This window comes from Ixodes scapularis, unplaced genomic scaffold, assembly GCF_016920785.2.
Source record: "Ixodes scapularis isolate PalLabHiFi unplaced genomic scaffold, ASM1692078v2 PGA_scaffold0__279_contigs__length_252992795, whole genome shotgun sequence".
In the NCBI taxonomy this organism is placed as follows: Eukaryota; Metazoa; Arthropoda; class Arachnida; order Ixodida; family Ixodidae; genus Ixodes; species Ixodes scapularis.
The window spans coordinates 29,688,515-29,760,603 of record NW_024609835.1 but is presented as its reverse complement, the minus strand read 5'-3'; the positions used below and the strand labels follow the sequence as shown (position 1 = coordinate 29,760,603).

Genomic DNA, 72,089 nt, shown 5'->3' with positions numbered 1-72,089 from the left:
ACATTATTGTTCTTTCTTTTAAGGCGCTATCGTCTGTTGCACAGCAAAGCATTTTGTCTCTAGCCTTTAGTTTTTAGTCTTTATTTATTTGGCTCTGGTTAGCCGGGGCACCGCGGAAAGGCAGCAGCAGCCCATGCCATGGAGGCCCGCGGTGCCGGGTCTATATATTCAACATGATAATGTGATGAGTATATACATGCATGATGACGAAGACATGAATTGTTCGTATTGAGGAGGATGACGGACCGATTCACAGAAGTCCCGATTTCGTAGAGGTGGGTTGGGCGAGTCAGCAGCGAGCCATGACGATCTGGCACGCCGTTCGATCGGTGCATGAAGAAGCCCCAGGGACATGATGGCGCTGTTGCTCACTGGGGTCCACTGGGGTCGAAGCATCAGGCTTCAGGGAGCTAGCCCAGTCAAAGTAGAAGCTGCCGCTTCCGAGGAACCAGGGCTCAGTTTGAGGCACCGCCGCCGCCCGGAGTGTCATCCTCTCAACATCGTCGTCGTTGTGATCTTTATTCATACGCGCATATATGTATAAATAAAATAATATTGATAGAAAGACACACAATCGAACGGCCAGTAGCGCGCCGCTCTAGTTATATATTTAGTTATTTATAGTTACTTCTAGTTAAACAAGCCTGAAAGAATTTTGTTCAGTTTGTGTCTGTAACCGAGCTAAAGGCGAATTCAAAGCAAAATATATACAATGCAGCGTGTTTCTTACCCTACATAACAATTGCTTATATTTGAAATCCAGGGCACAAATTTGGATTGTAAACATCTAATTATTAGACAGTCATACTATAACCGCCAGATTCTTAGTCAATATGCTGTCACAAACGGATCGTGCGAATCTCTTTTTCGATTAACCTATGTAAAGGTATCTTGGCCGCAAGCTTCTTGGTGGACGGCGGGGTGCTAACTTTACCAGGGCAAAATGCGTTTCGAATTTGAAAATCTCGAGAAATAAAAAGTATTAACTAAAATACCGAAATTTTAATTGCGGTGTGTGTTATGAGTCGGCAGCTATTATATTCCTCGGGAACTTTACGATTCTTCATTTCAATGAAAAGAAATCTAAAATTTTGTCAAAGTGGCCCATAAGACCCATTGCAACAATATTATATTGGGCCCAGGAATAAAAAGTTTACAATCCTGAGGTTCAAGTAGGTATAAATAAGAGTGTATTAGTCCTCTATAGATATCCCGGGGAACTTGAGGATTTCTGCTGTATTTTCACTGAAATTATCATTTTAGTGCGTTTTGCTGAGAATAGCCAAGAGAGGGCGCAAGAAGATCGTGTCTAGGAATGCTGGGGATGTTTTGCAACATGACGATGAGATCAAATTGTTTCGGCAGGTTTTATCCACAGTCCGTTGTAAATCAAAAAGATAGGGCAAGGGAAAGGAAGGCCGGGGAGGAGGAAGCAGACGGAACGCTGGAGAGAGAAGGAGGTTTCCCCCTTTCCTCCCCAGTGTTCCGTCTGCTTGTTCCTCCTAAGCCTTCCTTTCCCTCTCCCTACCTTCTTGAGTTATAACTTATTATTGCGATGACTGTCTACTGCTGATAAAGGATGCTAATTAAGTGCGTAATTCATGCTACCTCAATTTGTTAAAACTAAATCCTTATGAAACAGTTGTTTTGTCTTTCAAGAAAGTGCAAATTGAAAGTATTTTTTTACTGTCTTGACAATTCACCCCCGCTTAGTGTTTAGTGTATAGAAGGTATGATGATAATGCAATTATACATTGACCCAACCTTGCCCTTCAATTCACATGTTTCTTACATTATGAATGCTGGTTTTCGGATGTTAGGTGTCAATACCAGGATTGCCCGTGAACTCTCAAGGTCAGATTTTATATGCAGTTTATATTGTTCTTTGATGCGTACTAAGCTTGAGTTTTATTATGTCATTTGGAACTCTCTTGATTTCACAAAGCAAGCTAAAACCAAAAGTGCTGATACATTTTTTTTAATGTTTTGTAACCGCTACGTTGGCTGCACTGTTTATTTTGATTACGCACGAGTTTTACACCAATGCGGCTGTCCAACACTAAGCTCGAGAATACTTGAGCGTGATCTAATTTTTTTACGTAAGTGCTTGCATAGTTTAATAGATTGTCATACCTCATGTCGGCTCTACGTATTTATTTGCCGCAAGTAATATCGAGGGTGCCTCCCACCTTCTCAGTTCAAGAAAATAACATATATAACGAGTCCTATGAGCCGCATACATTATTTCTATAATACATGCAGCAGGACCACTGTGGGCATCTACTACTCAATTGTTTTGTCAATTGTATACACTGAACTTTTTAGGCTTTCTCTGGATAATATTTAACTATTTAGTTTGTATGTAAAAATATAATTGGTCTGCGTTCTGTGTTATTTATTTTTAATTTGAATTCGTTATTCGAGTTTTACTTTATGGCCACTTCAACTACGCCATCCTAAGTAGTTTTAATGACCCACATAGGTTACTGTATACCGACATTATTGAGCCGGCATCAACATCACAAATATGTATAATATTTTTTGTGCATCATAATCAAGGCAATTTCGCTGCTCATGAGCACAAAACAAACTGATTCTGCTGCTGCTGCTGCAGATGAGGATGATCATGATGCTGATGAATTGTCTACGCTATTCGTTTTACTGAGGGTGTAGCAAGTTTGAGGTTTCGGAGCAAATATTCGAGAGTACGTTTATTATCAGCTATAACAGAGGTTATGCAAGTCGTCCATGATAGGTAAAATGTAAACTGAACACCCAGATATTTATAAGATGAACAGGCTGTTATTAGAGGATGAGAAGGACAATACGAAAATGATGAGGCACGTGAAATTCGGCAAAAAAGTCATTATTGCTCCTTCATTACACTGCACTTCAACTGAAAAATCAAAAAGAGAGCCTGACGGTGCTTTTATATTATGTTATATGCAGATGCTTATCTCGCTCTACTTTTTGAAGATCTCCACAGACATCATAGTTTTATATAGTATCAGTATTATAAAAAAATCAAGATCAAAATCGTACCATTACGCAAACGATTGAAACTGTTGCAGGCGGCACACTTCAGTGATTCCGTGTGAGTTCATTGTGCGTTGGTCGTCTGCGTCAGGCATCTCGAGATGTCTCGAGCACCGCAAGTTGCCGTCGCAAATATTTCAGAAACCGCCGATTCTCGGTGTGAAATCTAAGCATCCTATATCTACTATTTCTAGATGTTTAAATTCCACGTCCACTTTCTGAACTATGGTTCTTTCTCATCGAAATGCTGCCCCATGTGTTCGTTCATAGCAACACACCTAGCAACGAATTGTACGAATCAGTGACGTCACACTTACGGGGTCAATCAGAACAGGGCACTCTGGAGTCCCAGCGCGCTCTCATATTTCCTCCTCTTCCATAGTTTCCCTCCGTACTAGTTGAACTGATTAAAGTAATGCCTTTGGTTTTCCGAGTGCATTGCGGTGCAGTAATGGGTCAGGGACTTATAATTATATAGCGTATTTAAATTAAATCTAGTATATATTACGGGACATAAAAAGAACATTTCGTGTCGAAAGGAGCTTAGCTGGCATATTTGTTTTTTCGTGGCTTTATGAACGTTTTTTTGCAGAAACTGGCCGAGGAGAATCTGGAGTCCCTGTTGGCTGAACCCCGGACTCCGGAACAGGCTGAAGTCACCAACTCGCTACAGGGGGCCGCCTACAACCAAACCGTCAAGGTTGCAATTGCTTTAGCCCTCCTTGTGACATTGGCCATCGTTATTGCAAGCCTACTCGTCAACAAGCAGACCAAAGCATCGAATCTCGCTTCGTGCACCTACAACTTCTGCCTTCCATACAAGGCCATGCTGGAACGACATGCAGAGGGAACAATCAATACTTGCAACAATATCTACCGCGTTGCCTGCGACAGCTGGGCAATAGCTGGAATCCACTCGATATACCGAACTGGCATGGATCGGTTCATTAGGAGAGCGACAACTCAACTGGCGTCGGCCAAGTTGCCATCCGCCGGTCCTTTCAGTAGCTCCCAACAGGCGACGAGATTCTTCCAGAGTTGCCAAGACTCCGTTCTCTCGGGCGTAAGCCAGTTGGACCGGCTGGTCGGTCATCTAAATAACGTCGGCGTAACCTGGCCCAAGATTCCGGAGCACCCGGATGTGTTGGCCACAATGGCAAGACTTCGGCTCACGTTCGATCTGGACACGTTACTCGCTATTGAGAGGAACGAAGGCCGCGGCACTCACCACGTGACTGTGGGTCCATGTAACTGGCTCGGAGGATACGACAAAACAATGCGCGACATGGTAGAAATTATAACGACAACGTATAAATCCCTAGCGTCAGGATTGCTCCCGCTGTCCTGTCCGAACGCATCATGCCGCCCCGTACCTTTAAAGGGCTTCCAGACGTTAGCGAAGACAGTCTACGGATTCGTTGGAAGAAAATACTTTCAGGTTGGCAGCTATCTGAGTGACGTAAAAACGCTTTCGAGGCTCACGACGGCGTTCGAAAAGCAGCGATGGGAACGAGTTTTCGGTGCCGTTCTCAATCTGTCAGACGATATGATAGTCACAGAAATGACAAGCTACGAGTACATGGATGCCTTCAACAGCCTTGTTAGGAAAGTCGGTGAGCAAAGAATTCACTACTTCGTTGGCTGGTTGGCCTTGCTGGAATTGACGCCTTTTGTAGACAGCCATATAGCTATCGCACATTATTCAGATAAACGTTACTTGTTGACAACTATCGCGCCGTTCGCTTGCCTCCAACGCACCGAACGTTTTTTCGGATTAGCAACCTACAGTGGGCTCATGAAACAAATTTCTCCCGCGACGCTACAACTGGCCAGAACCATTTCCAGCGACATTCACAAACAACTGCTACATAGGCTGAAACAGAGGCCCGAATGGGCCGGATCGGAAGGGCGGCTTGTAAACATCAGTGGCGATATGAACGATTTAAAACGAAGCGTGGCGCTTCTAGACGAACATTTCAAGAACACCCCTTCGATGGGTGACACGTTCATCGAAAACTGGGTCCTCCTCGTAAAAGCAGGTTTTTCGCAACATGAAATGCGAAGCTCTAGGTTCAGTGCCGACTTCACCTTCCAACGAGTTCATAATGGGCTCCAGCCATACGATATTAGTCAAGGGACATCGCCACTTCCGCCTTTTGCGCAGGAGCTCGGACTGCTCGAAGAGTTCAGTGAGCCCGCCGAAAATTATGGACGTTTCGGCGTTTACGCGGCCATGACGATACTCCTCAATTTTCTTAATAATGTTTCTAAAAACCTTGCTTGGAACGAGCTCTTCAGAAACGCAACGTCTTGTTTCAGAGCTCTTGGAGTCCGGCAGCAGGACGTGAAACAAATAACTATCCGAGCGCAGGCCCTGAAGATTGCCTTTGAGGCATTCGTAAACACCATGAGTTCGACTACATCCGTGTGGAGGGCCCGCCTGGGGAAGCAAATGTTTTTTCTGAGTTTTGCATCCCTGTGGTGCTCGCACTTTCACCCCAATCACTCGGAAACTGATGTCAACATTATGTGCCTTATGGCACCCGAGTTTCACTCGGTGTACGATTGTACGGAAGAAGCGCTGCAGCCTTGTTTCTTCTTGTGACTCACTAGACAGCTTTGACTTTACTGGCTTATACTAAAAAATATATATATTTATATATATATATATATATATAATAAAGAGAAACCGAACATTGTTTGCAGACCGCAGAGTTTCGTTGCGTCGATGCAAAAAAAAAAGTTTTTTTCAGATAAGAAACAATATGGGAATCGTTCTAATGAATGTCACGTAGCTTCCAAATGATTGCTGGAGTTTATAGTCTCTTTATGTGAGAAGTTCATGAGGGTTCCTCTCGAAATCATTGTTCTAACATTCAAGATGACACTGAAAAATCAATAGATCTCTTGCAAAATTAAATCGATGCAAGTGGCATAATGCCACGAAAAGCATTTTGAAACCCCGTTGACCGTTTATTTTGGTTTTCATTGGCCAATTTTACTTAACAACATCACGTCAAAACCAAGTAGAGAGTTCGCCTTTTCAAATGTGCGATTTTTATAAATTTTAATATGCAGGCGTTACCAACCGATACAGACGGAATTTCTGGACATTTTTAGTTCGGCCCCGACGTGCTGGTATTTATTGATAGCTAAACACAGGACGAAGATGGCACGTGGAAAAAGATTAAGTATACTCAACCGGTCACAATCTTCTTCCGGGTGCTCAATGGTCTAAGCTTTTTACATTATACAAAAGATGGGAGGGTGTTGCTCCACTCCGGAGGGGTAGCAAGGCCACCAGACAGGTACTCCCGCCGGCAATATGAAGGTGAACACCTTACTTGTTTCTTGCCTGTTTTACGGCCCCCTAAAGCTATAGCTCTCAACGTCTCAAATGATACGTGGCTTGGGGTCTAAACTTTACGTTCTAGCCCTCCTCTGGAACAGAGCTTGCTCCAAAACTTGCGGGAACGTTAAAAACAAGATGATGAATAAATCTTTATTTAGCGAGCATCAGGTGCAGATGTTACGGCACCCGCCCGGTGGAGGGCATCCTTAGTCCGGGATACCCTGGCTGCGGCTGGCTATCCGGGCCCTCGTCACCAGGTCTTGCTGGATCCCAGGGTCCGGGCTGGTCAGACAGGCCATTCACTGCTCGCAGGATGGGGCGGGTTTGGGAGTGAGGTCCGGGCCTCGTTGGAATTCTCATACCTGATGGAAAAGGCTGCAGGGAGAAGGACAAAAATTACAGGTGGCGGGGTATTACGCGGGACAGATGGCGTGAAGAAGGGTGCTGTGGGAATATGTGTTGGACTGCAGTCTTTGGAGGAGGGTGGCTTCATCTCTTCATGGTCTTGGGTGTGGTGCCGGTTATTTTCTTCGGTCATGGCGGTAGTGGGCTAGTATGTCGGCATAGTTGATGAGCAGGTCGGTCGTGGGGGCAACAAGTGAAGTTGTTCCCTCGTGGGTAATGGCCCGGTGTGTATGCGCGTGGGCACCGGCATGTGCCACCTCATTACCTTCGAGGTGTTCGTGTCAGGGTACCCAGACGAGGTGTACTTCGGGGAGCCGGGGGATGGTCTTGAGGATGCGAAGCGCTGTTTTTGAGATGCGTCCCCGTAGGTAATTGCGACAGGCTACCTGGGAGCCTGTGAGCACTGTGATTATATCGTCGCCTGTCGTTGCGGCTAGGGCAATGGCAATTTCCTCGGCGGCTTCTGTAGATGTTCTGTGAACTGTGAGGGCGGTCATTTCTTGCCCTGCTGCATTGGGTACACATACAGCATGTCCTAGACGTGTCGGTGTATCTTGTGTACTCGGACATCCACGCGCTCCGCGCGTGAGACTGACGAGCCGAGAAGCGCATGCCTTGCGCCGAGGCTCGTGACCAGACAGCTCGTGACCAGATTCTGACCGGCGTCGGCGGTCGAAAAGCGCCGTTCTTCAGAATAAAACCTTCGGGTTTCCACCTTCCTTGTGCTTTGCCTCAGTGGCGACGAGGATGGGCTTCTTCCGCGACGGAACATCACGCTAAGGTGAGAAGAAAGCAAGGATGGGGTCACGCCCGCCCGAGTTCGACGAAACGAAGAGCAGCTGGAGCACGTACCGAATTCGCCTGGAGGCCTACTTTGAAGGCCACGGTGTTACGGATGCGGCGAAGCGTCGAGCCCTTCTGGTATCGTCCCTCAGCGGCAACGTCGTCCGAATTCTGCAAGGGCGCTGTCAGACGACGTGCGTCAATAGCCTGACCTACGAGGGCGTCGTGAGCTACCTTGAAGAGCACTTCGATCCCCATGCGAACAAGATTGCTGCCAGCTACGCGTTCGTTTCACGCAAGCAAGAAGAACGAGAGAAGGTTCAAGACTTCGTAGCTCACCTGCGGCGTCTCGCCAAAAATTGCAATTTTGGCGGGAGCCTGGACCGTATGCTGCGGGACAGAATCGTTTGTGGCATGCGGGATGACGAGGCACGACGTTTCTTACTCACGCGTAAGAAATTGAACCTGGAAGAGGCGGAAGAATTTGCAATGCCATCGGAGACAGCCTCCGAGAACGCCCGGGCATTGCGGAAGACTGATTCCGGGGACGGAGCTGGCGGTGTGCATTTTGTTCGAAATCGACGGGGCAATCGGCGTCCTAGCGGACACGGCACCAGCGCCAGCACAGTCAGTCCACGCACGTTGTGTTGGAGATGCGACGCACATCATGCAGCGGACGAGTGCCGACACCACAGCTCTGTGTGTCACAAGTGTGGCAAGAAGGGGCACTTGGCGAGTGTATGTTCGTCGGGTCGCGCTACTCAGCAAGGAGCGTACGCGCTTAGAGATTCAGATAACGACGAAGACGGCGAGGAAGAGGTGCTCCACGCCTTGGTCGCTCACAGTTCGTCTAACCGAGACATCGTGAGACCAATCGAACAAAGCTTACTGTGGGAAGACCGGAAGCTGCGAATGCTTGTGGATACGGGGTTTCCAGTGAGCGTGATACCCAAGAGCCTTTTCAAGAGACATCGCAAGTGGTGGCCTGCGTTGGAAAAGACTCCCCTTCGCGTGTCGTGCTTTCTAGGGCCTCTGCCGGTGCTCGGTAGAATTTCCATGAGGGTCCAGCACGGGCAAACACTGGTGAGGAGCGTTCTGGTCGTTGTAGATTGCGAAGGACCCTTACTGTGTGGCCGAAACACGATTCAAGCGTTCGAAGACGTTGGTTCGTCACTGCTAAAAGTGGAAATGCCCTTTCACGTGAACGTACTGCGCGGAGACGCCCCGGTGCAAAGAATGCTGGAGGAATTTGCTGACGTCTTCGAAAAGAAGTTGGGCTGCTATGAAGGCCCACCCGTGAGCCTACATAAGAAGGAAGGTGCTCTCCCCCGCTTCTGCAAGGCGCGTCCGGTGCCATACGCACTTCGTGAAAAAGTGACGGCAGAAATCAACCATCTAGTGGCAGATGGGGTACTCTCCCCAATCCGTATTTCAGAGTGGGCTACACCAGTTGTGCCGGTGGCGAAGAAGAACGGTGATATAAGGCTGTGCGGCGATTTCAAGCTAACGTTCAACCCTGCTACGCACCTGGAGCAGTATCCACTGCCGAAAATTGACGACATTTTTGCATCACTGTACGGTGGAGAGGTATTCAGCACGCTCGATTTACGCAATGCGTACAATCAGCTTCCCCTCGACGAGGAGGCTCGTAAGATGGCTGTGCTAAACACGCACCAAGGCTTGTACCGCTACAACCATTTGGCTTTCGGCATCGCGTCCGCCCCAGCCCTATTTCAACGCCGTATCGAGTCACTTCTGCACGACCTTCCACGTGTCAAAGTATATCTGGATGACATCATCGTCGCAGAAAAAGAGAACGATACATCGACACTCCGACAGGTGTTTCAGCGGCTACGGGACAGCGGCCTTAAGTTGGACCAAGCCAGATGCAAGTTCCCTCTTCGATTACCTCAACTATCCGCCTATTCGCAGATGATTGTGTTATTTATAGAAAAATCTTAGACCCGACAGACCATAACGTCCTCCAAAATGACCTTGATGCTATATCTTCCTGGTGCTCAAAATGGCAGATGACGGTTAACCCTAACAAATGTAAACAAATGACCGTTACTACGAATTCAAACAAATCATACAGCCAATATACATTACTCATGCAGCAACTTGAATGTGTTCCACTATACAAATACTTAGGAGTAAACATCTCTGAAACTCTCTCATGGAAACAACACATCGATAACTTAGTCACCAACTCATTTAAATCTCTAGGTTTCTTAAGGCGCACCCTACACTTGGCCCCACTTCAACAAAACTGCTAGCATATAAAACAATCATTCTCCCTAAACTAGAATATGCAAGTATCATATGGCATCCGAATCAAAATTATCTTTCTTCGAAATTAGAATCTGTCCAAAGCAAAGCAGCCCGGTTCATATCAAACGACTTTTCGCCTCAAACTAGTGTCTCAGCTTTAAAAACAAATTTGGGTCTCACTCCATTGTCTACCCGGCGCAATATTTACCGCATATGTTACTTTCATGACTTATACTACAGCAACTCGTGCTTTAAAAACACCTATTGTCATTCCGCACATTATATTTCTCCTCGAACCGATAATTCCTGTAAGGTGCAGCAATACCAGTCACACACTAATTCCTTCCTGTTTTCACCCTTAATATTATCGATTACTGAATGGAATAACTTGCCAGACGAGATGGTTACTAACACAAATCCCGTTGAATTTAAAACAATGTGCGAGCGCCTGTGGCATGAATAGTACACGTACATGCTTGTTTGTTGTTTTCATAGTCGCTTTCCGTTTCTCCATATTGAAATTGTTGTTTTTTACATAGTTACGTCCAGTTCAAAATTGCAGTTGTGTACGTACAATGTGATTTCCTTTTTGTAAACTGTGCTGGGCTGATTGCGATGATTTTGTTATACCAATGATTGTGTTTGGAAAGTTGTGTTACTATGTTGTTACATGTAATGAGAACGCACGTAATGCGTCCTCAAAGACGCCCTTGAGGTAAATAAATGAAATGAAATGAAATGAAAGTGTCGTTTTGGGGACACAGGATTGACGCCTTAGGTATGCACGCTCAGCGAGACAACCTCGAGGCAGTGACAGCAGCGCTGAGACCGACATCGGTAAGCCAGCTGAAATCCTTCCTGGGGTTAGTCACGTATTATGCCAAATTTTTACCCAACCTGGCAACGACCTTGGCTCCTCTATATCGGCTGTTGGCAAAAGGTGCTTCATGGCGGTGGGGACAAGACCAGGAGAGGGCCTTCCAAGAGGCGAAGCGCTCTATGGTTGACGCAAATTTTCTGGTCCATTACGATCCCCGGAAGCAGTTGCGGCTAGAATGTGATGCATCACCGGACGGACTCGGCGCGGTGCTGTCACATCGCATAAACGGAAGGGATTTCCCGATAGCGTTCCGTTCGAGGACACTGATATCAGCGGAAAGCAATTATTCTCAACTCGAAAAGAAGGCGCTGGCCTTGGTCTTCGGAGTTTTAAAGTTTCGGGATTATCTCTTCGGAAACCGCTTCACACTGGTGACCGATCACAAGCCACTAACGGCACTGTTTCATCCGGAGCGGCCGATTCCCCAAATGGCAGCGGCCAGAATTCAACGGTGGGCATTGCTTCTATCAGCGTACCAGTACGACATCGAGTACCGGAAGGGGCAGCAGAATGGCACTGCCGACGCACTTAGTCGCTTGCCTTTGCCGGAACAAGGGGATGGCAGCAATAGCGAGCTTTTGGAGTACGTGTTGTACAGTGAGCACTTAGACGACCGAACTCTGTCTGCACAGCAGTTGGCGGCCCTGACTACCGAGGACAAGATCCTCCGGCAAGTAAAGACATGGGTTCAAGGCGGGTGGCCACCACATTTGCGCACGGATCAACAGACTTTCCAGCCGTACTTTGTCCGAAGGCATGAACTCACGGTGTGCCACGATCTGATCTACTGGGGTCATCGAGTGATTCTCCCGGCAACTGCGAGAGCGTGCCTGCTGAAGGAGCTACACGATATCCATCCCGGGATCTTGGCAATGAAGAGTCTCGCCCGGACAGTTTTTTGGTACCCGGGCTTAGACCATGAAATTGAGAGACTTGAAAAGAACTGCCCGCAGTGCGTGCAGTGGTGGCCGATGCCCGCGGCTCAGGCTCCATCAAAGTGGCCAGAAACTAACAAACGCTGGTGCCGTCTGCACATGGATTTCGCCGGTCCTATGGACGGTCACATGGTTTTTGTCCTGGTTGTTTCGGACACCAAATGGATTGAGGCTGTCCCAATGAAGACGGAAACAGCGGACACAACCATTGATGTCCTTAAAGGAATCTTCGCTCGCTTCGGCCTCCCTGAAACACTGGTATCGGACAGTGGCCCGCAATTTTCAAGCGCGGCGATGGCACGATTTTTGAAAGAAAACCACGTGTGTCATCTGACAACCGCACCATATCACCCGCAGTCGAATGGGTTAGCTGAGCGGGCTGTTCGCACTCTTAAAGAAGGTCTAAAGAAAAACGAAGGCGACACTCTACAAAACCGGATTTCCAAGTTTTTATTTCGTTACCGGTGCACTCCTGTCAAGGACGGCAAATCGCCGTATGAGTTGTTGCTGGGCTACCAACCGAGGACGAGACTAACCAGCTTCTTCCCAAGCCGTCAAGAACCAGAGCACGCCGTGACTTTCCCATCGTCCTCAATCACCAAATCACCGCTACTTGCTCCGGGAACGCACGTCTGGTCACGAAAGTATCAACGGGGTCCAAGGTGGCTACCGGGAACGGTAACACCCACGCAAGGGAGGCGGATGGTCACGCTGAACACGCCAGATGGACAACAGCGGCGGCACGTGGAGCAGCTGTGACAGCGAGACGCGAAAGAGACGCTGCGAACGCAGCTAGAGGCCAGCCACGCGTAACAGACCGACGGCCCAACGGCGGATGACAAGCTGGCGAGGCAGACAACAACAGAGGACAGTGCCGGCAGCTCCAGTGACAGATCAGAAGTTGACCCAGCAACAAAACCTGTCTTACCTACGCAGCCTGTAGCGGAAGACAGCACTGCCGATTCCCCTGGGAGGTCCGAAACGGAGCTGGCAGACGTTGTGTTGCCCAGACGGTCAAGGCGAAAGCGAGAGCCGCCGGATCGCTTGCATTTTTAGGGGGAAAGAGATGTTGTGTACTTGGACATCCACGCGCTCCGCGCGTGAGACTGACGAGCCGAGAAGCGCATGCCTTGCGCCGAGGCTCGTGACCAGACAGCTCGTGACCAGATTCTGACCGGCGTCGGCGGTCGAAAAGCGCCGTTCTTCAGAATAAAACCTTCGGGTTTCCACCCTCCTTGTGCTTTGCTTCATCTTGCAGTTCGGCTATCGCAGTATTTGGTGTTCATGGTTCGTGCTCTAGCGATGCGCCGAGCTTTATTGTAAACCGGATGCATGTTCTTCAGGACCTGGACTACACGAATGGCTTTTCTTAGGTTCAGAGGTGCGCGTTCTTTGTGGTCTTGCAAAGGGGGTGTCGCGTAGCCTAACTTTCTCAGTGCAGCTCGTCCGGTAGGTGTTAATTTAAGGCGTTCTAACTGGGAGATGTGATGTGCTTCTTGTATCTCTTCCCGGGTGTTGCTAATTCCTAGTCGCAACAAATTCTTCGTTGAAGTCTTGGGAGGTAGTACTAAGGCGGTCTTGTATGCTTGGCGCAGGGAAATACTAAGTTTTAATTTTTCGGATGTTTTGAGGGACAAATATGGCTTGTACAATGCGTAATGTGTCAGATTCTTGCATCCCAAATCTACGATGTGATACACGGTGTATTAGATACATGACTTGGGAGAGTGTCCGTTGAAGCGGTGCAATGGTGTGGAGACCAGGTCCGTTTTTGGGGATCGTGAGGCCAAGAACACGGAGGTGGGGAACGTTGGGGACAGGCTTTCCTGCTATGGTGATCTCCGGATCCGGGATGCTTCATTCACGTTGGTGCGCCGTCTTCGTGCAGAGAGTAAGGAGGACGGATTTTTTGGGGGCTTATTCTAGGCCCCTGGCGCTGAGATATTGATATGGTTCTTCTATGGCACTTTTCATGGAGTCCTGTTGCTCGCCCATGGATCCCGTAGGGGTCCATAGGGTGAGGTCATCTGCGTGGGTTGCGTGCCTTAGATGCGGGATATTTTGCGAGAGTGGGGGAAGGTCCTTCATAGCGACGTTAAATAGGAGCGGTGATATCACGGAACCTTGAACGGGTGCCTTTGGAGATGGTTTTCAATGTGTTCGAGCGGAGATGTCCGCTTAAAAACAAGAAAAGGGCTGTTCACCTTCACATCGCTCACGGGCGTACGGGATGCTGCAGGATTACAGGCTTAAGGCGCAACCCCCCCCCCCCCTTTTTTTTCCTTGTTAAGTGTGATTCTAAAGCAACAGATGGCGGTGGGATCGCCTTCCACGCAGACCTGTACATCGGAGGAAGAAGATGATGGTTCGCTGAGGAAGACGTGTCCTCGCAGCGCTCCGCTCAGCTTCGTTCAAAATGCTACATCCGAACAACATTTCGGGTTCCGTGCCCTCAACGGAGGACATGGAGACCACCCAGGCTCACCTCACCCCCATAGTCGCCCCCGTGGCGACCCCGGCTCTGCCGAGCAAGCAGCCCGAAATCACCACCCTAAACTTCACTGGCCCGCCGGGCTTTCAGGTGGGCAACATCAAGTTTGGAGGCGGTTCTCCCCCCTCCACAGAACAACTAAATCAAACCTCGCAGCTCGTGCGTAACGCCCTCGCGGATCTACCTCAAGATCTGCAAATCCAAGCCCACCAATCCGCTATTGGAGAACGATTTTACATTCAAGTCCGTCTAAAAGAGACACCATCAAAACGTCTGACCGAACAATCGTTAGACAAAAAACGCAAGACTCAGAAAAGAGTGACCACCCTCCCTGGCGGGCACGACAAAACGACAGCAAATGTGCCGCTCGTCCAGGCAACAGTGCTAGACACCTCTATGGAGGCATACCCCACAGATAAGTCCACACCAGATGACGCAGAGCCGGTGCACCTCGACCCCGACACAAACGGCGAAGACATGGCACACGGTTACGTACAAAAAGAAAAGAAGGCGGAAGGAATCTTTAGTTCCCCCTGACTCCCTCAACACCGGGGGCAACCCGCGGGCGAGAGCAAAGCAGCCCAATCGCTGGGAGTTCGAGTCCAAAATACGTCTTACGCACTCCCAAACATCTATCAAACCAGTCTTACATCTGCTCCAAATGCAGCTCACTCCAATCTCAACGGATTTTACACTACACCTGATCGAGAAGAGTAACATAATCTCGCTTCGTACGAACTGCAAGAACGTGGCGGAAGCCGTGGAGCAAGTTACTCATTTTTCCCTCAACTCCCAGCAAGTCCCTGCCCAGGTCTTCCGGACCTACGGCGCCACATACACGAAGGGGGTCATTTACGACATCTTCCCACTGGAAGAAGACCCGAAAGACGAGATACTCAACTCGGACCTTGAAAGTGACAAAATACGCCTAGTCTCTGCACGACGATTAGGGAAATCTAACACGGCCGTCCTCACATTCGACGGCCTGAAGCTCCCGCGCTCCGTATTATATGGACGACGCGTCATGAGAGTTTACCCACACAAGCCAAAAGCGGTCACCTGCGGCAAATGTCACCGCCTCGGACACAAGCAGGACATATGTCCTTACCCAGCCGTTTGCCCGCGTTGCGGCACAACCCACTCTACTTCAGCCACGTCTAGCCAAGGCCCTGATTGTCCGTCTGAGGTACCCTATTGCCAGGGGTGCAAAAAGACGGGCCACCTGGGCACAGACCGTCTATGCCCTACCTGGCTACAAACCAACAAAAAAATGCGCGAAGAAGTACAAAGGTATAAGGAACAGCACAAACAACATCAACAGCTGCTGCAACAGGATAAACGGCCCCCACCTACATCTCTTTTTGAATACCCGCAGCTCCCCTCTTCGCAGAGCCTGGAAAGAACCATTGCAGCACACAACACATGGGCAACCCAGCCTCATCTCGACCAAACAAATCCTAAATTACCTTGGGATTCAAGAGTCACCGACATGCAAGAAATCCGCAATATGTTCAGGGCTCTGAAAGACGAAATCGAAAGAGTTTCGACAGCTCTGAACGCTCGTATGGACGCGGCCCTCCTTGCCGAGCAAGAGTTTAACAAACGGTTACAACAGCAGCAACAGCAACAGCAGCAACACCAAAGTTTTTTCAACCAAATCCGGTCCGTCATTAACCTCCCCCAGCTCGTCGCCAAATGATCAGGATCCTTCAATGGAATTGCCGCGGACTCGGTCAACGAGCGGCGGAGCTCCGCACCCGATTCCTCGAACGTCCTGATCAACGCCCTGACGTACTTCTAATCCAAGAAGCCAATTCTGTTGCCATTAAAATTAGAGGCTTTACCTCCTATGCGTGCCCCTCTATCCCAAAATATCAAAGTGGCCCTCGTTCTACCCTTTGCGTGAAACCAGGCTACGCGCTAGTGTACGTTCGTACCGACTGGCCGCAACATCAAATTGATCTCGCCCAACACTGCAACGACAGTCAAGAAATAGTCGCGGTTCGTACCACGACTATTAAGAACAATAACGTGATCTTCGTCTCGGCATATCTTCGTCCTGGGGCAAAGCGGACAATCGATCACGATTGGATCTCTTACATTCATCAAACCTACCCCCAAGAACAGAAGTTGTATGGAGGCGATTTCAACCTGCATCATCCAGCCTGGGGATATACACGACAAACAAAAGAGGCGGAGCAGCTAATGGAAAGAATGACGATGTGTAATCTCCATCTCATGAACGTGGCCGGGACTAAGACCCGCATGGCAGCCTGCGTAGGCCAGGGGGACACTTCTCCCGATCTTACGTGGACCTCCAACGTCTTCTACCAACATCACGTCTGGAAATGTCTGCCCGATACCCGGGGCAGCGACCACTTTCCAATCGAAATACAATTTTCCCCCACCCGAAAGCCCTGCCACACACTCGGTGCCAAACGCAAGGTTCACATTACTCACTGGGATCAACTTCGCCAAGAGCTGGTCAACAGATCAAACTCTGAAGAAATCGACTTTACATCCTCAATCCAGAACGCACTAAAAGCTGCCACTATTTCTGTCAACACGGACGAGGACGCTCCCACACCCGATCTTCACCTGGCTTGCCTCTGGGCAAAACGCCTTCAACTACTTCAACGTTATCGCAGAGGCCGAAAAACCCCTGCGGCTCGACAAGCCGTCACCCGAGCCACCGTCGTGGCCAAGGAATACGCGAAACGCCTTGAAACGACCCGATGGCTCGATTACAGTTCGTCGCTATCCGAGAGAACGTCAATTAGGCAGCTTTGGGCCACAAGTCGAGCTTTCATGGGCAAAAAGAAAAGCAAGACGGCATCCCAAACTCTCGCCCTCCAGCTGGGCCTGACGGGACCTGAACTTGCGAATTTGGCCGGAGACGCGTTCTTCCCACAGCCAGCCACTCAGCCCGTATTAAAAGACCCCGTCTACTCCCCCGAAATCGTTGTGCCCAACCACGGTATGGACCGGCCGTTTTCCCTTGGGGAATTAAATTGGGCGATTCACAAAAGCAAGACGCGATCCGCACCCGGGCCGGACAACGTCACCCCTGCCACGCTTCGGAACCTCCCTGACGAGACCCGCTTGCAGCTCCTTGACTGGATTAACGCAATCTGGGTATCTGGAGAGCTCCCCCAAGCATGGAAGCACTCGATCGTCGTGCCCATCCCCAAGGGGAACAAGGCCGCAACACCATTAAAAACTTCCGCCCAATCTCGCTCACTTCCTGCGTGTGCAAGACCATGGAGCGAACGGTTCTCGCCAGACTAGATTGGTACCTCGAAAACAGCAACGCATTTCACCCTGCACAGACCGGCTTTCGGACCGGCCTAGGTGCGCAGGACAGTCTGGCTCTCATTTCCCACCATATCATCCACACCAAAGGTCAACGGAAGAATCACGCCTGCACCTTCGTCGCCGTAGATGTCAGTCGAGCTTTCGACTCCGTCCCGCACTCCTCCATCATGACAGCTGCGGTCAGTCTTGGCATCTCTGGCCGAGCACTCAATTTTATTCGTAGCTTTTTGGCCAACCGCACGTTTTCAGTAGCCACTGGCCGAGAAGCAGAACAAACCCAGCCCAAACCGAATCGGCTGGGAGTGCCTCAAGGCTCCGTTCTATCCCCGACACTTTTTAATATCGTGATGGCCGCCCTGCCGCACGCCTTAGCCGAGATTTCCGATATCGGCTTCACCCTATATGTCGACGACCTGACGATCTGGGCTTCTCACACCTGCAGCTTAAAAAAACAGGAAAAGGTTCTACAACATGCACTGGACGTCGTCGAGTCACATCTTTTCCGGGTGGGACTTCGTGCCTCCCCCGAGAAGACCACTTACGTCTGTGTCGCGTCCAAAAAGTATCGTGATGCTCAAGTAGCGGAGCGACTTCATCTCGTCTTGGCCGGACGACGCATTAGCCCCTCCCCTTCTGTGCGAGTGCTCGGCATAGCAATTCGAGAGGACGCTGCTGTCGATTCCTGGCTTGAAGAGACAATAGAAACTTGTAACAAGGCACTCAACGTCATCCGCCGAATTTGCAGCTCTGGAGGGGGTGCTTCCGATACCGTCGCCAAACGACTGTACAAAGCACTCGTGGTGTCGCGAGTTTGCTATGGAGCACGTCATTTTTGGCTCTCTAAGGCACATTGGACCAAATTAGAAACTCTCAACAACCGTGCTCGGCGCGTAATCACCGGACTTCCACGCTTCACCCCCCTCAGCACTCTGAGAGCAACATCTGGAATAAACGACCTTCGGGATGTCGTCGAGACGAGAATGAGCGCTCACGAAAAGCGACTACAACTCACCCCTTCAGGCCGAGGCATTTTGTCCCTTTTGGACAAGACGACCACCAAACTTCCGCGCTATCCAGCCACACTCCCTCCATGGGAAGATCTGGCTGACATAACCACGACCCGCCCACTGCCCCGAAAGGGTGATGCTGAACAGCTCGCCCGTCGAGGTCGCGCACACATAAAAACGGTCAACAGCTGGGACCCCGCCTTTTTCGCTGCCGTATACACTGACGTCGCCTGTCTCGAAGGTCCACAACCAAGGAAGACAATTGCGGCGTTCTTCCCCATGAGCAAGGCTGCATACCACGATGTCATCCCTCCCTCCTCCTCGACCAAACAGGGAGAACTCCACGCCATTTGCCTGGCTTTAGCATCAGCCCAGGAAGCTATGTCCTCCTCCACATCCGCCCTCCCTGCGAACCTTCGCATCTTTTCAGATTCACAGGAAGCAATCAAAGAATGCAAGGCTAGAGCCAGCCCTTCAAAGCTAGTGCGAAAAATTAAAAACCTCGCTTCGCAACTTCGTGGCCAGGGAGTTCACGTCAAGATCGAATGGGTATTTGGCCACGCCGGGATTCCTGGAAATGAAGAGGCTCATCGAATCGCCCGTGCCGCACTCTTCCTCTCGGGCGAGGAGACGAGTCCCTCACATCAATCAGAACACGGATACGCGACGCAGCGTGATCGCGCTTCTTGTCTCCGAACCTACAACCGCCAGTCCACCGCCCTCAACGATCACGCGGAACTGGACCCGGACGAGCACCGCACTCTCATCAGAAACGAATGTCGCATTCGGCTCGAGGAATTTCTGCCCGAGGACCCGAACCCTCTTCCGTCGGGGTTGGGTCGTCGAGCAAGAGTCCTCCTTCTGCGCATCAGAACGGACGTAACGGTCGATCCAGCACGAATAGCAACATGGAGCCAAAACAAGTCCTCGGGCTTGTGCCAGCGCTGCAAACTCGGAGCCTGGGCTACCTTCGCCCACCTTCCCTGGTCCTGCCCGGACCTGGCAGCAATACGATCCCGCCACCGCCACTCGAAATCATCCAGCTCGAAAGCTGGACGCACCCTCCAGGAACAGAGGGTGCACGTAAGCGTGTGCTGCGGACCCTCCTCGACTTCGTGTTCGAGGCGGGACTGCAAGCGCATATCTGACTTCCCTCACGGCCTAGCAGCCAGGCGTCCGGCCACCGCTGCATTCTATCCTTTCTCTTTCGTTTTTTCGGCCAAATAATAAACGTTTTACTGACTGACTGACCTGTACATCAATGCTAGAAATTGTGTGTGATGGCGCTTCAATACGGTGGGGTATTTTTCTATATCCTGAAATTGACATCCCTGGTCCTTCGCTTGTTTTTCTCTGCGCGAGTTTTGGAACGCGCATGGCTGCTCCAGTTCTCGTGCAAGGGGGCCAGTTATCTACGCTCCGAGCTCTCGTCTCGAGCAAATGTGGTCAGAACAAAACGCGAAAATAGTCCTTAGCCAAACGCCGAGGCACATGCACAACAAAACAACCGACACGTTAAAAAATGTAAAATTAGCTGTGCGCCTTTAGCACCCCGCGGGGATTTCGGAGGCCATTTACACATATTTCGATGTGATCAGATTTATATGACGGCCCAGCTTTTTTGTCATGCATGTGTCTGGCTCTTTGTGGATTTCCAGGAAAACGTAATAACGTGATAAACTTCGGTTTCCAATACTCTAGCTTGAGGAATTAAATACCTAAAAAATCAAACCAAATTAACAATTGTTTTTTGGAAGGGGGGGGGGGGGTTAGGTGTCTCATTTAGGTAGCTGGGTGTTTGTTTTGACCAAAACAACCAGACTAGAAAACACAAAAAAAAAAATGACCCTCAGGTTTAGACATTCAGTTTGGTAAATCCAAAGCAGGACTGATGCGGGACTCATAATAAAATAATTCCAAGGTTAAAAATTAACTCGCAGCAATAAATAATAAGAATTAATCTTAATGCGAGTTCAGTGATAAATGCAATGATCGGCCAGGCAAAGCTTCTGCATCTCTGGATAGCTTTTGCACAGTGTTTCAGCACTGTACCAGTCTTAGTTTTGTGATTTATGCGCGCAAGTAGGGGTGTGCAACACCCCTACTTGCGCTTGGGTAGAGCTTGACGTTGTATAAATTATAGCGTAAGCACGCACATGGTACGCTGACTAAGACTGAAACAGCGCTGCATTTTACACTAGCGCTGAGCGTGCATCAAAAGCTAAAGCTTGTACATATATACTGCTCAGGCCCTAATGTTTGCATGTTCATAGTACTTTACTACCCTCATCTTCGTTGTAATTTGTTCCTGAATGCTTACAACAGAAAGAAGAAAACATTCTAAGTCTGGGTTGATAGAAAAACTCCACCTGCTGACAGCAACCAATCATCTCGGCGCCTATTATGAGCATTCACTGCATGCCAACCGTCGCGCGCTTAGAACGAGTTTTTGCCACGTCATTTCATACAATCGCAGCTGTTGTTGACAAAGAATATTGTTTACTCATGCAAGCGGCCACGTGTTAACTTTAGAAGATTTTGTATTGATTGTGGCACACATGGCAAGTAGCGTAAATCATTTTTGCAATCCGCGAAATCGAATGATCCTGGGTTACCTTGGTCTCTAATGCACGTAGCACACAAAAGAGCACGAGCTAAATCGCAGTGGGAAATGAAAACAATAGTGATAAACAAGTGTGTAATCACGTGAAAACTGAGCGCATTACACATATGCAGAGGTTAAGCTTTGTTTCACTAAATACATTACCAGTAAAGTACTTGGTTTTATCGTGCGAGCGAAGCGGAACAATAGCTTTTGGCGCGCTCAAACCATTTAACACACAATTATAATCAATTTTATTCTTTCATTTTTTGTTATTAAGTGCGGCTATGACTCGTGTTTTTTTTTTACTTTTGTGTTAACGTGCCATTTTCTTAGACATATAGTAATTTTCCAGAAGTACCACAACTATAGTTTACTTGATCAAAAGTAAGAGCCGCATAATCAAAGATGTAGTCAAAAAGAAAAGAACGCGAACACGCGAGCACACTTTAAAAATACAATGTAATGACACATTCAAAATTAGTCGTTAGGTCTTTAGAGAGCAGGAGTTTCGTAGGGCGACATTGTTTCCCGTTCTAGACTATAAACTTAGCTAGTGCAGTACAATTGTTAGCTCGGGGTGCTTAACATGCATCACGCAGTATATGTGATACACATTCGCACGACGATAGGATGCAGGTGGGCGACTGAACTCAGGGTCTCTGCTAAAGCTCCTTGATAAGGGCGTCTTTATTAGTACCGTAAACCATTGTTGTGGAAACGCGCAAGACACGTGCCACGAGCGGGCACTCTGCCATCATTCACTTCCAAGGGCCAGTCATTTTAGTGCTGCGCCGCCATTTGCCTGCAATGGCCGCTTCTGACACGGGATCGTGCACTAGCACACTTGACTTTACTTGAAAGTTCGAAGCAAGCACATCGAAGGGTTTTAGTCCCTGCAGGTTCTGCAGCGTGAGCTCCGTGCTTTGAACAGAGCTCACGCTCGCGCATTTTTAAACGTGCTCTGATCTGCGGTGCCACAACCCACTCGGCCAAAGATCTCCAACTGCACTTGGTTTAGCCTAGTGAGCTAAACCAAATGAGCTATATGCTTAGAGTATCAGCACTTTTTCCCCCGATATCGGTGTGGCCGTCGCCATCATGGTGGTTAGTACAAAGCAAACGCAACTGCCGATCGCCATGATTCAAAAGTGCCACTTCCTCCGCATTAGTTCCGGTGTTAGAAAGTTCACGTAATATTGATTTGCTTTGTCGCGAACTGTTTAAACATTTATGGGGGACGGAAAAGCGTTTCCGGTGATTTCAGGTAAAACTTAACATAACTGACAACCATCATTTTAAGCATCAAGATGCGTTTGAAGCGCAGCTTATTTAGTGGCTTCAGTTTAGCCCGCCCGCACGGACACAGAAAGAGAACGAACTGCTTGACCTCGCGCTCTCGGCGCTGCTTCAGCGGCTTCATCAGCCCGTACCGTTGGCTGCGCTTTGATCTAAGGTAATGTAAAACAAATATTCAGTCCTTAGGGTTTTACAAGCCAAACCAACAAAAATCACCTTGCACGCCCTACTAAAAAGAGATTTCGGGTTTATTTTGTCTAACTGGAGACCCTTTGAGGTGCAACCGAAATCTCAGACTGGCCTCCGTCATATTGCGGGCACCTAGGCCGGTATTTAAAGGAGCTATGCAACAATTTTTGTACTTAGCGCAAATACCGCTTAAAACGGATCCCTGACGTTAATGACCTATGAAACACGCGTTCGTTTTTCACCCCACGCAATAGAAGTCCCAGAAAAAAAGATTAAGAAAAACGAGCAGCGTTCACCCCCTCAACTCGCAGCCAGAACAAGCGGCCACGTGATCTGGAGCCGATTATATGCCGCCAGTGTTGATCATAGCCACGCGCTGGGGTTGGCAAAGCGCAGGACACGCGCTGAGTTCCAGACATTGTTATGGCTCGGCTGTTGTCGTCGTTGCAGCGATTGGACACGGGTCACTACCCGAATGCTTTTCGAGCTAGCAATTGTCACGAGCCCAAGCCGAGTGCCTACGCAATGCTCAGGTCCAATCTATGAACCACATTCAAATATCGTCACTTGGGTGTACTGCGAACCCCACGTTACGTCATCAAATTTTGCAAAGGAGAGATTGAATGAAAATGATTGCTTTTGTCCTTGAAATTGCACCGCAACAAAGGAGTTTCTTCGCCAATGGCGTTGCGTGTGAGTATCCTTGAGTCCCAGGTGTGCCAGTAAGCTCGTGTAGAGAGAAAAAAATTCCAATTGAATATCGTTGCACCGCTCCTTTAAACCCAACAAATATAGATTCATGCGCCAGCGCGTTGGCTCAGAGACGCTGAGGCGTTTTAGTTTGTGTGTGTGTGTGTTTTGTTTTAATATCATTGCCACTTAAGACTCACCGAGGTGTTTTTTTCGAAACAAAATATGGTCGAACCATTCCGACGAGCATAGTTTGATTGCGAAAATGATTTTTGCAAGTGAAAAAAAAATTCAAACCTTTTTCGCATACGTGGCGGAATCCCAAATGGCGGTATCCTTTTCTCGGCGCCTATTTCATTTGGATCACGTCAGGCATGTGTACCGACGCACAGGAGAACGCGCACAAAAGCAGCTGTTGTGCACCCGCAGCCTCGCGCTTGTTGTTCTGACATTTCTGGCTTGCTCACTTCGGGCATCCAGGCATCTGACACCCTGGCATCTAGAGCGTCTTCTGTCAATCACGTGTCGTTCCAAGCAGCACATGACGGCAAATGCACAGCAAGCTATTCTTGAACGCGTGTCGCCATCTGTACTTTATATTAAGAAACTGCAATTTGCCGTAACTGAATTAGAAAAGTTTGAGGTTTAATAACATTCTTAACATGTGATCTATCAATATAGAAGTTCCGAAAAATGTAATTTCAAAAGATGTTTTGTAATATGTCTCGTAATTTTGGTTAATTGACGTGATTCCGTTTTTATAGCACCATACAATAATACCATAATAAACTTTACTTTTTTATTATAACAATACATTATCTGTACAACTAATATTAAACAGCGCACAAAATGTCGGCGGAAGAGAAAAGGACAGTAGAACGAAAGAGCGCTGACTCCGAACTGATTTATTTAGAAAGAGGAAAAAAGGAGGAAAAAGGAGCCAATAGATTTAAGAAAAAGAGGGAGAAAATAAAAAGAAAAAGAAAGAAAAAGGAAGAGAGAAATAAATGAAAAAATTAGAAAATGGTACCTTCACACATGGCCAGCCAAAGTTGCTGCGCATAGGCGTTGGCCAAAAAAGACACCTTCTTCGCACTCAGCGACTGGGACGGCTGACTGACGCATTGTTGTCCTATTTTTTTTTTTCTAACTTGAAAAGCCTTGTAGATCTCTTGAGTAGTCCGGTCTTGAAATCTGCCAAGAACAGCTGTTTCACCAAAAGTGGGTGTGCACTGGCAGGAGCGACAGTGTGCAGTCAGGTGCCTTCTTATAGTGGCTCGAAGTGAATAGAAATGTTCTCTAAGTCGGTTGTTCACGCATCGTTCAGTCTGTCCTACATAGCATCTACCACACGTCAGAGGGACCATCCGTGCAGGTAACGAACATGTTCTTGTGCCTTTTGTGGCATACGGCTCGTAAACGACTGTCAAGGACGGACGCCACTTTTGCGCTAATCTTGGATAACCTTAGGAGATCTTGAACATCCACACTGAAAATTTCATGATGACCGCAATTCTCGAAGCGGAGTGACCGCACCACTGTCTCAAAATTGCGGAAAGGATATGGATCCGAGAGGCTTAAGCTGGAGAGGTGCTTTTGGAGGTGGCAGCCACTTGGCGCTGCCAGATACCTCCTCCGTGACTATAACCCGCAATGAACAGGCCTCCTTATGCGTCTTGGAAGAAAAGAACACCTGGAGGTGCAACCCATCCGCCTTTTTGATGTTGGTGGCCAGTTTGGGGCAACGATATTGTAGAACAGAGGTCCACTGCCCTACGTTTGTCCTCTTTGAGGGAAACAGGCTCTGGACAAAAGTTCTTGCTTACGGCCGCATCAGCTCTGTCTTGGAACATTCCCTCTGGGATGAGCACAAAGGAACCTTCCTTGTCTGCTTGCAGTATGCGTATGTGATTGTCCAATCCAAATCTGACCACTTGGCAGGGATCATGAAGACGTGTGGTGCGGGCTGGCCTGCTGCTGAGTGCATCTACACATTCCGAAACACACCGTGGTCTAAAGTCTTCATCCACTCTGTTGGACACACATCGAGATAACTTCAGAAGCTGAGGAGACTGGAGATTAGGTGGCGTGCAGAACTTCGGACCAAGGCTGAGGACCTTGCCTATTAAAGGTGGAGTTTGTATGCCCCCAAAGGAGGAAAACCTACAGGTTTGAGGTGGGACCTTCTTTCTTGTTCGTAACTTCCGTCGAACTTGTGCCACAAAAACTCGGCTACCTGTCCCACTGACCTGTTCAAGTCAAAGAATGACAGTTGGTGTCTCCGTGGGGCCCCCTTTTGTGCGGCACACACCGTCCTCAGGTAATCTTTAAGGAACCGGGCTTGACGGTAGTACTCCGATCGTAAGACTTTGCAAATTCGCTTGGAGTGTTCCGTCGAGGGCGGCTAAAATCCCGCCAGTGTGGTAATTCTTGAGGACACGTACCCTGTTTGATGTGCCAAGAGGCTAGCTACCCTTGCACTTCAGATAGATTGGGCCGTCAGGTTCACCAGAATGTCCGGATTAATGAAAGGAAGGGCGGAGATTACAAGAGAAGGGCTCGTTGTACAAAAGTAAGCTGTAGTAAAGTGGTAATTTCGGCTAGTTGGTACATCACTAATATTAAACAGTGCACAAAACGTCGGCGGAAGACAAAAGGACAGTTGAACGAAAGAGCGCTGACTCCCAACTGATTTATTTAAAAAGAAAAGAAAAGGTAGAAAAAGAAGGCCATAGAGTTAAGAAACAGGAGAAAAAAAAATAAAAAAAATAAAAATAAAAAAAATAAAATAAATGGAAAAATTAGAAAACGGCATTTTCACCCTTGGCCGGCCAAAGTTACTGCACATAGGCGTTGGCCAGAAAAGACACCTCCGGAGCACTCAGCGACAGGGACGGCTGGCTGACGCATTGCTGTCCTACTTTTTGATTTGAAAAGCCCCGTAGATCTTTCGAGTCGTCCGGTCTGAAAATCTGTCAAGACCAGTTGTTACAACAAAAGTCGGTGTACACTGACAGGAGCGACAGTGTGTAGGCAGGTGCCCCCCTACCGTGGCTTGAAATGAATAGAAATGTTCTCTAAATCGGTCGTTGACGCACGTGGGTAGGCAGGTAGGGAGCACCTGCCTACACACTGTCGCTCCTGCCAGTGCACACCAACGTTTGGTGAAACAACTGTTCTGGGCAGATTTCAAGACCGGACTACTCGAAAGATCTACGAAGCTTTGAAATTAAAAAAATAGGACAGCAATGCGTCAGCCAGCTGTACCTGTCGCTGAGTGCTAAGGAGGTGTCTTTTTTTGGCCAACGCCTATGCGCGTAACTTTGGCCAGGATGAAAGTAGTGTTTTGTAATTTTACATTTATTTCTCTTTTTTTATTTTTTATTTTTTTTCAGTTTTATTTTTTCTTCTTTTTCTTAAATCTATTGGCTTCATTTTCTTTCTTTTCTGTTCCTTCTAAATAAATTAGTTGGGAGTCAGCGCTTTTTCGTTCTACTGTCATTTTCTCTTCCGCCGATGTTTTGTGCGCTGTTTTAAATCAGTCAACTAGCTCAGATTACCTCTTTACTACAGATAATCTGTACAGTTCGCTGCTTACTATTTTATTTTATTGTATCCAACCGGACGCTCACGTGAAATATTGTGAACGATGGGACGTTATAACTGGAGAAACATGTTTTTCAATGTCAGACTGCCCAGGTAGCCCCGAGTTGTGGGCCAAAATTTGGCTTTTGTCTTGGAGTTTAGGGCATTGAAAAACCCGAAGAAGCCAAAATAAAGTCAAACCTGACCTTCCTTGGCAAGAATCTGGGTATTTTGGTCCTAATTCGCCAGACAAGTGCAAAACTTAGGCTTCACTGCCTGGTAGTTCGGCTGTCCTCTGGCATCTTTGGGCCTAAATCACCTAACAAATTCCAGAATAAGGCTTGCGGCCCGGTAATTCGGCTGATATTTGGCATTTTTTGGGACAAAATCGCCACACAAATGCCAAAGTAAGGCTTCACTTTTTGATAGTTCGGCTGTCATGGGCTTATTAACCGGGAGGGCAAGGGGGGCGCTTGACCCCCCAGTTCTCAGAGTGGGGGGGGGGGGGGGGGGGCAAATTATGTGTTTTGCCCCCCCCCCCCCCCCCCCCACATACTCTGAAACAGCCGCCACTGGGTAGGGCAAACACTGGTCGGCGGCGCCCAAGGAATACAATGAGGGCACCGCCTCCCGACACGCGGGGGCATATTTTTAACGCTAGACGATACAAACCCTAGCAACGGCGCTCAGGCCGGAATGGCTGGTTCGTGGAGATAGGCGCTGTCGCCGTCGACATAGGCAGCGGTTACAATGCAAGTTTCGGAAGCGGTAGCGTAACTTAGTGGTCAGATGTCTGCCTCATACGTAGCAGACCCGGGTTCAATCCACGGTGTGGGCCTACTTCTTTTATTTTTTTTTCCTCGTGCATTTTGTTTTGTCGAGGCATTTGGCGATATTTAGGACATTTCTTTTTTACGATTAACACTGAAAAAAACGAATGTTGTCGAGGAAACATTGCTGAACTAAATAGTATGGGACTCTACTTATGGAGGTGCATGGGGGAGGGGACAGCGGTGCTTGGGTTGCCGCCTGGGTCCCGTAAAACGGCGTGTACGGGGGGGGGGGGGGGGGGGGGGGGTGTTAAGTGGGTTATTAGCCGCACACTGCCTGCGCTAGGCGGCGTGAACGCAGGCGAGGAGGTGGATTAACGCGCTTCCAGTGATTCACGCGCCGTCCGAAGTCGAAATTTAAGTTCCCGCACGTTGCCGAACAGCCAATCCGGCGTGAGCGTCGTTGCTAGGACGTCTATCGCCTGCGCCGTAGAAGTTAGAGACAGACATCTGCCGAACTTCAGGCTCGGCAAAGTTCCGCAGATGCCGAAATTTTGAAGGAAAGGTCGGCAAATATTAGGCAAAAATCGGCAAATGTCTGCGCACGCGCACAAACACGATGGGGCTATGGATCGCAAATGGACACCGCGCAGTCGCGCGGTTACCATCGTACAGTTTAGCACAACCAGCGGTTACGGCGAGGCGTGGAGTACGCGACACGGTAACTGTGCGTTTGTGAGCTTTTGCGAGTGTGGTTCTCTTCAATATTTTCTGTTTCAAGAACAGAAGTCTGACCAGTAACTTACGCAGTACACTGCGCAATTGGTGACAAATGATGCGGTGCATTCCGGATAACGTGATCTCCATGTGACCTTTCCGTTGATGCAACGAGGTAGTTGAAACATTGACTGACAACTGACAATTACCCTCAGTGTGCATAGCCCACTGCCGTCAAACGGGGCAGAGTCACGAGAGCTGGCCAGAATGTATGGGACGCAGCTGACATCCTCGTAGTAATGTGATATACGTTTTCCCCCTTCTTGTCTTTCCTTTTTACGTACTTTTTGTAGTGTGTATATTTTGTACATTTGTATGTCTGTTTTGTTTTTTCACATGTGGTGGCGGGCTGGCAGGCGCTTTGCGTAAGTGTATTTACCTATCTGCATAGCCCGCACACCGCAACATGGGCCCCTTCCAGTGTGTGCAAATAAAATTATTATTGTTATTATTATTATTATTATAACAATTTTGTTTTCGCCTCACAAGTACTTTCTGCCATAACAGAACTATATTGCATTTTAGTTCGCGTTATTTCGCGATTTTCATGTATCTGCAAAACTAAATAGAGAACTATCATGGTCGACATTGCACATACAACATTCCTAACTCTCCCCATCTTCCTAAACATCCGTGCGTGTCCTAACAACAAAAAACAGAATTTTAAAGGTTATAAACGGCACGTTTCGAATATGGAACGCACACTTTCATGCAAAGCTGACGTCCAGTGACTCAAATTGAAAAACATGCATATTTACCCTGTTGTTATCGCTTCTAGTGAAGGCTCAGCAGCCGTTGCATTCGTTTTCGCGCACGAAACGGTGACTCCAGGAGAAAGTAAGGACTCAGTGATTGCCTTTATTTTAACAATGTAAACACACTTGCAGGTGTGCGCTGATGGAGCCTCAAAATCAAAACTCTCGTAGCTTGATTCGCGACACCGCCGGATACTGCGCAACCTCATTGTCACACCACTTTCTGCAAGCGGACACTAAAATTTCCAATAAATACACAAAAACGACACCGATACAATTATCTTGTAGAATATCACCTTATTTAGTAAGAACTGTACCACTAGGCACCACATATATTTAAGTTCAAAAAAAGAAAACAAAAAACATGACTTTTTTTTTCTCAGAAAAAAACTAAATATTAACGTTAAGTCTGGGGACAGTTTATATTTGCCAAATCTTCGCCGAATCTTTAGAAAAGTTCGGCAAAAGTTCGGCTCCGTCAAATCCCGAGATTCAGCGCCGAATTTTCGATTCGGCAAAAGTTCCACAACTTTCCTTGGCAATGCAGTGGAAGGTACAGGTCTGCGTTCCCTCTCCTATTTTGAGTGTGCGCGGGCTTTCCTCCTCTCCCCGAATATGGGGAGAGGAGGAGAGCCCGCGCACAGCTGTACTTCGCTCAAAATGAGAGAGGGAACGCGTGCCTGCATCTTCCACTGCATTCACAAGAAACGCTGTCGCGGAGTATAGTAAAAATATGCGACACGGGGGGGGGGGGGGGGTCTGCTTTCCCCCCCCCCCCCGCCCCCCCCCCCACTCAGACACAAGTTGGTGCGCCACTTTCGGCTGTCATCTGGCACCTTCGGGTTAAAATCGCCCCAGATTTGCCAGAGCTAGGCTTACTGCCTTGTAGTTCGGTTGACATCTGGCATCTCTGGGCCCAAGTCGCCAAACAAATGCCAAAGGTAATCTTCGCTTCCTGATAGTTCGGCTGTCATCTAGCAGCTACGGGCCAAAGCCGCCAAATAAGTGCCAGAACTAGGCTTGCCGCCTTGCAGTTCGGCTGATGAGGTATTGAATGTACGCGGGTGGTCTGCAACTTAATTATGTAGAAATCCAGTCTTTTTCTGCTCGCAACTTTTGATTTAATTATGTGAGTCTCTTAATTTATAGAGGTCAAAAGTGGGCTGAATGTTTTGCCGTGACTGGACCGGGCTTTGCAAACGCAGATTTCGCCGGATTGTTGTATTCGCGTGTAGGTACACACGCCAATATCGGGACGCGCCGTGAGACTGGTTCGACATTGCAGAAACCGCTGCCATCGAGCAAGCGCTGCGCGAGAGTGATGTGCGCACGTCTCCGCAACAGATATAATTATAAGGCGGCGTATTAAAAAAGCGAGCGTAGCTCTTTGCGTGTCTTGCATTGTGATTCAGCACTGTCAAATCTTGGCTATAACAAAAAGCGAGAGCGAGAGTGGCTCTGGTGGTATTGCGCCCGCTTCACACTAGAGAGAAATAAGAATCCTGGCGGGACGATTTTTTTAAAGTTAATTCGAAGCATTTGACAGCATCAATCCAGACACTCCTTTTCCTCACACTCTTTTACTCCCAACCCCTCCCTCCTAACCAAAAGTGGCATTTCTTCGAGCTGCTTGCCTTGGTGCCGAATGTCAGAAAACTGCCAAAACTAATTTACCTAAAAAAATCCCAGAAAATGTTGTCTGAATCTGGACATTATCACACTGGCAACAGTCCTTGGTAATACACTTTGTGAACCCACAAAAAAATGATGTTTCACGGCGGATCCACGGGTACCAAGGCCAGACAGACCGAACGGGTCGGGCGGGCTTGGACAGAAGCGCCGCTATGCGGCAGTTAATGGCAGCGTATCACTTTTTTCTCGAAGTTTGTCAACTTCTCCGATCCAATAAAGTTGGTCTCAGTTGATAGTCAGCGGTGTGTATGTCTTTGTTTCTCACTGTCTGTGTTTTGCCCCTATCGTTCTAGCTGACCGCTTACTTCTGTATTTTACCACTTTTCAGTGAACGAATAAAGATATCAACTAAACTAAATAATGTTGCCGGCCGGCGTCACTAGCAGTACGGTTACCATGTCAACCTCCCAGGCCCAAAATGAAGATCACTATCGGCGCTTCTGGCGTCGTGCATCTAGATAATTTCGCGTCGTGTCGCTACTCTGGCAACTATGCTGCCATATACAGTCGCTCTATTGTGCGCTAGCCCACGCGCCCACCGATTCCCCCATTTTTAACCACATGTCACCATGGTTTAACATAAGTACAAATTGAATTCTAAAAAAAAAAGTTTTCCAGTCAACAAAAAGAGCCACAGGTGATGCTTCATGGTCTCGCTTCCGTGGTTTTGCTAGAATTTGTAAACGTTAAATAATTACTGCAAAACACTTTTTAGAGCGATCTGCATCATAATCTTGTTTCTAACCCACGGAGTTTTTAGAAAATATTTAATCCCTCGTCGAAGAAAAGTCTAGTTATCTTAGACTCGACGGGTAAGCAACTGACTGAAAATAAAATGTGTGATAAATTTAATGAGTATTTCAGTAGTGTCTTTGCTCTTGAAACTTCTCTGTAGGGAGTATTCATTGGCGGCCATAGTCGTGTGTATGAATGCTGAGGGCGTGCTGCTGGCGAGCTTCCACAGTTTTTTTGCAACGTGCATTCCGCACCATCAAGATTGACGGTCTTAGCAGCCTATTAATGTGAGCTCGTACTGAGCATGCGCTCTAAACAGCGCCCTCAAATATGGCGTCCAGTGCATACCCCCCATGTGATGTCATCTTGATAACGTGCCGACGGGCCGATTCCTCGCGAACTTTTATCCCTGGTCACATGACCCGAATCATCTTTATATAATCACTGGTGTCTGAATAAACGAGACTGTTCTTTGCTCACCCACAACGGCTTGTCTGGAATGGTGTCAAAAGTGGGCGGATTCCGACCGGCTCCGACGAGTACGAGCCCTTAAGCAACAACCGAAGCAGCATCGACCTCGCCACCACAGAAGCAGCTGGCGTCGCGTCGACATGGCAGGACTCAAGCCTCCGAAGCCATTGGACTTCCACAACGCTGCTGACTCTCCCGCCTAGATAGACGAGTTTGACAACTACAAATTCGCATCAGGCCTGCACGAGAAACCTGAGAAAGAAGTAAGAACTCTTCTTTATAGACTTTTCCAGAAAAGGGCTGCTGGCCGGTTTCATTTTCAGTGTTCGTGCGTGTCGCGCGTGATTTGCTCGCTTTCCGAAGCGACGCACAGGCGCGTACTGAGCTGTGGAGATTGGACGCTGAGCTGTGGATTTGTAAACATTGGAAAGGTCTATACGAAGGGCCCGAAGTCGCGAGAAATTCTGCGTTCGGTAGGCGTAAAAGACGAAGAATTCAAGAAGTTCGACCTGATAAAGTCAAGGTCAGACGGATACTTCGTTCGCACCAAGAACACGCTGTCCGAGAGCGCCCGTTTCAGCCAACGCCGACAGCAAATGGGAGAAACGGGAGACCAATTTGCGACCGAGCTACAGAGGCTAGCACAGCGGTGCGAGTTGAAGGACATAAAAGAACGTCTCATCAAAGGTCGATTCGTAGTCGGTCTTTTGGACCAAACTCTCTCAGAAGAGCTGACGTTGCACATAGATATATCGAAAGCTCAGACAAGCGAAACAGTAAAGAAACAACAAGCCGACCTAGTAGGGCAAGAGTCCGCAAGCCCTGAAGCGTGCGCTTCGGCCGTGAAACAGAAAAAGACCGCTAGAAAGAGCGAAGCCTAAACCAGTCAAAGGACTGTAGGCAGCAGGAAGTGCAGTTATTGGGCTGGTCTTCTACATCCTAGGACAAGTTGTCCCGCCCAACGAGAAAAATGCCGTTTTTGTCAAAAGTTTGGACATTTCGAAAAGCATGTCGCATCAAAAAACGCGACGGAAGGAAACTCGACGTCATGGCCGCACCCGATAACGAGTATTTTTTGGGCACGCTCGAGCAGTCAAAGAACACTTTATCTGCGCTCTTCGTGACTGTGCAGATAAATAGTCGGGAACTTCGCATGAAAGCTGATACAGGAGCTGAGGTCACTGCAGTCAGCGATAAGTTTCCACGCGTTCCACGCTCTCTAGACGAAGCAGGAAGTCTTCGAGGGCCAAGCGATGCAAGAATTTGCGCTGGTTGGCAAGTTGCACGCGAACGTCACCTGGAAAAAAACCGCTCACGGCAGACTATTTACGTCGTCCGCAATCTGCGAACGACGTAAATTTCCCAGCGGGTTCCCAGCGGTCAATGCCTTGGGCATCGTTCGATTCTTGGACGAAATAGAGAGCGTGAAAGACGTCGAAGCCAAGTATCCCAAACTGTTCAAAGGTACGGGATCCCTGGCCGGTGAGCACACAATACGCTTAGTACCAGATGCCGTCCCGTACGCGGTGTCTACTCCTCGTCGGATTCCCATACCAATGAAATAAGCAGTAAACAAAGAGCTAGACAAGCTAGAGCTCAAAGGAATGATACAAAAGGTTGAAGAACAGACAGAGTGGTGCGCCCAACTCTTTAAATTTTGTTGTGGCAATCGTTTTGTAATATTAACACATTACTTTTTGAATTTTAGTTAGCACAGCAGACGATCACGACCGAATGCAAAAATGAATCAGGCGTCGACATCGCAAACCCTCTCTCTAATGCAAACCCCTAAAATGACTTTGGATCAAGAAATGAAATGAAGTCCCTGCAATCAGTTTTTGCGGGCGATATTAAGCTTTTGTGCTTGAAGCGATGCGGGTCTCTCCGCAATTAGGCAGGGACGCTAGGTACTTCCTTGTCCCCATGGAGCTGGTCACGTGACGTAAAAATCCCTCCTGGCCGCGGCCGCGTCCGCAGCCGCAAGATGAGCAAACCGGCCCTGTGATCGGCACAGCACCAAAGCAAAACACGATGCCAGCCACTGCCCGCACACCACGTCAATACCGTTGACGATGACAGCGCAGGAGAAATTAATCTCACACCAGACACGTAGGAAGACAAGCACCGTCAAGTATGGTTCACCAACTCGCCCAAGCTTCCATCCTATCACCTCAACGCCGCAAAAAAAGGCGAGCACGCTACGCCGCCGACACCGTGGCCCCTGAGGAAGTACCTCGTACCTCAGCGCCATTCTCGGCGGCGCGGACCTAACTACTCCTTGTTCCAGGCTAGCTCTGAACACGATCAGGTCACTCGCTTCCTGCGGGCAGAGCGCCCAGAGTCATCACCTAAATGTGTTTCTTCCACCGTGGTTGCGGCTGCGAGAAACCAGGACATCCCGGGTTCTTATATTGCGTGCGAAGCAACTCCTTGAAGTGGATTGCGGGCATCATACGATGCACTGATGTGCCGGTGACTTGCTTTTGTTTCTCAACGCAAAGCAGTCGAACGCACTCAAACGCAAATATGAATTTCGACCAATAGTGTTCTTGTTCGTCCCTGTATTTTAAGTTCTGTGGTATGTAGTTGAACGAATTTTAGCCTGTGAGCGGACGCAATAAGGTGGAATCACCGTCGTTTTAGTAACGCATCCATACCGAGCACCGCAGCAAGAAAAAGTGAAAGCTACTACAACCCAATTGAGGGTCAGAGCAAGGCACGTGATATCGTACGGTTGGAAAGTGCTCCGGAGGAGAGTCAACACGTGCTTCGTGCCGTCGTTCTAATGTTTGATATCTCATTTGTTTAATTGACTAAGATATTATTTATTGTTGCTTCAGTGTGTGGTGTACACATAGAGACTTCAGTCGGGTTTAGTAACTTCAAAGGGTTGCTGCGCTTATAACATTGGCTTCAAAGCCCCAATGAAAGCGACACGTTTTTTACAGTTCGTGACAGGTTAAGAATGCGGAACCTCCTGTTTCAGCACGCACCAGCTTCCTTCCGTTGTTCCTTGGTTATGTGTGCGCCAATATGCTTTCAACGGTAGAACGTTCCCGCTAAAGATCGAGCTGCTACTGTATTCTTAACGTGTCTAATACTATTGGTGCCTTCGTAACTTTAAAGTGACCTTCATTCAAACCTCGAAGATACATTTCTCCAAGACTTAGCTTTTTAAAGACCTTTAAAAATATCTCTGCTGCATTCTACCAGCTTATTCCTAGCAGGTTTGCTAGCCTTCATTTTTTCTTTGCCAGTTTGGCTGGCTGCTACATGAAAGATGCTGAATCTGCTTTCAAGAAGCTAGCTCTCGATCACGATTATGACGCCTAATAATAATATAGTGTGTATATTGTACACTTAGAAGTTAGTCAGCCTCAGTGGGCGTCGGGCGTCTCAGATGTTGATGTGAAATTTAGTCAGTTCAGTACAACCGCTGTTATGGGTTCTTTAACGGCCATCACGCAGTAGTTAAACACAATCGCACGCCGTTGCGGTGCTCATCCAGATCGAAATTGCAGAGAGAATACTTAGAACGACACACATTATGATAGCAAGAAAGCACACTCACATTAAGGGGCACAAAACGGGCCCAGCTACCGAAAGTAAGTAGTACACCCGTAAGAATTAATTATTGCTGTAACTTGTTAATTGCAAAAGCAAACACACCTCTGAGCATTTAGCTTAATGGTATATGTTGATGCATTGTTATACAGCAGGACACTTGTTATAGGTATGCCACAATAGACCCTTTGCAAAACCCTTTCAAGCAACACAACTCTCAACATTTTTGTTGGCGTAAAGCACACGAATGGGCCCCAGTTCACGTCGAATGCTAATGCAGCATTCCAGTCCATTAGGCGCTGAGCCGAGTTCACAGTGATAGCTGACATAACATTATTGTCGAACAAATTCCCAAAGTATAAGGGCCTTGGGTAATTAGAGTAGCTACTGTAATTCGTTTCATCACAATTCGGCAAACGGCGAAGGCTACAGTTTCGGTGAGTCAATATGCGCAAGTTGGAGAGAGGTCCATGACAACACTTCATCAGAGTGCTCGTCAGCACAGATTTGTCACACACCTTCACTTTGTCTCTATGATTAGCTCTAAAGAGGGATTGCATTTTTTTTTAAGATTCTAGATGCTAGAATGATGGATTAGCTAACCACCTAAGAGGTGTATGATCATACTCATGGAGGTTACCGTGGGCTATTGCTACCGATCGGCAAGGTAAAGAGCCTACCAATAGACATTTCTAAAGGACATCGGATGCAACATTTTGTGCACTATTCAATCAAGAATGTAAAGACTTGCTGCGTTCTGAGTTTCAAGAGGACAAATAAACTGTTTTGTGAACATAAGTAATGAACCTTTTTCCGAACGATTGGTTCGAATGCTTTGTAAGAGTTCGCGTGCACGTCAATTAAGCAAACGCCAGCTTTTTATTTAAAAAAAAAGTATTGCGATCAAATGTAGAATCGCCGATTACCACAAAAGGCTAAAAATCGCAGGAGCTTCCTCACTAAAAGTTGGTGATTATGCCGTTACCTAGGGCTGAAACACATTTTCCGAGGCCCTACGTCCGACGCATGCATTTCGCGCCGATTTCAACGTTCAAACAAAGCAAAGGGAATGCGGAAATTTTAAGCTAAAGATACTCAAAGCTCTATCGATCCTCGAACACATCCGGGAATCCGAGCACCGGTACGGCGATACGGCCGATGCTGTCTCATGGGCGTTAATATCCAGATGATGCAGAGCGATCTAGCGCAGAAAGGGTCTCATTCCTTCATATTTTCACCCTATACCTGCGTCAGCGAGCACGAAGAAGCTCGAAGTCGTCGGAAAGCAGCTGCGCATCATGACTACCGTGCACCGAACAAACTCACATCCGCCAGCTCTGGGCTCTGCCATCTTACTGATGTCGTCACGGCTCTTCTGAGGTCACGTGACTAATGGTCACTTTTGCGTACAACATGGCGGCAACCGGGGGGGGGGGGGGGGGGGAGAAAGGGGGGGAAGGTGCCACTTCCGAACTTCCGGTTTATCACTCTAATCCCCTCTACCTCGTTGGCTGTGACTAAAAACTGTTTGCTCGCACCGCCACACGCGTCCCAAGCGCACGCGTGCGAGATTCGAAGTACATAACCAAAATAAAACGTTGACGAACGAGCATACAAAATGGCATTTGTTTTAGGCTTTTTCTTTACAGCAGTTATTGCTGCGAACGCCGGCGCCGCACACGCACGCAATTCCCGTATAAATGATTTTAAGTAAATAAGAAAAGTGAAGAGTTGACGAACGCGCCTTTGTCTTAAGCTTTTGCTCGCAGCAAAAGCCTAAGAAGACGTGCCGCCGCACGCGCGTGCTCACGTGCCGTGGGTTAAATTAAACATTTTGCACATAAATTTTGTTTTAACCGTGTGTTACCGTCCACCTAGTTTTGATTGTTCCTTTTTAGTAAAATTAAACCTTTGCTAAATTACCCAAGCATCAAGGAGAATGGCGTTGCGCATGATGTGATAACATCATGCGCAACGCATTTAAATTCAAACATTCTGCTTACAGAGTTTCCGAGGATTTCAGTGCACTTGTCAGAGAAAAAAGGCGCAAGCTATGGGACTATTCCAAAGAAAAACGACAAGATAAGAACAACAAAGTATATCTTACGTACGACAAGCTGGTTATCAACGGATACACGTACGCCTGGGATTTCGAATAAAGCATGTCTGTACTCGTTCATAAAAAGGCTCCACCGATTCAGCAGGATTGACGCAGTGCGAGAGATATCTGTCAAAATGCCGCTTTATCAGATTTAGATGCCTCGGTATTACTTGTGAACTTTCGTAGCATAAAAAATAAAGTGGGCGATTTCTTATCTCTAGTCGAGACAATCAGACCCAAAGTTATTATGGGAACAGAGACATGGCTGGCATGACTCGGTTTCTAATTGCGAAGTTTTTCCCCCTGGTTTTTCCGTATACCGCAAAGATAGAAATGGATAAGGAGTTGGTGTGTGTTTGCTAATTTCATCAGACTGCAGTAGTAGTGAACTAGTTTTTTTTCCGAAAACGACACTGAATCTCTACGGTGTCGTGTAGTTTTACCTAAGGGGACCACTTTAGTTTTTGGTACATTTTATCGCCCCCCAGATAGTGATGCGTACTCGATAGGCAAACTGGGTGACTTGTTGACGACAATTCCAGATAGTGTATTCTTTGGAGGAAACTTTAATCTACCAGGGTTCAATTGGTCTGATGAAGTTCTTGCTAGAGATGGACCCCGCGCTTACTCGATGTTTGCTGACATAATCGGTGTATTTGGATTTGAACAATATGTTAAAAAACCGGCGCGAGGGAATTCTGTCTTGGATTTAATTTTATGCAATTTTCCTGGCGTTGTATCCGAGGTCACTGTACTTCCCGGCATAAGTGATCACTGCGCGGTTGTTGCTAAGCTCTCGGAGCCCGGAACGCGAAAGCAAGCGGAGTGTCCACGGAAAGTATTTTTGTACGACAAAGGTAATTACGAAGCGATCGATGCAGAGCTTGAATCCTATTTTTATACATTTAGTCGTCTGTCCGAGAATAGTGACGTCGAAACTATATGGCATGCTTTTAGAAATAAAATATTAGAGCTTGTGGAGGTGTATATTCCATCGAAACAAATAAGGAAGCGTAAAAAAAATAAACCTTGGTTTAATGTAGACATTCGCAGACTTATAGGTAAAGCGAGACGTGCTTACAAAACGCTTACCAAAAGTTGTTCAGTCCAAACTGAGCAGAATTACAAAGAGATTAACAGGCTTCTCAAATTGCAAATAAAATTAAGCAAAAAAGTGTTCTTCGACAAGTTTAATGAAAATCTAAAAAGAAACTTTAAAAACTCTGGAAGTTCGTCAACGCGAACAGAAAGGAAGACACTTCTATTCCTGCGTTGAAAGTTGATGGTAGTACAGTGGTGTCTGATAACGTGAAGGTTGAATGCTTTAACTCGTATTTTAAGTCGGTATTTTCAGAAGACTCTCCGCATCTGGTATCTCCAGTGGCTTACCAACTGCAGCAAAGCGTAATGCCTAGCATTACAATTGACATGAACGGTATAGTGAAGTTGCTGCGCGGAATTGATGCAACCAAGGCTGTCGGACCTGATGGCATTTCCCCTGTTATTTTTCTTAAGTGCAGTGAATCTATAGCGCGTTATCTTTTTGTTATATTCAGTGAATCGTTAAAGACGGGGATGGTTCCAATGAATTGGAAGATGGCAAACGTTACACCAGTTTTTAAATCGGGTTCTAAAGCCAGTGTTGAAAATTATCGCACTATTTCATTGACATCGATCTCATGTAAGTTGTTTGAACACATTATTTACAGTAACCATTACTCGTTCCTGGATTCATTACACTTCTTTTCCCCCTCACAGCATGGTTTTCGAAGCGGCTACTCTTGCAACACACAACTGGTAGAATTTTATCATCATATATCCAGATCACTAGACAGCAGGAAATATGTCGACTGCGTGTTCTTAGACTTTCGAAAGGCATTTGACACGGTCCCCCATCAGTTATTATTGTATAAATTGGCTTTGCTAAACATAGATCTCAATGTCTTGAATTGGATACAAAATTATTTAGAAGGTCGAGAGCAGCGGGTTATTTTAAACGGTACTATATCCACATCAACTCGGGTTACGTCGGGTGTGCCACAAGGGAGTGTCTTAATGCCTTTACTTTTTCTCATATACATAAATGATATCACCGAAAACATACAGTCTCATATTAAACTGTTCGCCGATGACTGCGTATTGTACAGGGAAATAAACACGTCAGACTACCTGGCCATATTACAGACCGACATAAATATTTTATCTTCTTGGAGCAATCAATGGAAAATGAGCCTAAATTTAAGTAAATGCAAACATATTCTTTTCTCGAGAAGTAAGCTGCACGATTTTCATAGCTACCTAATCAACGGGACTGTTTTATGTACTGTGTTTGAGTATGTTTACCTAGGAGTGCTATTTGCGGATTCCCTAAAATGGAACAGCCATATAGAACGTACAATCGGAAACGCTAGTAAAATGTTTTATTTTATCCGTCGAAATTTTAGATCCGCGTCGCGAAACGTTAAAGAAACACTTGATTTTTCTTTGGTAAGAACGATCCTTGATTACGCGTGCGTTGTGTGGGACCCTTATCAAGACTTCCTTATCAATAAACTAGAAAAAATTCAAAATCAGGCCGCGCGTTTTGTACTGAACAACTATGACCCTTATGCTAGTGTTACAGATATGAAAGTCATGCTGGGATGGGAAACACTCGAATGTAGACGAAAAAAACTAAGACTAAAATTTTTCCACCGTGTCTTTCACAACAAAACAGGAATTGATAAAGCCACTTATCTTACGGAGCCATCCTACGTTTCTTCTCGTTGTGATCATTCTAAAAAGGTTGCTGTTCCCACCTACAGGACTGACAGTTTTGCGAATTCATTTTTTGTCAAAACCGCGAGAGAGTGGAACGACCTCCCGGAAAATATTGTGTCCATTGATGATAATGACGTTTTCTTTTTCCACTTGTTATGTTTTCTAAAACCCCCCTACAATAATGCCCACAGGGCGATGTAGGTACAATGTAAATAAAAATAAATGAATGAATAACGTTTCACGCGCCGCACGTGCCGGCGCGTGCGGCGCGTGGAACACCATTCCCGGCATTCTCCTTGATGCTGGGGTAATTTAGGAATAGGTCTATTCAGTAGATTAGTTATGTATAGAAACCATTTTCAAGATCAGTGTACTCTCAGTTAGTTAATAAATGTTTCTCAAAGATTTACCGGTGTGCGACCCACGTCGGCCATGTCAACGCTCGCACCGAACTCTCTTTGTTGTCATTCCAAGCGCTTGTGCCTACTTCCCTTACCTCCCGCCCTCCCGATCCCGTTGCGCGTGTCTAGTTTCCTCCGGCTTCTCGGGGTGAGTCTGTGTCGTTTGTTAAACAGCTTCGCTGTTCATTTACCTTCACAAAGTGGAATGGCTCATGACTTTTTTTATCGTAAAACATATTAATTATGCGAAGAATAGAAAAAGTCCTAAGTGACATCTCTTCCGGCCTGGAGTAGACAAACTGCTAACATCCCAAGACCGATTCGCACGAAAAGGTGGGGTGTCTTGGTTGCTGTCAAAAGCTACTTTTCAAATCTGAAGTAAATGTTGGGGTAAAAATATTAATAGTTTGGGTCAAATTAAAAATTTTGCAGATAAATTTTGTTATAGCCGTGTGTTACCTTCCATCTAGTCTTGATTGTTCCTTTTTACCAAAGTCAAATGTGACTCTTCTCCAGGTCCTTGCGGAATACCGTAGCGCAATTGTTGTTCTCGCTGGGGATCTTAAGTTTCCAGGAATTGACAGGGTTTCTTAAATTCTGACCCCCTCAGTGTGTCCGGTTTATGAACTGAACGAGAAGTTTCCTTTTTCAACTAAATCATCAAAGTGCCTACGAGGGGTGAATGAACTCTAGATCTATTTTTACTGCCCACCCTAATTGCGTGAGTAACTTGCAAATTTTGTTTCTTGTTTAGTGACCACGCTCTTTTAAATAAAAAACTGTCTTTTGATGTATGTTTCTGAAATGTCAGGATAATTGGGAGCATTGCCAGACCAAACGCCGTCAGTATCAACGCCAATTTTAGAGGCATTTCAGTGCTTTGAGAGTTCGTTTAATACACTTTCAGTGAATCGCAACTGGTGTATACGAAAAGAAATGATTCATGACTTTCTTGATCAATACATTCCTATACGTCGGATTATTTGTAATTCTTTATCTTGTTGTTTTAATATCAGTATAAAAAAATGCTAAGCAGAAAAAAAGAAAGAATAAAAAAAAAAAAAAAGAAACTCTCAGTCCGCTAATAATGACAATGGCGATGCTCTGTTGTTCTCTTTTCCGGGATTATGCTAACATTTGTTAAAATAAAATAAAATATGCGAAACGAAACTTTTTTGAAAACGATCTTTACAATATGCATATCTCTAATCGAAAAAAAAGTTAAAATTATTAACACTTTTCTAAAGAAAACACGCCCGCTTATCCTAGACTCGAATGGAACACAACTTCGTGACAGTGAAGTTTGTGATAAATTTAATTAATATTTCAGTGGTGTTTTCACCCGAGAAAATGTCCCCACAAAACAACAGCATGCCTTAAGTGAAATAAAGGCTGTAACCATTTCCTCAGAAGGAATCTTGCATTTATTAGAGAATCTTTCAATCAGCTCATCTCCTGACTGTGACGGCATTAACAACATAACATCTTAAATATGTCCAAGCACACTTCATCTTTCTGTTTGAGTACAATTTTAATCAATAGCTCACCACAGGTAGCCTTCCCACTAACTGGAGACATGCTAACGTAAATTCTATCCTTAAGTACGAATCTTCTGAAGGACCTAACAATTACCGGCCTATTTACTTAATTAGTGTGTGTTTCAAACACATCGAACATAATATTTTTACAAATTATTTGCGTTTTTTTTTAAGTTCAAACAATGTTTTGTTTTGTAATTAGCATGGATTTCGTTAAAAAACTATTTTATATAACGCCAGTTTTTTAGCTGATTACTGATATTCATAATAACCTCAATACATTTACATAGAAACACGCTCTGTTTATTGACTTTTCAGAAGCTTCTGATCGGATAGCACACTGCAAACATATCGCTAAACTAAACCACTTAGAAATTACGTCAGTACTAATACGGTGCCTGGAACGCGTCTCCGACTGGTGTGTTTATCGAGTCCAAAACAGTGGTCCCTCGATATCCCTCTCATGACGTCATAGAAGTGCCATGCTGTCGCCGGTCGCGAACCTGGCGGCGTCCCAATAGCTGTGATGTGTGTGGCAGACGCCTGTTCTGCTGCAAGTCGCTCTCTACTGTGACAGTCCACGGAAGCTGCAGCAGCCGGAAGTTGGCACGCCTGGGACGCCGTGACGACAGCGACACTCGCGTACGCCTGTGGTTTTCGCCAGCATTTCTACGACCAACCGCCAGGATCGCGACATGCAACAGCATGACACTCCGGCTTCTGTGACGACCACTTTGCGACCACTTTTGATGTAAGGACGGGATAGGACGCCAAAACACACCAGTCGGAGACGCGCTCCAGGCACCATAGTACTAATTACTTGCATGAACAATTTTCTTATCCAAAGAGCTCAGTCTCTCAGATTGGGGGAAGCCACTTCTTATTCTTTACAAGTTATCTCAGAAGTACCCCAAGGAACCGCACTGGGCCGATTTCTATTTTTGATTTACATTAATGATACTGGTTGCCAACACGCTGTGTTCGTTTGTTTGCCGACAATCTTGTTATTTATTGCTCTATTACCAATGAAGACGACTGCAAGGCATTGCAAGACAACTTATGTTTGATTGAGAAGTGGTGTGCTGTATGGCTCATGTCTATCAATCACTTAAAACCTGAATGTGTATTGTTTTCGAAATTGCGTAATTCAATCACCTATAGCCTTTCAACTCGCCCTCTATCCACTCAGAAAAGTACTTTTTTTTTAATACCTTCGCGTTCACTGGGGGTCCAACCTGTCATGGAAAACTCATATTGAGCATATAGCTTCAAGCGCAAATAAAACCAAAGGATTCCTAAGACGCCATTTTTATAAAACTTCGCCAAAAGTCGAACACTGCACCCTCGTCAGATTCAAACTGGAATACGCCTCTACCATCTGGAACCCTCATCAGACTTTTCTCTCCGACATGTTAGAATCAATTCAAAACCGTGCTACTGGCTTCTTTGTGCACGATTATTCAATATCAAGTATTTCAATACTAAAAACTTAATCTCTTTACCTCCCCTTTAAAACAGGCGCACTGTAGACATACTTTTTTTTTATAACATATTTACAAACCTTAGACTCATGGCAAATTCTTCTCAGCAGCTAATCATATTTCCCGTTGTCGCGACCATTTAAATAAGCTGGAATTGCCATCTGCCAAAAAATAACAATTTTAACAATTCACACCTACTTTTGTCTTTCAGTGATTTGAATGCATTACCAGTATCTCTTGTAACAATATTTGGTCATTTCTTGTGTTCAACAAAATTCACTTGACATGCGTTTTCTCACTAGTCACTGAAGTTGAACGGCGCTTGGTAAGTTGTAATCTTCCTGTGTAATTAACTTATTTGTGTCAAATGTGTTTATATAATACCCCCTCCCCAATGTAATGCACCGCTGGAGCCCATACTTCTCCCTCGCCCCCCCCCCCCCCCCAAAAAAAAAAGCACTATCCACTTTCAATTTTTCGTATAAAACCACCATTTACACTTTTCTTCAAAAGCACGATGCACTTTATTTGCACACAACACAACCAGTATTTATTTAAGCAAAAAATAACACCACGAATTTTAAAACCATCGCTGCATTTAAAGAGTTACTTGGCCCAGTTGGTTCATGTAGCAAGGCGTAAGACCATCACTTTGCAAAATACTACCGTGCTTTAATTGATTCTCTCTTTAGCACCAAACATTTGAGGAGATGAAAACTGTAACTGCTCTAAGTACATAGGCGATTTTCTGATTTATTTCACCGGTGTATCTGCTTTCTGTACAAGAAAAAAAAATATTTATATATATATATATATATATATATATATATATATATATATATATATATATATGTCTAATTAAATCCTATCTCTGAAGACAGATCTTGGGAGGTCAGGTTGGCTTTTGCCATGAAGTTCAGGTAAAGGAAGTTGTCGTTGTAGGTTCTGCGTCCTGTCAATTGTTGACTGGTTCCTCAGATATGACTGGAGTGGTGTCATCGCCTTCAACGATGTTTCCGAAGTAATTTTCGTTCTCAAGGACCGGCTTGTCTTCCGGTTCTTCAGTTTTGACCCAAACACCGGCGTTCTCGGTCACGGTTTCCGGATCGTTCTCTGCAATCGTCAAGCGCACCTGGTTCTTCTGACTCCGCTTTCTATTGTTGATGTCCTTGAAGTATGAAGGTGGCAAGATCTGACACTTCTTGGGGGCCGATTTGACAAGCTCGTACTTCTTACACTTTGAAGGGTTGTGGGACCTGAAACCGCATTTTTATTCCTTTTGAGTCACGAATGTAAGAGAGACGATGCGGCGTCATGCGATACTGTGCACCGAAAAAATGAGAGAGAGGACGAGATGAGAACGCGTGGGAGGGATGTGAGAACACCCAAGTCTGGCTTGAATGATTAGCGGGAAGACGTAAACCTCGATGTCATTGTCTATACCCAATCTTCGAGCGCGTTCGAAAGCTAACGCAAAACGCTGGACGCTGGCGTTTCGCATTGCGTTCGAAGTGTGACAAGAAACAAAGGCACCTAGCTTTGCATGTATCAGCTGATCATTCCAACCAGAGCTCGGCGTTCCTACCGCGCCCCCGTCCCCTCCTCTCACTATGTTTACCGTCGCGCTACCGTACCTTTTTTTTCTATACTCATCGTACAACGATGTTAGAGCTACTGCTGCGAGCGCGTAGTTTCACCTAGCGCTTAAACTTGCGCTAGAGACCGTCACATTCAATGCTAAAACTAGATATAGGCTGGCGGCAGTAGCTTTGCAAACGTTATATGAGTGTTAAGGTGGTGTACATTCGGCTTTTAGCGAAAATGGATCTTGGCAGCTTCCACTTTCGATACCACCTGCTTCCCTCGTCTTATAAAAGGGAAAACACTTGACGCTGAAGCCACTTGTAAACCCTTCTTTAAACAGTGAAAGGACCTTACACATACAGTGCGTCAAACGTGTGCCCGAATGGTGCTGATAATATTAGAGTTCTGTACCGCGAATGCATTGGTGGAGCTCTGAAATTGCAACAACACTAGTCGTAGGGTTGATTAATAAACTGGTTAATTTTCAAATGATTCCATACTATCTGTGGCTTGTTTGTGATGCGCTGGCGGAGAACTCACGAGGTCGTAAGTGTGTCTCTCATCGTGGAGTTCACAGAGTCGCCACTGTGTGCAATCCGACCTATGGCAGCTTTTGTTTTCGTCTAATGTTGTACGCTTTTATTTTTATTTTTGTGTTATGTATTCAGCCTTGCTGCCGTGCCAATATATTGCGGCATTCCGCAAAATCACAGTCGTGAGATGAGGAGGCGAAAATTGAAAGGACAAAATAGAGGTGGTAAATTCACCACTCAGACGCGTTCTAGGCACCATATCAGTGTAACTAAGATAGAAACCAGGACCTGAAAATGACGCAAACATTACTGAATTCTCCATCCACCCAGACTGCAAAGAAGCTGACATTTGACATGATTACATGACGGAGCCGTAGACATTTACCGACGGGCTCCCGATCCGCAGTCCAGCCTACTACAATGATCAGTGCTCGCGCTGGGTAGGGTGCAATCATGTGCACACAGGGTAACGACATCTGGACATTTTCTTTTCCGAACGCCTATTTCAATTTGTAATCCTGAAATGCGTGAAAGAGCGTGTCCCTGCACGCGATCTGTGTGCTGGCCATAGCCTCCTCTATACTCACAAAGCCTGGCAGTTTGACGACGGAGCCATAGAGTGCTCGGTCGCAGACTTGGAGCTTGAAGATCCGGTGGCAGATAGCATTTCTCGGCGAAGCTGCTGGTCAGCGCACAGCTTTTGCAGTGGCGAGGACCCGAAACATGGTTTTCAAACCCGACGAGAAACGAAGCGGTAGCGGAAGGAACGCGAGGTGCACGTACGGACATTCCATTGCTCGGGAGAAGTGTGTTTCGGCGTCTCGCCACAACGGGCCGTCCGTTACATGACTCTCCACTTATCCGTTGTCTGCTGTTCTACCTTTTCGCTTTCGGTGGCCGCGTTTCGTGGTGATCTGCCAGGCTTTGTCAGTACAGACATTTCCAATGTTTACAAAATTACAGTCCATTGTGCGAACGTCCCAGTCAGGCACGTGCCTGTTCGTCGCTTCGGAAAGCAAGGAAAGTACGTCAGAAGCATAGCCTTCTCTATAGACCTTTCCAAAAAAAGGAGCTATGTGCTGACGGCAACATTTTTTTTCTTAGCGATTTCTTTGTCTTTTCCCGGTGAGCGCGTGCTGTCAGCATCGGGTACTACCAACGGCTTGAGACGAGACAACTGAAACTTCTTTTTGTCGTCCTCAATTTGCGAGCTGAGCGGTAGGTGCTATCGAGTTGTCTTGAATTATTTCATTATCAATGCATCTTATGAAATCCCCAAATCACCGGATTGGATTATTAGGAACGACGATCGTCGTTCTTTATTATTCCAATCTGTAAAGTAAATTGTATCTTAATATTCAATCTTCCAAAAAATACGTTTACAAACCACTTTTGAAGTTGAACTCATTCTCTTAACTTTTCACCCCGTCTCCGTCCCCCCCCCCCCCCTCCCATACTCGCCAATGCAAACAAAAAAAGAAAGCAAATGACCCTCTGATTCTTTTTTGCAAGGAAGATGAAGAACGAAAATGTTCAGATAATTCTAAGTTCAAAAACCTACGCTGGCTGAAAAATATATGTTGTACATTAACACTACATAACTGAAAAAAAAATCAAGTGTATTTTTGTGATGTCTATTTTTAATATAAAATTAATTCAATAATACGATCTACAGTTGTTATCCGACCTGAGAATATACACCGGAGAACAGATATTGCCGCGCGCAAGGCTGAGAAAGCAACGCTCGGTCACGGTCCTCCAGAAAGTTCCCGTTTATTCATGTACCGCACGTAACTTCTATCATTTGTCCCTGCTTTTGTTTTCTAGAAAGTGCGTGTTCATTCTCGCCCCGATCACGCGACGCTCGAACCGCTTTCGCCGAATCTTCGAGATAGCGGCGCACTCTAGATAAGAGGCCGCCCGCGACCTTGTCGAGTCAGTCTCGCCCTAGCGCTCGATTCTGCTGACACGCCGACTTCGACGCCCGCGACGCTCTGCTTTCTTCTGTTTCCTTCTTTATTTTCGGCACAAGTTCGCCACATTAAACGTTTCTTTATTACTGTTTATTTCTTGTTTATTGATCACCACCCGTGACATTTTGGTGGAGGTGCGGGGTACCGCATGCCCGTGCAGCGCTCCCCTCCCAGTTCCCGCAGTGCAAGTCCGAACCCAGCCTCCCGAGGACCGAGCGAAGACCAGATCGAGACCCGATCCAGTCGCCGCACCCAAGGTCTACCCCCGGAACACGGACTTCTGCCACCCCGGACCAGGCAGCCAACGAGGCCGACGATGGAAAACCAGTCGTCGCAGAACCCGTCCGCCGCCGCCGTCGTATACCTTCCCGTCTCACCCCGGACTCCGACACCATTCCACGGGGAGGTCCACGAGGATGTTGACGATTGGCTGCAACATTACGAACGAGTTGCCCGCCATAACGCATGGACACCGGAGCAGTGCCTCCTGAATGTCTACTTCTCTCTGGAAGGCACGGCACGCACGTGGTTCGAGAACCACGAAGCGTCCATTGCGTCGTGGGAAGAATTCCAGGCCGAGCTGCGACGGACCTTTGCCAACCAGCACCGACGGCAGCGTGCCGAAGAACTCCTGCGAGCGAGAACCCAGGGGTCGACCGAGAGCGTCACAAGCTTTGTCGAAGACGTTCTTCACCTCATGAATCGCGCCGACCCAACCGCTCCCGAAGAGAAAAAGCTGCGGGTCTTGATGCGCGGTGTGAAGGAAAACATCTTCGGTGGCCTTGTGCGGAGCCCGCCGACAACCGTCGAAGCTTTCATCGCCGAAGCAACCAACATCGAGCGCGCGCTTCAGGCACGTGCTTCCCACTACCAGCGACATCCAGGCGTCGCTGCACCCACACTACTTAACGGCGAAAACACTCTGAGTACACCGGACATCCGGGAAATTATCCGAGAGGTTGTCCGGGAGGAACTGCGAAGGTTGCTGCCAACTACCAGCCGTCCGCCAACCCTTTCCATCGCCGAGGCTGTCCGAGAAGAAGTGCATCGGGCGCTCCAACCAGAGGTTCCCGTCACCACGGTGGCACCGGAGGAACCGACGTTGAGCTACGCTGCGATGGCCCGACGAGCGCCGCAAGCTCCCCGCCAAGCCACGTCGCCACCCCGAAGAGACGCCCCAACGCCGCAGTACCCCCGACGAATGGAAGATCAGGCGCCGAGGAAGACAGACGTCTGGAGGACGGCCGACCGACGCCCGCTGTGTTACCACTGCGGGGAAGCTGACCATGTGTACCGCCGATGCCCATACCGACGACTCGGGCTGCGCGGGTTCCACCCGAACGACCCGCGACCCCGTTACGGTGAACGCCCTCGGGAAATCGACGAGTACCTGCGACGACCTCAGTCCCCCGAGCCTGCGTTCCGCCGAGAGTTCCGGTCACCTTCGCCACGACGTCCAGCTTCGCCGATGCACCGACCCCGCCGTGAAAGCCTGTCGCCCCTCGCTCCACGCCGGGGAAACTAGGCGCGGCAACCCCTGGAGGTGGAGTTGCCGAAGACGACCGACGCCAAGATCCTCCACGAACGTCGGAGGGCCCCCACTCGAAGGCTACCAGAGACCGAAACGACGCCCCTGCAGCGGTGTCCAATAACCTAAATGTCGTCATTGACGGCCACGACGCATCAGCACTCGTGGACACCGGAGCAGACTACTCGGTCTTGAGTGGAAGGCTCTCCCGCCGCCTTCGCAAAGTCATGACGCCGTGGGATGGACCCCAAATACGAACCGCAGGAGGACATCTCATCACGCCCGTCGGAAGGTGCACTGCTCGCGTCGAAATCCACGGCGAGACGTGTCCGGTAAAGTTCGTCGTTCTACAAGACTGTTCCAGAGATGTCATTCTTGGCATGGACTTTCTGTGTGAATACGGCGCCGTCATCGACCTGGGTGAGAACAGACTGACGCTGCGGAAGCCTGTTCCGCCTTCAGAGAAACCCCAAACAGGGTCAGCCGCTGTCCGAGTCGCCACCGACCACGTGAACCTGCCGCCGCGATCAAGTATTGTCGTACCCGTCGTGGCAGATACAGCTACCTGCGGCGAAGTTGTCCTAGAAGGCAACCTTCAATTGCTCCTGGGAAGAGGAATAGGCGTCGCAAGAGGGGTAGCAGAACTCCAGAATGGCCGCACTGTGGTCCTCCTGACCAACTTCCGAAACGAAGCGCAACACCTCACGAAAGGGGCAGCCGTTGGCCACGTCGAGGAACTCCGAAACTCCGCGGAAATCGCCGCCATTGCTGACGAATCCTCGCCACCTCAGCAAGACAGTACGTCGCCAGCGCAGCTCGACATTGACCCTAAACTTCCGGGCCCAAAACGACGTCAGCTGATTAACCTCCTCGCCGAATACCGCGACTGCTTTGCGACGTCGTCCAAGGTGCGCCAAACCGCCGTTGCGAAGCACCGCATCATTACCGAGGACGACGCGCGCCCTGTGCACCGATCTCCATACAGAGTGTCCGTCAAAGAAAGGCAGGTGATCCAGGAGCAAGTTCAAGAGATGCTGAACGACGACATAATTCAACCCTCAAGCAGCCCTTGGGCCTCCCCAGTCGTACTGGTTAAGAAGAAAGATGGGACGCTTAGGTTCTGCGTGGACTACCGGCAGCTGAACGCAGTGACGAAGAAAGACGTCTATCCACTCCCCCGCATCGACGACACGTTAGACCGGCTGCGCCATTCTCGATACTTTTCATCGATGGACCTGAAGAGCGGCTACTGGCAGATCGAAGTCGACGAACGGGACCGAGAGAAGACAGCCTTCGTCACACCGGATGGGCTGTACGAGTTTAAGGTGATGCCCTTCGGACTATGCACGGCGCCAGCAACTTTCCAGCGTGTCATGGACACCGTACTGGCAGGACTGAAGTGGCAGAGCTGTCTCGTCTACCTCGACGACGTCGTAGTGTTTTCCGGCGACTTCGACGAGCACTTGCGACGACTCCGAGCTGTTCTCCTCGCCATACGGACCGCCGGACTCACCCTCAAGCCGTCAAAGTGTCGGTTCGCCTATGACGAGCTGAAGTTCCTAGGTCACGTGGTTAGTAACGAAGGCATTCGTCCAGACCCAGAGAAGACTCGCGCCGTCGCAGCATTTCCAGCGCCAAGAGACAAGAAGGCCGTGCGAAGGTTCCTTGGGCTATGTGCCTACTATCGGCGCTTCGTTCGAGATTTCGCAAAACTTTCCGCACCGCTCACAAACCTCACGAAGGACGCCGAGAAGTTCGAATGGGCCGAGGAGCAGCAGCAGGCATTCGACGAGCTGAAGCGACGACTGCAGACTCCTCCTGTCCTTGGACATTTCGACCAGGATGCGGAAACCGAGATTCACACGGACGCAAGTAACGCAGGACTTGGCGCGGTACTGGTTCAAGTACAAGAGGGCACCAAACGAGTCATCGCCTATGCAAGTCGGACATTGTCCAAGGCGGAGCGAAATTACTCCACGACTGAAAAAGAATGCCTTGCGGTCGTCTGGGCGATCACGAAATTTCGTCCGTACTTATACGGAAGCCCGTTCCGCGTAGTCACGGACCACCACTCGCTCTGCTGGCTTGCGAACATCAAGGACCCGTCAGGACGCCTTGCGCGATGGAGTCTCCGACTACAAGAGTTCAACATGACCGTAGTCTACAGGTCAGGCCGCAAGCACAGCGACGCCGACTGCCTGTCCAGAGCTCCCATCGAAACACCTTCCGACAGCAGCGATGACGATAACGACGAGTGTTTCCTGGGCGCAGTGAACACCGACGACATGGCCCGACGTCAACGAGACGATCCTGAGCTGCGCGCACTAATGGAGCACCTGGAAGGGCGTGGGAGTGCCATACCACGTGTTTTTTCACGAGCCCTGCCGACCTTCGCCATTAGACAAGGAGTTCTCTACAAAGAGAACTTCGGCAACAACAACTCGACGTGGCTGCTGGTAATCCCGACCGACCTTCGAGAGGAGATCTTCCAAGCCTGCCACGACGACCCGACGTCCGGACACCTCGGTTACAGCCGGACACTGGCCCGTATTCGTGAAAAGTATTACTGGCCCAAGCTCCCTAAAACGGTCCACCTATACACACGATCATGCCATGAATGCCAGCGACGAAAGAAACCTCCAACGAGGCCGGCCGGACTCCTGCAGTCAATTCCTCCGCCAACGGCACCCTTCCAACAGATCGGAATGGATCTACTTGGCCCTTTTCCACCGTCGACGTCGGGAAATCGCTGGATCATCGTCGCCACAGATTACCTCACGCGGTACGCCGAAACGAAAGCCCTTCCTTCCGGAACTGCTGTGGAAGTTGCCAAGTTTTTCATTGAATCCATCGTCCTCCGGCACGGCGCTCCCGAAGTCCTGATCTCAGACCGTGGATCCTCGTTCATGGCCCAGCTGACACAAGAAGTCCTTCGTCTCAGCCACACCAGCCATCGTCGCACCACGGCGTACCACCCTCAGACCAACGGACTGACGGAAAGACTCAACAAGACCATCGCCGACATGATTTCCATGTACGTCGACGTGGAGCACAAGACATGGGACGAGGTGTTGCCGTACGTCACCTTTGCCTACAATACGGCCGTGCAAGAAACCACCGGGGTTACACCCTTTCAACTGGTTCATGGTCGCAAAGTGACGACAATGCTGGACGCAATGTTACCCCACGAACCGGCTGCCGACGGAAGCGACGACGCCCAGGTGGTTTCCCAACGGGCAGAAGAAGTCCGTCAGCTCGCCAGAGTCCGGATTCAAACCCAACAACGTATCGACACTGGCCGCTACAACCTTCGTCGCCGGGACGTCCACTTCCAGCCGGGAGACAAGGTGTGGGTCTGGACACCGATCCGCCGCCGTGGTCTCAGCGAGAAACTCCTGAAGCGCTACTTTGGACCCTACAAAGTGCTTCGTCGACTCGGGGATCTGAACTACGAGGTGATGCCCGATGGAACACGGACTTCATCACGCCGCCCTCCAAGACCAGAAGTCGTCCACGTCGTGCGCATGAAGCCGTACTACGCTCGATAGGACTGTGTACCTTATGTGTTCCAAATGACTCTTTAGTTTACCGTTATTTCTGTTTGCTATGTTTTTGGTTTGTGCTGCATCGGGACGATGCGCTTTTAAAGGGGGGGATAATGCCGCGCGCAGACTTGCAGAAGGTTCTCGTTTATTCTTGCTGACATAACTTCTATCGTTTCTGTTGTTCTAGAAAGTGCGTGTTCATTCTCGCCCCAAGCGCACTACGCTCGAACCTTCGCCGCCGAATCTTCGAGATAGTGACTCATTCTAGATAAGAGGCCGCCCGCGATCTTGTCGAGTCAGTTTCGCCCCAGCGTTCGACTCTGCTGCTACGCCGACTTCGACGCCCGCGACGCCCTGTTATTATCTTTTGTTCCCTTTTATTTTTGGCACAAGTTCGCCACATTAAACGTTTCTTAAACGTTTAATTGGGATTGGCTGCAACATTACGAACGAGTTGCCCGCCATAACGCATGGACACCGGAGCAGTGCCTCCAGAATGTCTACTTCTCTCTGGAAGGCACGGCACGCACGTGGTTCGAGAACCACGAAGCGTCCATTGCGTCGTGGGAAGAATTCCAGGCCGAGCTGCGACGGACCTTTGCCAGCCAGCACCGACGGCAGCGTGCCGAAGAACTCCTGCGAGCGAGAACCCAGGGGTCGACCGAGAGCGTCACAAGCTTTGTCGAAGACGTTCTTCACCTCATGAATCGCGCCGACCCAACCGCTCCCGAAGAGAAAAAGCTGCGGGTCTTGATGCGCGGTGTGAAGGAAAACATCTTCGGTGGCCTTGTGCGGAGCCCGCCGACAACCGTCGAAGCTTTCATCGCCGAAGCAACCAACATCGAGCGCGCGCTTCAGGCACGTGCTTCCCACTACCAGCGACATCCAGGCGTCGCTGCACCCACACTACTTAACGGCGAAAACACTCTGGGTACACCGGACATCCGGGAAATTATCCGAGAGGTTGTCCGGGAGGAACTGCGAAGGTTGCTGCCAACTACCAGCCGTCCGCCAACCCTTTCCATCGCCGAGGCTGTCCGAGAAGAAGTGCATCGGGCGCTCCAACCACGCGCAAGGCTGAGAAAGAATGCCTTGCGGTCGTCTGGGCAATAACGAAGTTTCGTCCGTACTTGTACGGGAGCCCGTTTCGTGTAGTCACGGACCACCACTCGCTCTGCTGGCTTGCGAACCTGAAGGACCCGTCAGGACGCCTCGCTCGATGGAGTCTTCGACTACAAGAGTTCAACATGACAGTGGTCTATAAGTCAGGCCGCAAGCACAGCGACGCCGACTGCCTGTCCAGAGCCCCCGTTGAAACCCCTTCCGGCTGCAGCGACGACAATGACGACGAGTGCTTCCTACGCCGCAGTGGCCCGACGGCCACCGCCTCCTCCTCGCGCCTATGTCGCGCCGCCCCGACGCCAGTCTCCTGCGCCGCAGCACGACCGACGCCGCGACGACCAGCCCCAGTACGCCAGCCAGGAGCCCCGTGTACCCCGCACCTCCACCAAAATGTCACGGTTGGTGACCAAAAGAAAACAGGAAATAAACAGGGAGAAATAAACGTTTAATGTGGCGAACTTGTGCCGAAAATAAAGAAGGAAACAGAAGAAAGCAGAGCGTCGCGGGCGTCGAAGTCGGCGTGTCAGCAGAATCGAGCGCTAGGGCGAGACTGACTCGACAAGGTCGCGGGCGGCCTCTTATCTAGAGTGCGCCGCTATCTCGAAGATTCGGCGAAAGCGGTTCGAGCGTCGCGTGATCGGGGCGAGAATGAACACGCACTTTCTAGAAAACAAAAGCAGGGACAAATGATAGAAGTTACGTGCGGTACATGAATAAACGGGAACTTTCTGGAGGACCGTGACCGAGCGTTGCTTTCTCAGCCTTGCGCGCGGCAATATTGTCAACGGCTTCTGGGTTATGTATTCGTATAAAAAGATGGACAAATTAAATAAAAAAATCAGAAACAAATGACAAGGTACTACGCTAAACAAAACATTGCGATTTTTTTTGTGGCGTTATACTTGTTTCAGAGGGCGCTGAAGTGTATTCCCTTGGATAACATTATATATGAAATCTAAGCATTATAAAAAAAAAAAAATTACATTCACTGACGGCCAATTCCTCTTTAAGGGGGGACATAAGCCAAAATGTCGAATTTGTTTGAAAAAATTCATTTCTTTAATACTAAGGTATTCGGTTTTCGAAATTAATTTACACCCTAACACTCTATTTCATAACCATACGCCAAATAGTTAGGTTCATATAAAATATTTTCAACAGATTGTGAGGCTCTAACAAAGTAAAGGAAATCAATGTTTGAATACATTTTCTCAGTTCCACTTTTCGCTGCAGATTTTATACGAAGGAATCTTTTGCTCGCAGGTAAAGGAACTCTGATACCCCCAAGATATTTCTGAACCGAATTTTTAGAGCGCAGCTCTTAGGGGTCCGTTTCCAGCCTGAGCGGCGTCGGCGTCGCCGTTGGCGTAACCGCGCCCCTCCCTCTCCTCCTCCTCCCCCTCCTCCTCTTCCCCCTCCTCCTCCACTCCTCCTCCTCCTCCCCCTCCTTCTCCTCCTCCTCCCCTCAATGTGTAGTATGGTCCGGGCGGGTCACGTGACCTCGGGGGGAGGGGGTCACATGACCCGTTTCCAGCCTGTGCGGCGTCGGCGTCGGCGTCGCCCCTCCCCCTCCTCCTCCTCCCCCTCCTCCTCCTCCTCCGCTCCTCCTCCTCCCCCGCCCAGTAAAGGTGGTAAAGGAGAGGGAGGGGGAGCAGGAGGGGAGGAGGACTAGCAGGCATGATCACGAGGGAGGAGGAGGAATATACCCTTCCCTCCTCCTCCTCAAGAGCTGCGCTCCAATTCGGCGTTACAGGAAGTTGTAAACGGCTTTCACTTTTTTTGGATATCCGGCTACCTGCTTTATCTTGTTTTAAGTTGAAGTCCTCATGGATAAATAACTATGTTTTCGAAAACTGACATAGGACAGATATAAAGCTCTTATATTGAGGTAGTAACTCTTCCTGAAATGTTTAAATTTTAGTTATAAAATCTAAAGAGCCCGAGCTCCCACGTCCTCCACCATTCAAGCAGTCAAAATAATCCTTAATAGCTTCATTTACATATCACAGATTTCTTAATGAAACGTGACAGCTTTTTTTTTTTTGCAGGTATGTAAAGTTGTCTTAGAGAGCTGAAAGTTTGCGAAGTACACCTTCATCTGACGTTAAATCTCTTCTGCAAATTTTATTCTGATCACTTGAGTAGTTCAGAAGTTTAATCTCTAGGCCTTATCCCCCCTGAAGGAATCTGCTCAAAGACCTGACACGCCCTCCTTTCTGTGCTTTGGAGCAGGCACCAAGGGGCGCCGTAGGACGGCGTTTTCAAACAATTGCTGCATTGCGTTTACGCCCAAGCGTTCGACGATTGTGCAAACTATAACGCACAACGCGCCTAAAAGGAGTAGTTATAGGAACGTCTTTAATTTCCTTGGTCACAATTTACGGAGGTAATGAAATTCTAAGCATACCCCCCTCTCCCCTCCCCGCCGATGGGGGAATAATTAATGTGCATTTATAATGCTGTCAGTTTACTGACACGCCTTTCCATCTCGAACCTGGCTATTTTTTTTTTACTAAAGCCCAAAAGACAATATGGCATCCAAAACAAGCTTTTATAAAAAGCACTTCTTGGTCCTTTTAAGAACGGGTAAAAGCTTTTTTTTTTAATTCTTATGTAAAGTTTTCATATTCTTATTATTATTTTGGAACAGGAACTTAGAAGAGTAACATTTTCCCTTGCTCAAATTTAACACCGGAAACGTTCGCCTAGAGTAGTTACAAAATTTGAGGTTCTTTCAAAGAAGCTTTTTCTTACTTTTGTGACTTTGAGAATTGAGGATGTTTTCTGCCAACTCAACCATTCGAAAATCACCGGAAGAAAAACTACTTACGGATTATTTTTTACGCATTTCCTAGGATAGGTGCAGGAAAAGCACTTTACGCTAAGAAATTCGAAGAAGATCGTTCGGACTGCTTTAGATGTATCGCTGTTATCATTCGAGAGGCAATTGTAGAACTGGCGGTCATCCTCGCAGTTGGTCCTGATAGAAAAAAGGAGACACATAAAGCAATGTTCATGTTTATATTGTATCTTGTTGTGATAGATGCCGTAGTATATAAATACACTCTACAAGAGAGGAGATATGTTCTGGCTGAGCTCATGATAACTACAAGAAGCTGTAACTTCCTATACACATGCTGCTCATGGAGAATTGTCTAATTAGTGTTATCAATTAAGAAGCAGCATCTGTAACCTTATTTTGATGACGCGCTTTTGAAAGTTAAACGTCTTGATCAACAAATACAGAAGCAAGAATTCGCGACAGAAAATTCGAAGCAAGACTGCATCAACAGCTGGTTAACAAAAATAATATAAGTATCAAAACAAGAGGCCATTCTCGGGCATCGCTCCCTTACATCGTGTAGAAGTTATTATTGGTGATGCCGTGCTTGGTTTGCAGTGCCGGGATGTTATCGGTCGATATGTCGTGTGTGCGGCAGCACATGTCAGTCCCCTTGTGCACTCCTAAATCGGAGTAGTTTTTAGCCACATCACCTGCTCCGCACCACTTGGTCCCTGAAATCGACGATGCAGGCGATCTTTTATAATTGTTTTCTAGGAGGGCCTCGCCATCTTGAATCGCGAAAGTTCAGAAATAGAGAAAAACATATATTTATTCTCTTTGCAAAACTGGAAAGTGCTCAAGTTTTAATAAAAAAAAATTAATAATAATGGTGATTTTGTTCCAACGCGCCTTCTTCCGTTTCCTCTTTTATATTTTTTTCCACTCGTTTCAGGTTGTAAGGCCGTATACTTTGATATGTCAACGGACGACGGCAAACGAAAAAGGTGTATTCGTTCGCGTAATTACTCTGACTCCGGATATGTTTTATTCCTTGCTGTCTTGTAGTTTGCGTGCGGAAGCGTGGCGACAATATTGTTTGAAAAATATTCATAAAAGAAATGAGTCGTAAGAAGGACGATAAAATGTATTTCCCTATGGCGGGAACATTTGTATACTGTCATGCAGGGAAGGGGAGACTAAAGCTGCGGTCACACTGCGGTTACATCATGTAAACTACGGTATGCAGACACTGTATAGGGCGTGTTTCTTCCTTTATCGGGTGATCGCGTCACACTGGTGGAACAAAGACGATCTTTACACATGTTCGAAGCGTAAACATCTTTTTTTTCTGTTGTACATGTAAACATTTCACATTAAAAGCTTAAAAAAAAATGAAAGCCGTTTACAATTCCCTGTAACGCCGGTTAGAGCGCAGTTCTTGAGAAGGAGGATGGAAGCGTACTGAGAGATAGGTGACTCCTTGAGGTCACGTGACCTCAGGGGGGTCGTGTGACGTCAGGGGGTTGTTACCTCAGGGGCCACGTGACCTCAGGGGCCACGTGACCTCAGGGGGTTTGGTCACGTGACCTCGCCGTTACGCCAACGGCGACACCCACGCCGACGGCGACGCCGCTCAAGCCGGAAACGGGCCCCTAAGAGCTGCGCTCTAAAACAGTTAACTGGATTGTCGTTTTTAGCCATGGCGCAAGGTTGTCTGACAATAAATGTATCTCACTAAGAGTTCTACGCACGCGTGATGCCGCCAGAACGGTACCTTACAAAAAGCGTCCGTGCACGAGATAGCTCGTCCCATCTCATGCTATAATTCCGAGAATGCATGGCGACCCCGGTAGCGAAGACGAACTAGCTCGTGCAATCGGCCGAGATTCCCTCATTACACCAGCACTTCAAACGTACAGTAAAATATTTCTGTATAGAGAGTATACCGTTTTCGCTTTCTCGCTCCGCTCTACGGAGAGCGGAGTCTTCAGTGCGCATGCCCAGTCCGTTCTGGGATTGAGCGTAGTTATGGGAGTGAGCGTCAGGTCCACGTTCTAGGGCGTAAAGCGGGTTTTAGCACAGATGGTATTTTCATGGTACGGTATTTGAAACGGGAGTTCATGCTGCCTCTTTGAAACCAGATTATAAGCGCGCGTCCGGGTAGATCGGATCTTCAAAACCGAGCAACATCACTCCACCAAGATGACTTCCCACACTTCGCTTTAAACAATGAATTCATCATCCTGAAAGCTCTGCAACCAGCTGTAGGATCTTTACCTGCTTCGGTAGATTTTGAGCCGAAGTTCTTTTTTGTCACCGGAATGATGGGCAGATGTTCTGAAGTATCTTGTATCAGCCAGTTGGCGTAAATCTACTATACTCCGTTCACTTTTAAATAGAAACTGAAGCAGGTCAGTGTTTGGGTGAAAACCCTTAAATCCTCTTTATTTGGCCTCCAGGACTACAAATGCCCAGAATGTTTTTGTTTTATTTTTTGTTTTCAATTTGGTGCACGCAGGCTCCAGGAAATCATTTCCAAAGTACCACTGAGGCCCCTCCTCCCGAAGCGTTACGTCAAAAAAGGAATTCGCGCACCTTCAGCACCTATCAACTCTACGCACGCGCAGTTTGGCTATTTTCAGAAAACTCAGAAAAGGACATCAGGAAGCTGTCAGTCCGGTGGAATATACCTGGCACGCTTGTAATTGCACGCGCTTGGCGGCCGATGTATCATTTTATGATGTAACGATTGGTAAAGAGTTTTTCGAGTTTTCTCGCGTTTAGATCACTGTTTAAGATATATAGTCTTTTGGTGAGGGCACAGACGTGAGTAACAATGAGACGCGATGGAGTAGATAAAGTCCTCTCATGAGCGCAGGCGCGCGCTCAACAACCCGCGGTGAACTAGTGTCGCTTGCTGGCAAAACGACGCAAGTGTGAAAACAAAAGAAAAAAATAAAGCCGCTTACAACTCCCTGTAACGCCGGATTAAAGCGCAGCTCTTGAGGAGGGGGATGGAAGGGTACTGTGGGACAGGTGACTCCCTGAGGTCACGTGACCTCAGGGTGGGGGGGGGGGGGGAGGGGGGTGACGTGAGGGTAATTCTCACAACCCTCGTGACCCTCGTGACCCTCGTGACCCTCATGAGAGTAAACCTCGAGACGCTTGTGAGGGTAACCCTTTTGAGGGTAACTAACCCTCGCAACCCTCGTGAGGGTAATGCGCGTGACCCTCGTGAGGGTAACCCTCGTGATCCTTTTGAGGGTAACCCTCGTAACCCTCGTGAGAGTAACCCTTGTAAACCTCACGAGGGTAACCCTCGTGACGTCATTATGGGAAACTTTTCATAATGCAACGCACGGTTACGCCGGCGCCGACGCCGACACTGCTGAAGCCGGAAACGGTCGACTAAAAGCTGCGCTCTAAAAGAAAAATCTCGTTGCCATGGCATTAGACGAGCACGAGCTCCATGCTCAAGGATGTGCGACGGCTGCACGAGGTATGCCATGGCAACGATATATTTTATTCATGTTTTTCTCACAGTTGCGTCGTTCCGCCAGCGAGTGACGCTAGTTCACAGCGGGCTGTTAGACGCGCATGCGCTTGTGAGAGGACTGTATCTGGTCACTCCCGGTCGAGCAGAGTCCTCACCTAAAGAGTTGTGGCCGAAATATCGACCGCCTGTCAATATTACCAAATTGACTGCAAAAAAGCGGAAATGTTGTGTTCGCACAGTGTCCCGTAGTGTACCTGTATGCTTTCATTTCGTTGTTTTCAATCTACGAAAGCTCTCTGGTCGAGTTTTAGCAGATCGCACGCCGCGAAAAGAATCAAGCTCAGTAAACGCGTGCTCAAACATTGCTTCAAAGTGACAGCATGACCTTCCTTTAGCAAAGCGAAGCTATCGCGTAATTCCTAATCAAAGTTCCTATTATGGCGATCCTAAACCAGCAACTGTGTAAGAGTGATTTCATCCTGGAACGTCACCAGACCTATAAAAAGCTCTCCTAGACTCTCCCCTAGACGTTTATACTTTGGCGGGTATTCATAATTCTATTTACTGAGAAACATAACTCCACCATTCTTGTATGCTACAACCAGTTTTAAACAAGATACTCGACGAAAATGATTTATGTCACCAAATACGATCATAAAGTATTTGGAGTAGTGTCCAAAAGGTTCGCAATCTAATTAAAAAAATAATGTTTGCCTGTAAGACGCTTTTCCTACAAAATATCTTGAGTAACGTACAAATATCTTGAAATATAATTAAATTACTTTCGAAGATACTTTCGCATTGCGCAATTAGCATCGAGTTCAGCGGCAGTAAATTTTTTTTATTTGCAAGCAACCGAATCAAACAAAACAAAATCGCAGTGCTATTTTATGCATTTCAGCCCCAGTACAAGGTGAATGTGGTGAATGTTATAAGAGAATAATTTGGGGACCAATGAGCAAAAAAAAAAAAAAAAGTCACTCTATATTCGCATTTCCGAAAATTACATATTTTGATGGATTTATATTGCGCACCTTGGAAGCAACGCACCGTTTTACTAAATTCCGTAGTCGCTAAGTCCGGAGTTCACAGTAAACATTTTTTTATATTCAACAAAATGACTGATAATGAGCGCTCATATATAGTAAGCATGGGACTTGACACTCCTTATTTAAGTAGGTACCACAAACGTTGCATTTAGAGATGACTAAACTTGGAAAAGAAAAGCACACGGTGACCCGAAGAAGTACTGCAGTCTTTCTCGCAATTGTCGGTTTATTTATACTGTTTCCCATTCTAGACTAAAAGCCCGTTCAAAAAGAAATGCAAATTTGGGAGACCTCTGCATTTTGAGAGCTCATAGTCCTCCTAGCTTGTTTCCTGCCTTGTTGAAATCTGTATTCAAAAAACGGTTGGGCTACCAGATTTCTTGTCCTGGCTGGTTTAACCTTGGAAGAGAAAAGCATCACCTTGGGTCTTTTTCTGCTGCCTACTCCTCATTTCCTTCTATTTGTTCTTTTTTGGCATTTTGAGTCTGCATCTTTGGTCCTGGGTTGTTTCCTGTTCTATGTTCGGTCGTCTCCGCTTTAAGCTTGCAATTGGTTGAACTTCGGGCTAGAGTATGCCGCCTACTATTTCCGTAGAATATTACCGGGGCACATTGTCAAAATGTATATAAGATAATGACTATGACATATAAATAAATGTGATGTAATCTCTTCAGTAGAGTGTTTGAGACAGCACAAGTTGGGCCTGCAGCATACCCTAATCTTAATTATTATTTTTCTTATTCATCTCTATTTGCTGTCAATGTTTCCTTTTTTGACAGATCAACTTCGCATTACCTTCATTAAACATATTCTCTCTCTCTCTCTCTCGCCAGTCTTAGCTGTACGGGATTGTGTGAGAAACAGGAGGGTCTTAGTGTTCGGTTATTGTGTCAGTTTTTACCCATAACTGTGATAATCTAAATGTGATACCATGTTGATAAAGTGTGGTCTCTGTCTTTTGTAATTTAGCATATTTAGTATGCATTCAACTTCGTGAATTCAACTTTGCGCCGCCGAAATATGATTATATATAAAAAAAACACGCGACTCTGACGTCACTTAGCTCCGGTGGCGCTGTTGTCAATGTGGCGCATGCGTGAACGTATACCTTCACAGAAATTTGGCTCCTACGCACCCGCAGCGCCCACAAATACGGACTTGTTTCTACACAGCGTGTCAGCATATCGTCCGCCATATGAAATAGCTTTGACGGTGTGAAAATAATATGTTAAACGCTCCCTGTCATCTATCTTAACCACAAACCACAAATAGCACTTGACACGCCTCAGGCGCCGCGCGCAGTGCCCATACTTGGTGTGGTAGAACGCGGGCTTGTTTGTCAACAGTATGCTGGTCTATATAATGTAGGCCTCGTTTAGGAATTCATAAATGTTGAACCGTGTCTTCGAAGCACCCTAAGTTATGCAGAGCACAGTGAAACGTATTACCTTTCCTATTTATTTTTAAACTTTTGTTTTCTCATTCAGATATTAAAATGTAAAATACTGACAAGGTTTTAAATCCTGAGCTTGCAAAACTGTGTTTTGATGGCCCCAGCAGAACATTTTGTCGCAGTGTCAGGATTTTTACAAGAGCCGCTAACGAGTCAGCTGATCTTGGAGATGGGATCGTGAGAACAAAATTCCGCAGCGCTTTATTCCAGGAAAGGTTTATGATAACGGAATCTAAATGAAGTAACAGAAACGCAGCATAAGCCAAAGACGTCGCGAAAAATTATGATGAAAACTTAATAACGAGGTCTTTTTTTTACAATTTACGTAGTGGCTACACTTACCGGGAAATATGAAGAGGCGCTGTAATTTCTCGGCTATTCTTTCGAAGAGGGATTCCAAGCTGCCTTTATCTCTCTTGGACTTAATGCTATCACACAGGTTTAGATAATACTGCACTCCTTCCTTGGTCGTTTTTTCAATAATGTCTTTGTTAATATATTGCATAATCTCCTCAATGAGAGCCCTAAAAAGAACAGTCATAAATTTAAAAAAAAATTCTCGAATTTTTTTAAGTCAAAATATATTTTCGTAGAAATGGACATTAGTAGAATACAAAAATATATTTAGGGAGGGCCCAAAGGCCTTAGGAAAAACGAACAATCCCTTCACAAATACAGCGAGGAAGTAAAATTAATTCGAACAGTAATGCATAAATTGCAAACATTATTTGGGTGTTTATACATTGTAATTTATAACAACGATGTGGTTAGACAGTGCGTTTTTAATGCGAAATTTTAACCGCCCCATGGAGCAAGGCCGACGTCATCAGTTTGAAGCGCACCAAACGGCACCCTAAATCCTTTCTCCAAGTGAAGCCAGCTCCCAGCTATGAAACCACGCGAAAGCCTAGACAACGGCACCAAGTTTCTCCGATCCCAAAGGCGCAGAGCGAAGCTGATGGATTTCGCCTTCGGTTCCATTGGCTGGCCGCTGCGCGCGTCCGTTTAAACGACTGCCGCCCCATGGCGCTGCGTGTCCGTTCCGCGAGCGTGCGTGTAAAGGCCTGTTCACACTCTTGTGACCGAGTACGACCGAGAGAGACCAGACCGGTTTTTAAGCCTTTTGCGACTTCTTAGGACCGGATGCGCGGCATCGGAGCTGGTCCTAAGAGATCGCAAGAAGCTTAAAAACCGGTCTGGTTTCTCTCGGTCTTACTCGGTCGCAAGAGTGTGAACGGGCCTTAACAGGAAGCGTCCAAAGTCAGAGCTGCGAGGAGTGCTTGGGTAGGGCTCGCAGGCTGACGCAAATACGCCGCAAACGAAACACGGGAGCGAAAGAACGGCACGGATGCTTTCGCATTCACAACTCATAAGAAGTGCTTATGTGTACCTCGAGCTTTTGTATGTGGAAGGGAAAACTTGCTTCCATCAAAAGTGAGAAATTTATACGGCAATGTTTCTATGAATAGATATAAACATTATTCCATTTCACGCCAGCTTAAAAAAAAACCCATAAAACTTCGCTGATTCAGTGGCTCAGTAGAGTTAAAAGGTAACTTGCACAAAGTAAGAATTACTTTTCTTACCAGTATTTTAGCATACAAAACTGAGTTCCCTATTCTTTTGAAGTGGGTAATATTAATTTGAGAAGTACTAGTTCGGAATTTGTTGGGATCATCTATCACCACGCTTAAAAAAAACAGGCCGGCCTTATCAAGAGTTCGCGACTCTAGTTGTAATTCAACTTAATATTTTATCGTCATCAAACTTGGATGCTTATTGCAATTTTATTAAATCTGAAAGTATTGCCTCAACAGATTAGTATAGCAAATGCTCAGGTTATGGTTTTGGTTCGAATTTAGGAGGGTTTGATGTTAAAACCACAACTCGAAGTATATTTCTAAGCTGTGTAATAGCCTGGCTTGCCTAAACTAAACGATATGGCGTAGTTGATGAGTAAAGTTCACAAAGGAGAAGCATAAATTCTTGAATGAATTTTTATTTTTATAAAACGTATTTACTTTATTCGTCCTCACCTCAAGAACTGCCGTAAAACACTTCAGCTTTCGTGAAGCTTTAGTACGTTTCCCCTTAATGCAGTGATTAAGACGCTTGATAGTATATTTAAGAATAGTCATTCGTTGTTTAATTAAAGTGCATGTTGTGGTCGAGATAAGATTGATTGAACTGCGTAGGTTGATTCTAGCATAGCAATACAGGTACGTGTGAAATCAACGTCGAGCCCGCACTACCCGCAGAGCAACGGGGACGCCGAGAGGACAGTCCAAACGGCTAAGCAACTCCTTGGAAAATCGACAGACATCCACAAGGCACTGTTGGCCCAGTGTGCAACCCCGGGAATCCAAGGTTACGCGCCAGCGGAGTTATTCATGGGACGAAGACTGCGCACAAACGTGCCAGTAAAACCAGAATCTCTCCAACCTCGATAGGACAGCACAGACTTTCGCCCCAGAAACGCGTTATACAAGAAAAAGATGCGCCAGCACAATGACGAGCGCCGCAGAACACGTGAGCTCGACACCCTTCCACCTGGAACTGCGGTCAGAATTCTGACGGGAGCAGCGTCTTATGGCCACATTTTAGGGCCAGCGCCTCAACCCCGTTCCTACGTGGTGCAGACGACGTCCGGCACTACACGGCGAACAAGAGGACACCTGCAACCGGCCGTGGCACCTACCGTGACAAGGAGTGGACGTATAACTCGCCCACCTGACCGCTTTGGGGAAGTGTGAGTGTTTAGGGGTTAAAAGCGCTAAAAAGGATGGACGAGTAGGAGACACACACACCACAGAGCGCTTTTTATTATTGGAAAAACCAGACGTACCGCGAAACCAACAAGACACACATCTGATTCAGTTCCAACCGTCGCTAATCACATTTTTTCGTCCGTCGTTTTTAGCGCTTTTAACCCCTAAACATGTTCAACCAACTAGCCCAAATCCAAACCCTTCTGCAAAGCGCTCTGTGGTGTGTGTCTCTCCTACTCGTCCGTCCTATTTAGCGCTTTTAACCCCTAAACATGTTCAACCAACTAGCCCAAATCCAAACCCTTCTGCAAAGCGCTCTGTGGTGTGTGTCTCTCCTACTCGTCCGTCCTATTTAGCGCTTTTAACCCCTAAACATGTTCAACCAACTAGCCCAAATCCAAACCCTTCTGCAAAGCGCTCTGTGGTGTGTGTCTCTCCTACTCGTCCGTCCTATTTAGCGCTTTTAACCCCTAAACATGTTCAACCAACTAGCCCAAATCCAAACCCTTCTGCAAAGCGCTCTGTGGTGTGTGTCTCTCCTACTCGTCCGTCCTATTTAGCGCTTTTAACCCCTAAACATGTTCAACCAACTAGCCCAAATCCAAACCCTTCTGCAAAGCGCTCTGTGGTGTGTGTCTCTCCTACTCGTCCGTCCTATTTAGCGCTTTTAACCCCTAAACATGTTCAACCAACTAGCCCAAATCCAAACCCTTCTGCAAAGCGCTCTGTGGTGTGTGTCTCTCCTACTCGTCCGTCCTATTTAGCGCTTTTAACCCCTAAACATGTTCAACCAACTAGCCCAAATCCAAACCCTTCTGCAAAGCGCTCTGTGGTGTGTGTCTCTCCTACTCGTCCGTCCTATTTAGCGCTTTTAACCCCTAAACATGTTCAACCAACTAGCCCAAATCCAAACCCTTCTGCAAAGCGCTTTGTGGTGTGTGTCTCTCCTACTCGTCCGTCCTATTTAGCGCTTTTAACCCCTAAACATGTTCAACCAACTAGCCCAAATCCAAACCCTTCTGCAAAGCGCTCTGTGGTGTGTGTCTCTCCTACTCGTCCGTCCTATTTAGCGCTTTTAACCCCTAAACATGTTCAACCAACTAGCCCAAATCCAAACCCTTCTGCAAAGCGCTCTGTGGTGTGTCTCTCCTACTCGTCCGTCCTATTTAGCGCTTTTAACCCCTAAACATGTTCAACCAACTAGCCCAAGTCCAAACCTTTCTGCAAGTGTGAGTGTTGTTCTTCCAAAGTGGGGGGAGGCGTCGGGATATCATCATCATCGCCACCGCCGTCATCAGCATCGCCACAGCCACCGGGTGACCCTGGACTCTGCCCGCCGCTTCCGCGCGCGGACCCTCTCTCCACCGGATCGCGACCATGCAGACAAGGCACGACTCACACGTGCCTGTATTGCTATGCTAGAATAAACCTACGCAGTTCAATCAATCTTATCTCGACCACGACAGTGCACACGTTTCAAGCTAAATAAATATAATCGTTTTGTTTTCTCTGGCATCCGAAACTTGCAAGTACCACTTAACGCAGCATATGAACTGCTCGCATAAATTGCTTGATTTTAATTAAGGTAACAAAAAAATATATAACGAAATTTGGTGTACAACGATATCTTACTAGCCTCAAGTTTTCTGAGCCTTTTTTTTTTTAATATAATTATATCACGACCTCAGTTCGATTACAAAATATATGACATGCAGTGATGGGGAGTTGCGTGAAATGCTTACCTATCACCGATGATATTGCAATAGCATGCAGTTGCTTTTTCTTCTGTTTTGTCCAGAAACGCCTCAACCATCCTGTGACCGCCGTCGGTGATATCAGTTACGACTACGCGTCGAACGCTTGGGCAGGTCCTGTGAACAGTGAAAAGCAACAAACGATGAGAACCACGGTCTGAGTATTGTAGAGCCTCTAAATCCCCTACGCTTCGCAGCATGGCAACGTCAACCATCTTGGTGCTCATACCTAAGCAGAAATAATAGTTGAAATTTATCTTAAGCTCTGCCAGCATTCGCAGGAAATGATTTTCCATCTTCGACGACAAATAAAACAGCCCACGACAAGAAAAAAAGAAACGATATCACCTGACTTTTCTGACACGGTATGTGGAAGTAGCAGGCTCGGACCGTAACGACCGCCAATAGACCTTATTCATATTTGTGGCGCAATCTATCATACTTCAATCTTCCTCAAAGATGGTGCCGCAACATCCTTGGTTCGAAACGCTATGGGATGTCACTCGGAATATGATGCATCAAGATCGCAGTGACGCATCAGCTTACTAAGAGTGTTCCTGGTCAATCCGAGTGCCTCTGATTCACCACTCGCATACGCATTCCGAATTCACCGATATGCACAACTCCGTGCAAAAAAAAAATCCTCTCCTTTGGGATTTTTTTTTCTTGGCACAAAATGTTTTTCTATGTCGCGAGGCCCAGCCGAACACCAGCGCCCTGCACGGTATAATCGTAAAGCTGAGAGTTTTTTTTTTTTTTTTTTTTTATGAACTACTAAACTTGTCGAAATTGTCTTTTTAGCTCCTTTTTTGTTTATTAATACGTTTCACAAGTTTGGAACTGCTTTCAGCATACACCTAATTATTGGATACTGTGATCGTTTCGATACCTTGTAAAAAATGGCAGCATGCGAGAAATTCTTTCTAAGCAAATGTTTTTGCGATTTTTGAATTCCTCGTCCAGAATTGGGTCGAAACGGAGACTAAGAGGCCGACATTTTTTCGGCTTGCAGCCCGGCGTTATCGACAACGTGCTGAAAGGCGGCGCCAAAATCGCGTAAGATATATTCTATCGGCTTTGCACTAGGCACCAAAATGGCCGCGCTTACAAGGACATCGGGGTATAGAGGGTACTTTAGCTGTACCTAACTCTGTGGCTCTAAAGTGACCTGCTTAAAGGAATTCCATGTGCATTTATTTCACAATAACTATGGCATCCTTACACTTTTCTTTTGGTTTGTCCCGTGCTTGTTTTTACGTGTTAGTACTAACTTCCATTTAGAGCAATTATAGCATAGGTGATTGGTTTTGTTAATTTTCACAAAGTACAAGTATTAAAAAGTGTGTTCAGAGCTCTGCCATGACCACCCCCCCCCCCTCCCCCCCCCCCCAATACTCCCTTTTTTTCCTCTTATATGTAACAGATTTCTGTATATATTTCTGAGTGGAATAAAATTGAACTTCAACTTTCAACAGAACGACACCGCCATGAAAGATGACATACAAATAATTCTGATTCGAACAGATTTTCTTTTCAAGGATGTGAGATTTAGATGAGCGTATTCATTCACCGTGTATTTATCCGGCCCGTCGGACATTAGATGAAGAAAAAATCGTCACTTTAAGTTGACTAATTAACTAAACTATGTGTGTTGCCATTTCGAACACTGAATTTAGAATTATATTGCAATTGCAGTGTTTACAGGAATCACAACTGAGACTAGATTTTAAAAAATTCCAAGAAGAAAATGGTAGAATAGAAAACAATAATCGGTCAATTTTCGCTTCTTTTACCGGATTTCGAAATTCCTGATAAAAAAATGTGGCGCAAGCCCTGCCATAAATGACGCTTAGAACGCTGACGCAGTTTCAGTCGCGTCGCAACTTGTGTCCTCTCCGCGCTCACCAAAGTCCAGCGTTACTAGATGAGGTCAGTTGTTAAACATCCTTTGAGGGGGTATCCCGCCCCGCCCTTACTCATCTCTGTCCACCTCCCGTAGGGTGTCTCGATGCTTGAGCCACTTCCAGGATAAAACACCCCTTGACCCCACATTTGGGTCACTGATGTGGCGGGGCTGCATCGTGTCCTACTTCTTCGCAGTGTGTGGATGTAAATCGTGTGCTGTAAAGTTGTGTTTTTAGCGTGTCCCGAGCTACCTTGGCTCAAGACAGTGCCGAAACGAACAGCTGAAAATCTGATCCAATTTGGCGGATATCCCCACCCCGTGTTGTTTGAAGCGCCGTCTAGATTGTCACTGCGAAACTATGCATTCCATTAATTACGGTGAAAATCCATCTAGACTCTCTACTTCAAAACATATGCATTTGTAGGGTACACTGAAGTTACCATAGCAGCCATCCTTTCAAACGGTGGCGCGCCGAACGACGAGAAGCCAGCTCTGCGAAAGCCGAGCCGTGGGGAAGAAGCGGGGGGGGGGGGGGGGGGGGGGGGGGGGGGGGGGGAGGAGGAGGGTAGCTACCTATGCACGCAGCGTCTATGGGCATTCCTTTAACTGAGTTAATCGAGTAACGTTTTCAAAGACACGCTGTCGAGATAGTCACGGCGTGATTGGACGCCAACGTCACTCCTCTAAACGTCATTGTGGGTCTAGTCAAGGGGTGCTTTTTCCGCGAACATTTTTTTTTTCGATTGTGCGAGTACACAAGTAAATTTATTCCTGAATTTCTAAAAAAGATGCTTACCCTACCCAAAATCCTTAAAGTGATTTGGCCTTTGATAGTAAACGCCGTCAGTGCTGCAATTCGCAACATAACCCCTGAACTAATAATTAAAAAGATAATTAACATACGTTAGCTAATTAGCCAGCCTATATTGACCATTATCTCCTGTTTGAGTGTGCACCGAGAGTGATAAATGCAAGGTGAAGGCGGTACTCTAACTCTTACACCCTTAAAGAAAAATACGTTCGTCAAGCGCCCTGTGCATTTCCTACCAAGGCTTTACAAGAGTATAGCTCATGTCGTCACCGTATTTGAAGCCTATTTAAGCATACATTGCCTACCAAAGACGCGTTTGCTTATTTCAACCATGTCCATGAACGAATTTGTTTATAACATGTAATGTAAAGAAATAATGTAAAAACACCATGTGTAAAGACACCGTGTGTAACGACACCATGTGTAAAAACACCATGTAATGTAAAGAAATAATGTAAAAACACCATGTGTGCGACGTATTACGGCATTAACTTACGCAGCCGTTAGAATTAGCGCGTGAGGCACGCATGGTAGCGTCTTTCCAAAGTAAACCGAGGAGGGCGAGAAACACTCGTTCTCCTCCGAATCATACCTGCCAGAATGTGTCTGCTGTTGTGTGCAGCACTTTGTTCAATGCTTTCAAATGCCTCTGCATATACAACACCACACCATACATTTAAAGCATGGTCTGTGGACTTTTGTCAAATAATTTATAAAATGAGAAGCATGATTAGAATTGTGCCTAAGTGGTCATACAGCTGTGACGGCTTTAAGATGAGCTAGTTGGTTCATTGCATGTTTATGCTGTAACTGAACATGAAGGAAGAACACAGAGGGACAAACGGAAAACACATTTCTGGCATTTACCGTGTATGATTTCAAGTATTTTTCATTCGTGTTCAGCTGGTACCATAAGGAAGTCACACATCCACAATGGCCAAGATGGCGTCTGGCAAATACATCAAAAACCAATCGAACTCCTTCATAAAGAACTGATTAAAGAAAGCCCAGTGACTGATGAAATATTTGATTTTACTTTCAATTTAATTGTACGATTATCAAAATGGCCTAAATAATTTGTGTGCTCAAATGTTAAAGCATCTTATTGAAAACACAAATTATATAGACCTTTCAGGGGTGCCAAAATGGGGAATGAACCATACAGCGCACTGAAGATAAAACTGCAATGAGGCATCTAATACGAACCTATTCAATGTCAATCCACTGCATCTACTAGTAAGTTAGGATTCAGTAATAAAAAGTAATAGTTTTTTCTTTAAAAAATTAATATCATTCTCACTGATAATTTTTTTGCGATTTGCAGTGAAGAAGTTTCAGTATCATTTGCATCAAAAGTTGAAGTGATCACTCTAGCCTTGATGGTCCTGAGATAACCTCCACTGTCAACATACATTTCATTTAACTGTATGGCAATATCACCGGATGAGGTATTCGTCAGGTTTCCAAACCTTTTGTCTGACGCTTTGGCGCCATTTTTGATTGGGCTCAGTCTCGATGCCGTAGAGCTGAGGGAACCCAAGGAGACCGAAGCGTTCGAAGCCCCTTCATGTCCGAGAGTCCGTGTAATTGCGCAGACAATAAGGCACGCCAAAACGCGCGTCTTCATGATGATGAAGAAGTCCTGCGGAGTCGGTCATAAACCTGTTTGAACGCAGGAAACTATGAAAAAATAGTAATTTCTAAACTGCTTACCAAGGGCTTCGCAATCACCTTTAGTATTAAAGAATGGCAAGTCTTGGTAGTCAAGGCTGGTAGAAATACTATAAAAAAGCTAACTGGAAGTATAAGTTCTGAGCCTCAAAGACTATTTTGTCTCTTTGCGAGATTAAATTGGCAGTGATGCGAGGTGACTGTTGGTCGCGGAAGAAACGCCCAG

At 47.1% G+C, this 72,089-nt stretch overlaps 1 protein-coding gene across 1 annotated transcript; it reads right to left on the bottom strand.

Moving 5' to 3' along the window:
- Nucleotides 1-44,840: 44,840 nt before the first annotated feature.
- LOC115323188 lies at nt 44,841-71,819 on the bottom strand. Its single transcript, XM_029983542.2, has 6 exons — nt 71,605-71,819; nt 67,464-67,592; nt 63,296-63,477; nt 57,527-57,686; nt 57,001-57,150; nt 44,841-45,141 (listed from the first exon to the last, which is right to left on the bottom strand). Exons 1-6 carry the CDS (start codon nt 71,817-71,819, stop codon nt 44,841-44,843), a joined length of 1,137 nt encoding a protein of 378 aa, XP_029839402.2.
- Nucleotides 71,820-72,089: the final 270 nt, after the last annotated feature.

What these genes read in the sequence shown, in the direction of transcription:
- LOC115323188 (XM_029983542.2), bottom strand. Translation starts at nt 71,819, where the DNA reads ATGAAGACGCGCGTTTTGGCGTGCCTTATTGTCTGCGCAATTACACGG. An exon ending in GCCATACAGTTAAATGAAAT is followed by an intron (nt 67,593 to 71,604) that starts GTATGTTGACAG and finishes CACTGTTCACAG; the next exon opens with GACCTGCCCAAGCGTTCGAC. An exon ending in AAATGCGTAAAAAATAATCC is followed by an intron (nt 45,142 to 57,000) that starts GTAAGTAGTTTT and finishes ATGCGGTTTCAG; the next exon opens with GTCCCACAACCCTTCAAAGT.